At 42.8% G+C, this 72,089-nt stretch overlaps 2 protein-coding genes across 2 annotated transcripts; both read right to left on the bottom strand.

Annotated features, from left to right (window-relative positions):
* Window positions 1–17,645: 17,645 nt before the first annotated feature.
* LOC124712297 (trypsin delta-like) lies at window positions 17,646–43,668 on the bottom strand. Its single transcript, XM_047242590.1, has 4 exons — window positions 43,623–43,668; window positions 43,334–43,469; window positions 19,825–20,236; window positions 17,646–18,044 (listed from the first exon to the last, which is right to left on the bottom strand). The coding sequence occupies exons 1-4, from the start codon at window positions 43,666–43,668 to the stop codon at window positions 17,646–17,648; spliced, it is 993 nt and encodes a 330-aa protein (XP_047098546.1).
* An 18,032-nt stretch (window positions 43,669–61,700) lies between these two features.
* Window positions 61,701–63,543, bottom strand: LOC124712296 (trypsin delta-like). Its single transcript, XM_047242589.1, has 2 exons — window positions 63,178–63,543; window positions 61,701–62,099 (listed from the first exon to the last, which is right to left on the bottom strand). The coding sequence occupies exons 1-2, from the start codon at window positions 63,541–63,543 to the stop codon at window positions 61,701–61,703; spliced, it is 765 nt and encodes a 254-aa protein (XP_047098545.1).
* Between the last annotated feature and the right edge of the window lie 8,546 nt (window positions 63,544–72,089).

The raw sequence follows: 72,089 nt of genomic DNA, 5'->3' as shown, positions 1-72,089 counted from the left end.
AGGCGAACCGCGTCTAGTACAAATAAATTACGTTGCAGTAAGAAAAGGCGGTTTTATTTACAAAACAACTATCTCTGTACTTGCCACTGAGGACGGCCACGGAAACAAAATTGTTGCTGCAGTAGATTCGACTACTTTATCACAAAGATCGGCTTTTATCAGTTTAACGTAGAAAACAGTATCCCCCATCGATAGATATCAAGTAAATCATGACAACCTATCTTCACAAATTCTTCAAGAAAAAATTAAATTCATAAGAGTTAGATTTAACATAGTTCCGATTAAAAGGTGAACTTCAAACTGTCTGCCGTATTAAGTTCACTCATACTTCCATCTTCTGTTATTCATGAATACGCGAGCACCACAGTGGAAAGCAGCAATAAGCTATCAGACTTTCACAGGCAAGGAGCTGACTTCCGCTTGTCGCGGCGTTCGGACGTTCTCGCTAGCGCGCTCATCGTGGCCGTTCTTTGTTTATGTTAGGCGAACGAGTGTGGGGCTTCGTACTCTTCGCGCTATTCCTAGTATTTCCCTACTTATATCATCGGTTTTCCTGGAAAATCATTTACGTGCAGCGTAGCGTTCACTGGATTGTTTATGTTTTCTTCGTCATGCTTTCGCGGCGGTAGTGCAGTTTAGTTCAGTGTAAAACGGCCGGAACCCCAGATACGGATCGGGTCATACTGTCGGCACTAGAAATCTCTCATCAAAACGTACTGACAGACGCTCCGTTGCTACCGATGTCCGACAACCACGGTGAGATCCAGCAAAGTGAATTACAACTCCAGGAAACACAGCTTCTCCTACACCATCAATAGCAGGAGCTACAGCATTGCCCCGCACAGCAGCTTCTCCACCACCATCATCAACTGCAGTTTCACCAGCAACAACTGGCTCAACAGCAGTTGTTTCAACTGTTGCAGCTACAACAACAGGAACTCCAGCAACCTCACCGCAAACAACAACAGTTGCATCAGGTTGGTCAGCAAGTTAGCCATCCCACCGAACCTTCCAGCTTCGTGCTTGAAACTAATGCACCTGCAGGGCATCAGCATGAAAGTGGTCCCCTTAGTAAGCGGCTGTGTGTCGACCCAGCTCCAGTTCCAGACTGTGATATGTGTGAGTTACTGGGTTCGGATCCCCTATCTAGTAATGGTAGAGTGCAGACAAACTCGGAACGCTCTCTGAGTCAACTATTGACTTCCACTGCTGCAGTCGTAGAGCCAAGTGTCAACAGTCGGTAGATGCAGGCCCCTATATTGTCTGTGGAGAGCTCACATAAGAATGTAGGCAAACTCCATCCTACGCCGGTAGGCTGGCTATTACTTTCCTATAAATCTCATCTCAAGCATGAAATTATTAATGAAGCAAAAACAATAATAGAACTGAAAACTGCTGCGTTGATAGAAGTTCCTATTTTCAAAGATCGTAAGCTTGATGTCTATATTTCAAACCTCCTGCTTCATACATATGCCGTTATTCGTGATGTTGACATCTGCTTAACAGACAAGGAGATCGTTTACGCAATGGAGAGCATATATACGCGAAGAAACATCATTCAAATCCTGAACAAATGATGCCGATTCCAGTTTGTCTGGTGGTGTTCCCGTTCCAAATTCTGCCCTCACATGTTGCTACTCCGGGGACGCGTTTTCTAATGGAACAGTACGTCGCTCCAGTCATTCAATGTAGAAATTTCTGGCATTTTCGCCATCGAACAAGCCGATGTAGGAGACATACTCGTTGCACCAAGTGTGATGGTCAACTCCCAGCGGATTCATGTACTGCCCCGTTTTCGACAGGATTAAATTGCTCTGGTCCGCACGCAGTGACTATGAACAAGAGCTCCAACGTGCAAAGGCCTACGCCACGTCGGGGTGTCGCGCACTCCGCTGCTCAATGATAACCTCCTAGTCCCCAAGATCCCCTTCATTTACCGCCGATACTTCCAAGGCATTCCTTGCAAATGATAGTCGTCTTACGAGATAGTTCTAAGTGAACAACGCTACGACCACTGTTGCCCCAATTAGGCTCTCTCCCTCAGGTTGCAGGGTATTGTCAACATTACCTGCAATTGGCAGAGAGATTGGGTGACATCTCTGGCAGAAAGGTTCATCGAAATGGCGAGCTCCTCGGCTAGTCTGGCGACAGGGATTCTCAGACATTTGTCACGAATATTCTGTCTCCCATCATCTCCCCCAATTCCTGCTGCCACCGAACCCGTATCCTCCTCAGTACAGCCAACAACCGCTACCGCTTTGTAATAACAACTAAAATGTCATCAAAACGATTATCTCGTTTATCATGCACTTCTTGGCAGGCACAAAGACACAGCCACTTGGAACGAGTATAAGCTCTACGACATCTATTAACGACTCCACTTTCGTTTAGCACCTGTGACGGGATTTAGGATCCTCCAAAGGATTGCAAAATATGCGATTGACAATCAGTGAGCCCTTCAGCATTAACTCTGGACGCGGAAGATAGCAGCGGCTGCCATCTCAGAGACAGGGTTTCAACCAGGTTCTCTTGTCCGCTTTCGAAGATACCAGGTTTATCGGTGAGGCGATGGTCGAGGAGACGTCGCCCTATTCATTACTAATGGACTCTATCACACTCCAGTAAAGATATCCCACGTGGTTGTCGGCAGCTTTGAAACGATAGCGGCCAGGCCTTCTACTCCAATCGGTCGTCTCACCGATTTACAGCCGGCCTAGGTCGTATATTCCCACTGAAGAGTGTTACGCACTGGTTCGACAGATGGGATCCCCGTTATTATTTTGTGAGGGTCTTGACGCACTCAAAAGACTGTGGGGCTGTGACTATAATGATAGGTTGGGTGAAACGATCCTTGAAATTCTCGACGAGTTCAGTCGTATCCTCCTCAATGATGTATCAGCTACGTTACTTCCATTACCTGGACAGAGACCTTCAGCGGTCGATTTTAATCTCTGTTCGACATGACTTTGTTTTTTACATGTAATGATCTTCCCTATCCTACGAGGTCTATCCAATACATTTTTCTTATATCATCTTTCACTACAACGCCTGTCACGGCCTATAGGCCATCTCTTAAGTGGAACGTTATGCAGGTAGATTGGTCACGGTATGGCGCACTGATGGACGTCTAGCTATCGCCATTCCCCATCTTGGGACTCCTTGAAAATAAGATACATTATGTTTAGGATTTATATCAATGTAGCAGCATCGCATTCTACTCCACAGGAGAGGATTATAACTGGCACTAGCCGATCCCCAGTTCCCTGGTGGCTCCCAGAATGTTCGTGTCAGATGACTAAATTCAGAATGGCTTGCAGTCGTCTTAAATGGCATACCACGTGGGAGAACTATGCTGCTTACAAACGGATAGACGCACCCACCAGGCGCTTTCTCAAGGTCCGCAAGAAATAACAATGGAGGAAGTTTCTTGAAGAAATACCTGTGCACCATCCTGAAGGACATATTACGTCGATGGTGAACAGGTTCGGCCGGAAACCGTGACTCGCAAGTGGTGGCAGATATGGGTAGACGAGTTTGCCGCCATTGTCACACCTCTAACTACCACGCCGCAACCCATGAATCTCGTGGCGACAGCTGCCGCTGCCGATGTACGAGAATGGTTTACCCACGCCATTCTCTCTCGCCGAACTCCACAGGGCCCTGACGTCCTTATCAGATACATCGCCTGGCTATTACCAGATCTACCAATCCATGGTTATAAATTTATCTGACGATGCTGAATGTGTTCTTGTGGATATCTTTAATGTCATGTGGTTCCTGATGACAGGACGACTCAGATATTGGTGCCCATATTGAACCCTAGGACACACACCTAGGACCTCCTATTGCCCAATTATACTGTCGTCCTGCGTACGTGAGACATCCGAACGTCCGCTCAAGTTTCGCTTAGAGTGGTGGTTGGAACACGAGAATTTCCTAATACGGACTCAAAACGAATTTCGTGAGGGCGAAAGTATTTAATATTACATCGCTTGCGACGGTGATTGGAAAACCGTTCTTCACTAAAGGGTATTTAGCCGTCTTATTACTTGACTTTTCGAGGGCGTACGACTTTGTCCTGATACCTGAACTTATCAACAATTTGCTACTGGTGCATCTCCCGATGGTGGTTTTTCGGATTATGTACACTTTAACTGGTTGCCGTACCGTATATATTCGTGATCAGGTAAATGTGGTACATGGTCCCTACCCAGTGTCTCGTGACCTCCCGCAGGGCACGATACTTAATCCCGTACTATACACCCTATATCTACCCGCCCGTGGTCTAGGGGTAGCGTCTTTGATTGATAATGACAACGTCTTCGGTCCCGGGTTCGATCCCCGCCACTGTCTAAATTTTGATGAGTTATCAGCATTGGCGGCCGAAGACTTCCGGAATAAGAAGTCAGCCTCATTCTGCCAACGTTCTTGTCAAAGAGGGCGGAGGAGCAGATAGACGTTCAGGGCACTCTCTTGTCCTAGGGGTGGGAAATTGGCCCTAAAGGCGGAAGAATCAGCAATGATCAACGACATGAGGATGCAGAAGGCAATGGAAACCACTGCATTAAAGACACGTAACGTGTATCCACAGGACATGTGGCCTGTATTTAAAGAAGTGTCATGATGATCTCTCCATTGGCAAAAGATTTCGGAATAGTCCGCCATTCGGATCTCCGGGAGGGGACTGCTAAGGGGGAGGTTACCATGAGAAAAAGATTGAATAATCTACGAGTCGGGGCGTGGAATGTCAGAAGCTTGAACGTGGTGGGGAAACTAGAAAATCTGAAAATGGAAACGCAAAGGCTCAATCTAGATATAGTAGGGGTCAGTGAAGTGAAGTGGAAGGAAGACAAGGATTTCTGGTCAGATGAGTATCGGGTAATGTCAACAGCAGCAGAAAATGGTATAACAGGTGTAGGATTTGTTATGAATAGGAAGGTAGGGCAGAGGGTGTGTTACTGTGAACAGTTCAGTGACCGGATTGTTCTAATCAGAATCGACAGCAGACCAACACCGACAACGATAGTTCAGGTACACATGCCGACGTCGCAAGCTGAAGATGAACAGATAAAGAAAGCGTATGAGGATATTGAAAGGGTAATGCAGTATGTAAAGGGGGACGAAAATCTAATAGTCATGGGCGACTGGAATGCAGTTGTAGGGGAAGGAGTAGCATAAAAGGTTACAGGAGAATATGGGCTTGGGACAAGGAATGAAAGAGGAGAAAGACTAATTGAGTTCTGTAACAAGTTTCAGCTAGTAATAGCGAATACCCTGTTCAAGAATCGCAAGAGGAGGAGGTATACTTGGAAAGGGCCGGGAGATACGGGAAGATTTCAATTAGCTTACATCATGGTCAGACAGAGATTCCGAAATCAGATACTGGATTGTATGGCGTACCCAGGAGCAGATATAGACTCAGATCACAATATAGTAGTGATGAAGAGTAGGCTGAAGTTCAAGACATTAGTCAGGAAGAATCAATACGCAAAGAAGTGGGATACGGAAGTACTAAGGAACGACGAGATACGTTTAAAGTTCTCTAACGCTATAGATACAGCAATAAGGAATGAAATAAATTGGAAGTGCAGGGAAGCTAAGACGAAATGGCTGCAGGAAAAATGTGAAGACATCGAAAAAGATATGATTGTCGGAAGGACAGACTCAGCATACAGGAAAGTCAAAACAATCTTTGGTGACATTAAAAGCAACGGTGGTAACATTAAGAGTGCAACGGGAATTCCACTGCTAGTGCAGAGGAGAGAGCAGATAGGTGGAAAGAATACACTGAAAGCCTCTATGAGGGTGAAGATTTGTCTGATGTGATAGAAGAAGAAACAGGAGTCGATTTAGAAGAGATAGGGGATCCAGTACTAGAATCGTAATTTAAAAGAGCTTGGAGGACTTACGGTCAAATAATGCAGATGGGATAGATAAAATTCCATCAGAATTTCTAAAATCATTGGGGGAAGTGGCAACAAAACGACTATTCAAGTTGGTGTGTAGAATATATGAGTCTGGCGATATACCATCTGACTTTCGGAAAAGCATCATCCACACAATTCCAAAGACGGCAAGAGCTGACAAGTGTGAGAATTATCGCACAATCAGCTTAACAGCCGGCCGGTGTGGCTCTAGGCGCTTCAGTCTGGAACCGCGTGACTGCTACGGTCACAGGTTCGAATCCTGCCTCGGGCATGGATGCGTGTGATGTTCTTAGGTTAGTTACGTTTAAGTAGTTCTAAGTTCTAGGGGACTGATGACCACAGATGTTAAGTCCCATAGTGCTCAGAGCCATTAGAACCATTTTTTTTTCAGCTTAACAGCTCATGCATCGAAGCTGCTTACAAGAATAATATACAGAAGAATGGAAAAGAAAATTGAGAATGCGCTAGGGGACGATCAGTTTTGGCTTTAGGAAAAGTAAAGGGGCGAGAGAGGCAATTCTGACGTTACGGCTTATAATGGAAACAAGGATAAAGAAAAATCAAGACACTTTCATAGGATTTGTCGACCTGGAAAAAGCGTTCGACAGTATAAAATGGTGCAAGCTGTTCGAGATTCTGAAAAAAGTAGGGGTAAGCTATAGGGAGAGACGGGTCATATACAATATGTACAACAACTAGGAGAGAATAATAAGAGTGGACGATCAAGAACGAAGTGCTCGTATTAAGAAGGGTGTAAGACAAGGCTGTAGCCTTTCGCCCCTACTCTTCAATCTGTATATCGAGGAAGCAATGATGAAAATTAAAAGAAAGGTTCAGGAGTGGAATTAAAATACAAGGTGAAAGGATATCAATGATACGATTCGCTGATGACATTGCTATCCTGAGTGAAAGTGAAGAAGAATTAAATGATCTGCTGAACGGAATGAACAGCCTAATGAGTACACAGTATGGTTTGAGAGTAAATCGGAGTAAGACGAAGGTAGTGAGAAGTAGTAGAAATGAGAACAGCGAGAAACTTAACATCAGGACTGATGGTCACGAAGTCAATGAAGTTAAGGAATTCAGCTACCTAGGCAGTAAAATAACCAATGACGGACGGAGCAAGGAGGACATCAAAAGAGACTCGCTATGTCAAAAAAGGCATTTCTGGTCAAGAGAAGTCTACTAATATCAAATACCGGCCTTAATTTGAGAAAGAAATTTCTGAGGATGTACGTCTGGAGTACAGCATTGTATGGTAGTGAAACATGGACTGTGGGAAAACCGGAACAGAAGAGAATCGAAGCATTTGAGATGTGGTGCTATAGACGAATGTTGAAAATTAGGTGGACCGATAAGGTAAGGAATGAGGAGGTTCAACGCAGAATCGGAGAGGAAAGGAATATGTGGAAAACACTGATAAGGCGAAGGGACAGGATGATAGGACATTGTAGTGGGACGAAATTGAAGCGTCACCCATCCACCAGTGTCAGCCCAGTTTGCAGGTGAATATAAGTTTAATTTAGTTTGTTTATGTATTTTTGTAATATTTGTAATGGTTGTGAATTGTCTAAAGTTTTTGTATTTTTTTTTATGTTTCATGTACGGAGAGGGCGGCGCAACGAACGGAGACAGCTTCTTCGCTGCCGGGACGAGAGAGAAAATTGCTGGCCACTATACGTCGCGAGCAACAGAAGATCCTGAAACCGAGTTGTTGCGTCGTACTTCTAAAAATCAAATAAATGAGAATTTGTAATGTTTTGTACAACAATGATATCATAGGAAGTTTAATCTTATTGAAAATGTTAGTTTTGTCTCGTCAAGGCTCAGGTTCACGTCTGTATGTAGGAAGATAATAAACTAGTGGATGCTACTAAAGTTGAAATACGTGTTCCGAGGATTTATTTATGAAGAATTATGTGAATGAATTAATAATATATTTGACAAGATTATTGAATTTTGACAGCATTCATCACGACTTTGAATCTCAAAAAGTTTATTCAGTGTGGTTCTAATATCGATTAAATCAGATAACGTGTATCAATATAATTTCTGAGGAGAAACAAACGACATCTAAAATTGAAAAAGTTTACGCAAACCAATTGGCCCGAGTGACATAATTCTGCGCATACGACTCAGATGATGTTTTACAGTTTCGTTCAAGAACTATTCTGAGACAATTTAAAAAGAATATAAATAATTTTGAAGTGGGTTGTAACTGACGTAGGTGACGAAGTCTACACATGGTCATATGTCGAAAGAAAATCATTTATAAGAAACTTACGTCGTTACACTACACCGTGGCGACCTTATAAACAGGACTTGTGTGCAACTAAGGCACACAGGTACGAAACAAAACATCAAGAGTCCTTCGGAAGTCAACGAGAGTCTTCGTGGAGCCTTTACCAGCCAGCGGCGACTTCGCGGGTGTGGGCGTCTGACGGAGCGCAGCCAAGCAGTACGGTCACGCCGTTATTCCACGAGAAGGCGCACCTGTTGGGCAGCAGCTGAACGCTGCAAACCCCGACACCCTTTTTCTCCCTAAACTAACAGGCCCAGTACGTCAGCTGCGGGGCGTTCCTCCGGCTGATATTAGAGGTGGGCCGGGCGTGGTTGCAGCCAGTGACGTCTCTGGTGTTCGACTCAGCGTCCTGCCGGTTGCGGAAGCGGGGTCGCAGCATCTCAGCGGCTGCATCGACGGCTGTTACATCTGCATCCCATAGCAGCACACTGATCATCGAGAACTACAAATTACAATATTAGTGTCCGGTGAGTGTTTTAAGTTGGAAGTGGAGTGTTGTATGTAGGGAGTGTGCTTTTATAGGATTGTTGATTACAAGTCTACGTGTGTAACTAGTTAATATCTTACAATAGTGTCGGGAAGCGAAATGTCAGACGAAGAGCAGTCTATATCCGATAGGAGCATGAGGTCCCTTTTTAGGGCGATCGCTAAATTGAAACAATCTAACGAAGAATCTACTGCTAGATTAAAAGAGGAATTAAAACAGTCTAACGAAGAATCTACTGCTAGATTAAAAGACGAACTAAAACAGGAATTAAAACAGTCTAACGAGGAATCTACTGCTAGATTAAAAGTGGAGCTAAAAAAATCTATAGACAGGTTACAGGAACATCTTAATGAAACCAGTCGAGAATTAAGTGATAAAATAGAGGCTTCTAAAGTTGAAGTACAGGAAAAACTAGTAGGACTTAGTAATAAGATTGCTGATAATTGTAAAAGGTTAGAAGAACATATCCAGAAATCGCGTGAGGAAAAAGCTCGCATGCAAAATTATATTACTGACTTAACCAAGAGACTAGATAATGTCAATGTCTTAGTTGTAAATGAAATAGAGAAAAATAACAATAAGTTACGAGATGAATTTTCTATGCAAACAGAAACTGTTCGTCGTGAATTATTAGGATCTATTAAAGAGGTTCCTACCAGACCTGTAGAGATTTCTTCAATAGATAATGTAGAATTAGAGACATTAACTCATCGAGTAGAAAAAGATCATATTGAAATAGAAAACATTAAATTTTTAATTACCGAAATATGCAGTAATCTTGAGACTTCCTAAGATAATAACATTGACGAAGGTACAGAGCGTTCACATCGTGAACACGGTGAAGAATCAATATTGGCTAATCGCGTATCCAATACAGAAATGTGAATACAGGAAATTACTAAACGGTTATCGGAATTAGATAATAATGAAAACATTTCAAGTAGTAGAAGTAATAACATAATCAGAGACAACAGTCGCATCGTGTTTGCTAGCTCGGACGACAACAATATAAATAAAGAAATCACGGCAAGCCAAACCGATGCAACTCCGCCTCTGCAATCTAAACAAAATCCAACTATGTCTCTCGCAGAATGTTCGGATGATATAACGACAAATTCAAATGTAGCAAGTCGATTTCCTGTATTCAAACCAGGAGGTGAACTTCACCCTATAATCTTTATAAAAGCTTTTGAAACGTCATTATCTCCTAAATGGAGTAATGAAAAACGGATTCAGTTTGTAATAGGACATTTAGAAGCAGAAGCTGCGGAATGGGCAGTACTGCATAGAACTGAATTTAGGGACTGGGATGATTTTGTTAAGCAGTTTAAAGAAAATTATTGGTCAAGAGGAAAACAACAACACTTAACTTTAGAGTTGCTAGACCCTCCTCCATATTCTAAACAGTGGGGAGGTTATAGGAATTATTTCGAATAGCATTTAAACCGTGCTAAATTAATTGAAGAACCAATTACTGAAAGACATCTAATACGAGTCACAATTAGTAGGTTACCGTATTATATAAAGGAAAGAAAAATGTTATTCTACGAATTGTCTATCCAAACGAAAAAAAAATCGTGAACAGATTGTTAAAAAATGCTGAACGGAGAATTAAAAGTTGTAGTCAACATACTATAGAACCCTTGTTTCAGGTAGGAGCTCTTGTGTTAGTACGATCTCATCCTAAAAGTTCGAAGATCAATAAGGAATGTAGAAAATTCTTCTTTATGTTTGAAGGTCCATATGTTGTACATAAGATTGTACATCCCAAAGCGTTACTTCTTATGGAACCTTCATCAGGTGTAATTAAAGGATTATATAGTGTCGATCAAATGAAACCCTTCATGCCTAAATAAGTTAATATTTAGTATATGTTACATACGGATGCGCGTTCATAGTTTATTCATGTGAAGTTTTTCGTGATAGTTACGTGTTATTTTAAAGAAATGACAGGAAGTTTAAACAAGTGTTCTACAATAATCTACCGGTACTTCAACAAGAGAAAGATAAATAAAAGGGGATTTATATGGAAGAAATTTTGTTATTAGGTCAGAAGGAATTTTGTATATTTTATATTTACTCGGATAGTAGGAACCAAAGGGGATGGTTAATAATTTTAGGGACCATGGGCGCAGAGCTATATGGCTCACGAGAACATAGCAGAGTGCCTTTAATAGAGATTTGTAATAGTGTTAAAATAGAACACACCAAACGGGGCTCTCTCGCTTGTTTCTCCTAAATAAATTGCCATTACCCAACAAAGTGTCTGAAGGTGAAGAAAGCTGTGCCGAGATTCTAAAGAAAGGTTTGCTTGATTTCTTCTTGACCTCAGGCATAAATAGGGCATTAGGGAAAAGAATGACGTAAAGTAAATAGTACTATTAGTTATTGTGAGAAACTTACTAGTAATATATATTTTTGGAAAGAATAACCCTAGTAAATGAATAAAACTGAAACTAATCTATCACAATTTGAACGCTCTGTCCTAATGTAACACGTTAAAGAACGTACTAAATTATTATTTACTAGCAAATATTAAATGAAAAGGAGTAATCTCCATATATTCGGTTATGAATTGCCATAATAGCACAATTAAGAGTAAATGACAAATAGTCACAACAATATCGTAGTAAAAGGATTAAATCTATCTAAGAGCAAGGACTCTAGAGTACGTAAAATGTGAGGAAAATGTATTAACAGTTAAATATTGTATATAGAAAAAGTATTATTTTCGGTTAAAACCTGACAAACTGAGCTTGTGGGTGGGGTATGTAGTGGGACGAAATTGAAGCGTGACCCATCCACCAGTGTCAGCCCAGTTTGCAGGTGAATATAAGTTTAATTTAGTTTGTTTATGTATTTTTGTAATATTTGTAATGGTTGTGAATTGTCTGAAGTTTTTGTATTTTTTTTTATGTTTCATGTACGGAGAGGGCGGCGCAACGAACGGAGACAGCATCTTCGCTGCTGGGACCAGAGAGAAAATTGCTGGCCACTACACGTCGCGGGTCGACAGCCAAAGAGCAACAGAAGATCCTGAAACCAAGTTGTTGCGTCGTGCTTCTAAAAATCAAATAAATGAGAATTTGTAATGTTTTGTACAACAATGATATCATAGGAAGTTTAATCTTATTGAAAATGTTAGTTTTGTCTCGTCAAGGCTCAGGTTCACGTCTGTATGTAGGAAGATAATAAACTAGTGGATGCTACTAAAGTTGAAATACGTGTTCTGAGGATTTGTTTATGAACAATTATGTGAATGAATTAATAATATATTTGACAGGATTATTGAATTTTCACAGCGTTCATCGCGACTTTGAATCTCAAAAAGTTTATTCAATGTGGTTCTAATATCGATTAAATCAGATAACGTGTATCAATATACACTCCTGGAAATGGAAATAAGAACACCGTGAATTCATTGTCCCAGGAAGGGGAAACTTTATTGACACATTCCTGGGGTCAGATACATCACATGATCACACTGACAGAACCACAGGCACATAGACACAGGCAACAGAGCATGCACAATGTCGGCACTAGTACAGTGTATATCCACCTTTCGCAGCAATGCAGGCTGCTATTCTCCCATGGAGACGATCGTAGAGATGCTGGATGTAGTCCTGTGGAATGGCTTGCCATGCCATTTCCACCTGGCGCCTCAGTTGGACCAGCGTTCGTGCTGGACGTGCAGACCGCGTAAGACGACGCTTCATCCAGTCCCAAACATGCTCAGTGGGGGACAGATCCGGAGATCTTGCTGGCCAGGGTAGTTGACTTACACCTTCTAGAGCACGTTGGGTGGCACGGGATACATGCGGACGTGCATTGTCCTGTTGGAACAGCAAGTTCCCTTGCCGGTCTAGGAATGGTAGAACGATGGGTTCGATGACGGTTTGGATGTACCGTGCACTATTCAGTGTCCCCTCGACGATCACCAGTGGTGTACGGCCAGTGTAGGAGATCGCTCCCCACACCATGATGCCGGGTGTTGGCCCTGTGTGCCTCGGTCGTATGCAGTCCTGATTGTGGCGCTCACCTGCACGGCGCCAAACACGCATACGACCATCATTGGCACCAAGGCAGAAGCGACTCTCATCGCTGAAGACGACACGTCTCCATTTGTCCCTCCATTCACGCCTGTCGCGACACCACTGGAGGCGGGCTGCACGATGTTGGGGCGTGAGCGGAAGACGGCCTAACGGTGTGCGGGACCGTAGCCTAGCTTCATGGAGACGGTTGCGAATGGTCCTCGCCGATACCCCAGGAGCAACAGTGTCCCTAATTTGCTGGGAAGTGGCGGTGCGGTCCCCTACGGCACTGCGTAGGATCCTACGGTCTTGGCGTGCATCCGTGCGTCGCTGCGGTCCGGTCCCAGGTCGACGGGCACGTGCACCTTCCGCCGACCACTGGCGACAACATCGATGTACTGTGGAGACCTCACGCCCCACGTGTTGAGCAATTCGGCGGTACGTCCACCCGACCTCCCGCATGCCCACTATACGCCCTCGCTCAAAGTCCGTCAACTGCACATACGGTTCACGTCCACGCTGTCGCGGCATGCTACCAGTGTTAAAGACTGCGATGGAGCTCCGTATGCCACGGCAAACTGGCTGACACTGACGGCGGCGGTGCACAAATGCTGCGCAGCTAGCGCCATTCGACGGCCAACACAGCGGTTCCTGGTGTGTCCGCCGTGCCGTGCGTGTGATCATTGCTTGTACAGCCCTCTCGCAGTGTCCGGAGCAAGTATGGTGGGTCTGACACACCGGTTTCAATGTGTTCATTTTTCCATTTCCAGGAGTGTAATTTCTGAGGAGAAACAAACGACATCTAAAATTGAAAAAGTTTACGCAAACCAATTGGCCCGAGTGACGTGATTCTGTGCATACGACTCAGATGATGTTTCACAGCTTCGTTCAAGAATCATTCTGAGACAATTTAAAAAGAATATAAATAATTTTGAAGTGGGTTGTAACTGACGTAGGTGACGGAGTCTACAGATGGTCATATGTCGAAAGAAAATCATTTATAAGAAACTTACGTCGTTACACTACAACATCTGCTAAGACATGAGGGAATGACAGGGAATGACTTCCATGGTACTAGAGGGAGCTGTAGAGGGCAAAAACTGTAAAGGAAGACAGAGATTGGAATACGTCAAGCAAATAATTGAGGACGTAGGTTGCAAGTGCTACTCTGAGATGAAGAGGTTAGCACAGGAAAGGAATTCGTGGCGGGCCGCATCAAACCAGTCAGTAGACTGATGACCAAAAAAAAAAAAAAACTCCCTATATGTTGCCGACCTAGAGACTGTTCAGCAGCCACACCATCAAAGTTCTTCAGTATGCGGACGATGTCTGTATATACGCTCACTCGTCGTGCCTTTGGGTGACACGCCGACGCATGTGATATGTTAGCCATATGGGAGTTCAGGAATGGGTTCATTTTGTCACCTGTCAAATCGGTTGTTGTGATATTCACTGGTTTACGTCACAAGCTGTCTGGTAGCTTAAATATGGTGGCTTTCAAACCAATGTAAGTTTCTTGTGAGCCATTAGGGCGTTACCCTAGCGTTTAAAGAAATTGGGTATTTGGTGCTCATAATTTGTTCGTAAGCTCTGCGGTAAATCTGTTTTAATTAAGTGGTTGTTTTTAATGCCTTGTGGCTCTTTCTTGGCTTTATTGCTTACTCTTTTCATTATTTTAAGGAAATTTGTCGAAGTAATGTATGCTTCTGGAATTGGTCTTAGATCGTATCGAAAACTGAGATCGTTGGAGGAGTGCATTACTGGTAAATGCTAGAAGTAAGCTTCTGTTTCGCATAGAAATTTCAGTTTGATGCAAACAAGTCTCTGCTTGTGTAGCCTAGGTGACTTATTGACTGTAAGTTTCTGAGCTTCATGATTTCACCCTATTCAGTTAAGATATTTTAGGTGAGAAGATTATTACACTAACATTTTACCGTTTTATGTTATTAAACGATGTTTGTTCTGTGCAGTTTTCTGTAACGTTACTTTCTGATTATTATGACATAGTTGAAGGATTTAGGCCATAACCTTACATAGGAGTGGACGAATTGCATTTTCTTAGCTTGTTTCCTTTAGTTCATATTTCACCTGAGCCGCGTTTGTTAACAGCTTTTAGATTTGTGAGTTGCATGTCCGCTGTTTGGTGCGGCGCTTGGCTGTGGAGAATTGTTGCTGTTATGCACCAGCATGGCGTTTTTTGGGTGCTTTTGACTGCCTGACATTACCTTAGTGGAACTGTTTGCGCTAGCAGTTTATTTCTTAACTTTGTTTAGCATATGCTCAAATTTACAAACTCTTATGGTTAATGTTGTACCTCAAATATTTTAGGTCTCTCCTGATACTGATAACTTTACTCTTTTAATTATTAACCCTCAGGCTTCTAGATGACACTATTTCAACCTGTACTTATTGCGCTAACATTTGGAAACTCTGAGCTTCCTTCCTGTGGTGGTCAATCTTTGAGATGTTTTTCTTATTACCTTGCGCTCACTTCCATATTGTATTTATTACATGCACGTAAAAAACAAATCTTGCTGTATCGCAACTATTGCCTCTTAACTTTCATGGTTGGTCTGCTCTGAAGATTGGATGTTCGGACTTGTGATTTAGTAATCGCAACTGCAGATGATCCTTTCAAAGACAGAGTGTGGTTACTTTCTTTCGCTTAGAGGGCGGAGGGAGTGGGAGGGAGAATTTCTACCACTTCTGTATTATTTTCCATTTGAAAATTATTTACACTCTTCCAAAGAATTATACTGCTTTGGAGTCCGTAGGTTGGATGGGCTTATCTTACCTCAAAAGGGATCGCCTCGAATATGTTGTCAGGATTAAGAGCAGTTCTATTCGTAGTGGTGTCGTAGAACTTGGAGACAAATTGTGCACGGCACTGAAAGATCCTCTTCACATTTCCCCCGATACTGTCGGTGAGGTAGGTGTTGCTACTACTACTGCTTCTGTAGCCTTTGAGGAACTTTCTGTCAATACTCAATTTTTGGAGGGAATCAACCAGCGTGGAAGAAAATCTGTAGACTACCAGCGCATTTGTTCCATTGGAGTAACTGACTTACTAAATTAAATTATCTTGAGTTTACTGATCAGCAAAAGGAGACCGCTGGACATTTTATTGTTAGGGCGAAAGATTTATAGAACAGTAGTGGTTTTTTGGCTTTGGGTAGTGAATTCGGTCGTATGGGAGAAGGTAATTTAGCTGTTAGTCAGTCACAGGGTTTGAGGTTTGTGGAGACGCAAGCCACTGCTATGTCGGTATCTGATTCCTTTGCAAAGTTGCTCAATCTGATTATGTGTTTGTTTATCAGGGTTTCTGAGTTGTTTGTTGATAAGTTAAATAAAGTTCGTCAGGTGTCGTGGTTACACGTCCGCTTTGAGCTTCATGCCGATTCTTTGCAAGTTTTGCATTCAACGGTACTTTCTTTGCTCTATTCTTTGTGAAAAGGATTGTTGAGCGATTTGTTGTCGGACATACATCGAAATCAGTGTACTTTGCGCAAACTCAGACCTCGGATAACAGAAAGAAATTTATCATCAGCCATTCATAAAGAGCCTGAGATTGCATACTTTTGGCAAGCGCAAACGTCTAATGAGACGTTAAGAGTATATTGAGCAGGTTCGTATGGCTGCCTCCGTCTTGAACACGAATTCTACCGAGCGAGATAATCTCTCGAATATTTTGGAATGCATGAGACCAAAGGATCCTTCGCATTTTGTATCTGATCACAGACCTCCTACTTTTTCCTAGTTGAATGAATTACTCGATTCGAATGATGCACTTAAATTTGTGGATGAGCGACAGGAACAAGGCAGAGGCTTTCAATCTCTTAGTTTAATTTCAGAGAATAATTGTCATCAGTCACCCTGCAAGTCAGTAGTTAGTGAACGTTGTTTTTGGCGTGGGACATGAGTGACCAGTTAGACGTGGGCAAAGGCCTAACAGCTGATGCCACAGAGCGTGGGGTAAGACTCTTGTCAATAAGACTCCTGCTTGTTGGGCATACATTTGTGGCTTTGATAGACCTGCTCCTCCATGTTTTTCTGCTCGTCTCAACGGAGAGCCCGTTTATGACATCCTGGATTCAGGTCTTCTCTCTCTGTAGTGCCACGTGATCTTCCACTGTCTGGCGCTCTTGCGACCGTACATTCTGGTACATTCGCCGCCAGTGATCAGGTACAGTGACTATATTCCTACCAAGTCTTTCTGCAGTATCGCGGAATGAACATGCTGCTCTATCTCTCGAAGCCCTATTGCACGGCTTGATCAAACTCAGTGAGGTGCTGTTAATTGTGTCTTTGACGCCTTCAAGACATTATTGATTAACATCAAATCACCCCGTCCAATCTCAAAGTTAACTAAAGCTTACGACCGTCACAGTGTGTATTTAAAGGAAACTTGATTTGCACCATCATAGTGGCGCTACTAGCACCATACTTAGGCGAGTGGTGCATTAGACATCATCTTTCAGATCCAGAAACAAGTCTACCAACGTTCCTTTGTCACACAACCCCTTCTTGGTGCTGTGACTCTTTTCTGTTGGTCTGTATTACTCCTTGAAACCTTAAATGAGTTGGACCCAGCTGACGCGTGAATGTGTTCCCTCACTGAGCCTCGACTGTGTGTTCTGTAGATTTCGTCTATAGACTTGACTCGCACAAGTAAAAAATTTAGTTTTAGTTTTTTCCATGTACTTTAGTTGTGATAATCAGTTATAAAGTTTATGTTCACTAAGGATTCATAGGATTCTCTACTGTATCTCCGCTAATAACAAAAAGTCGATAATTGGTATAGTCATTTATTTGTGAAAATTCGTCTTGTATACAACAGGAACATTCTTGTCAAAACGTGCAAATGCACATTGTAGTGAGCAGCTGTGACCCAGAAGGCCTTAGACACCTGCTGCAGAGCGGATCCAGGAGCGCAGGTTCCCGACGTTGGCGTAGACGCCGGGGCTGGCCTCGCAGGGGCTGACCCCCCAGGAGACGATGCCCACCTGCGTGCTGCCGCTGACCAGGGGGCCGCCCGAGTCTCCGCTGCACACGCTCTGGCCCGCGCTGCCGGCGCACACCATGCGGGCCGTCACGGTGTTCACGTTGGCGAAGATGCTCTGGCAGGTGGAGCGCGCCACGATGCTGATGTCCAGCTTCTGCAGGTTGCTCGGGGCCGGGCCGTTCGTGTACGTGGATCCCCAGCCAGTGACGGTCACGGCCAGGCCTCCGGCGGGGTCGTAGCCGTCGGACGGGAGGCTGACGGCCTGGGCGTTCGTACCGAGCAGAGATCCAGACACCTAGAACAGGAGAGGAAGCAATTCTTATTTGTGTCTGAAGGGCACCGATATAATTCTGAGCATGGTACAGGATCTTAATATAGAATTATCCACTGCATGCTTATTTCATTCACAGCTGGAATGATAATGTAGGGTCTGTCTAGAAACACCGGAAATGCGATGCTGATAGCCTATGATCTCTGTCTGATAGTAACGATATAGGCAGCCGATTGACGTGTCTAAAGTCTCTAAAGTCATTGTATTATAGTTGAGCCTATAGAATTCCATCATCTAATATAGTTTTGCTTCTTCAACTAATTTTCATTTACATTAATATCTATTACGGGCTACAGTGGTATTGTCCTAGCAGTGTGCCTCTCAATTCTTCAATTTTTTCAGTAAGCCGTATATGATATGTTTCCCAAATAATGGAAAATTATTGTCAAATAGGTCACAACAGGGAAATACTCCTGATTTGAGCATATTGTACATCGTAATGTAAATGAATTATTTGCCTTGACTGCTTACAATTGCACTTGTTATTTACATTTACTGTTATGCAGTAGTGTTTGGCATTAGAATGAAACGACTCATTCCCTTCACAGCACGTCCAATTCACGTTTAATCAGTTACTGGTAAACTATTGTGTCTGAGTTGCTATTCTCCACCGAAAGTGTCTATGATCTCAACATTTTCCTGGAATAATCCAAGGATATCAGTTACCTGTAGAAATCACCACAGCCATTAAATTTTCTTGGAAATGCTATCCGCGCTATCCAGCAAACTAAGTGCATTCTGAAAGTAAGCTATTCTATCACACTTTCTTCGTGTCTGTCTGAATTTGGTTCACTATATGTTGAACTATTGGCTTCTAGGACAGTCAAGTCAATGACATGTAAGGTGATGCACTATTGTAGAATCCGAATCATGCACTGGGTGCATAGTTGTAGTGTATAGTGTATCAGTCCTTAAAATTTTGCGGTCTCATTATTCCTGAATGCTTTTTACAATTTTTATCCTTAATTATGTATGTCACTGTATCACAGACGCACACAAAACTGGTCATCCCAATCTGCAGAACTCCTTAAAGAAGACATTCTGTAGCGTTTTAAAAGCTTTAAGAAGGGAAACAGTCTTAAAATAGATGTTTTATACTGCCACTAGTGTTACAAACAACACAGTCACCTTCCAACTGTAAGCATAGCACATTTATGTGTTACCAACGTTCGTGCTATTTCATGATCGTGCAAGTACGTTATGGATACAATGTTTCGTAGAGTATTGTTTAATATAGCGTAACACACGTCTTTGAAGTTGTTCATACATGTGAAAAACATAAAGTGCCTGCTGATTTCAACTCTGCAGTAAAACTGCACGTCCCTTTACAACTGACTTCGTCATCTCTCCCTAAATCAGAAGAATAGTAAGGGTTGGGGTTGTGTGGGGGAGGAGACCAGACAGCGAGGTCATCGGTCTCATCGGATTAGGGAAGGACGTCGGCCGTGCCCTTTCAGAGGAACCATCCCGGAGTTGCCTGGAGTGATTTAGGGAAATCACGGGAAACCTAAATCAGGATGGCCGGACGCAGGATTGAACCGTCATCCTCCCAAATGCGAGTCCAGTAAGAATGGTAAGGCATATTCCATCAAAACAGATATTGACAATATTCTAACGTGGTGTTTTGATCACCTTGTGCTTCAGAACGGTTTTACCTTGCACACTTCAAACTTTTTTTTTCCTAATTATATGGGACATGACGTAAAAATAGGCCTTAAGTTCAAGGCCTTAGCGAGTTGCTCACCTGAACGACGGCAACGTCGTAGTCCACCGTGTCGCTGTCGTACGATGCGTGCATGTAGCCAGAGGAGGCCCTCAGTACGGTGCCACCGCTTCCACGAATAGACGACCCGGCTCTGAAAGTCATCAGCAGGAGGCTCATGCCGTCCACACAGTGAGCGGCCGTCAGCGCCCACGTGGAGCTGATGATGGAGGCTCCGCAGATGTGCGAACCGCCATACTGGAAGGACAGCTGCCACGGGTAGTTGGCGATGTTGGCGTTGCTTCCTCCGATGATGCGGCTGTTGCCCCTGCTCCACAGCCTGGTGCGGGCCGGCAAGGCTACGGCAGAGCCGAGCAGACACACGAACAAGAGGGCGAGGCGCTGCATTCTGGAGGCGGTGGCTGCAGGCTGCTGGGGTCGCACCCTATATATACTGTAACACGTGCACAGTCATAAGTAATTGGTAGTCTCTTATCAGACTTCGGGAATTCTCGCTCATTGAGCAAAAGTTAATGGTTCTGTTTTATCGAGCGAGATAAGTTGCTGCACTGGTATTTCCGGAGATGTCGACTCAATCACGTATAAGTAATTAAGATAATTAATTCAAACGGTACATGGTTTTCCTCCAGTTGTCAGTAATCCACTGGTGATTGGTATCTGTGATGCAAGATTAAAGAATTGAAGGTCTGTTCAAAGAAGACTGCACAACAATAGTTGAATACTTGAGAAAATGCATTTTTATCATCAACTGCTTTATTTGACCCATATCTCATCCACTGGGTCGGTCATAGACCATCATCACTGGATGTAAGGCAATACAGATCAGTTAAAACATCTCACTTTCCTTTTAATCTGGTACACCATCAAGATTGTCAGAGAGAAAGCTGCTTTGTTTCAGATATTATTCACTCAGTATTTGTGAATGAGAGCACGTAGCGACTTGCAACAGACTTTACACATAATTTCAAACTACGAAATCTTTTCCTCGCTGACGAGTGCAAAAGATAAAAGCAAAACCTTTTATGCCTCACTACTTTTCCGCTCTTCGTGCAGTAAAAATGTCGTATCAGGCATTTACTACTTTTTAACTAACAACTGGCTCCTCGAAACATTTTGCAGGTTATATGCACATGTATCACTGAATGTACCTGTAATACTACACCATTTTACGACACATATTTGAGGAGATATGATGTCATACACCGACAAACCGCCACATAGTGCATGACATTGAAATTTATTACTTCGTTATTACCAATTCCAGTCGCAACACATGTTGCCGACAGTGTCCACTCATGCCGCTGAATGTACCTAAAAATTTATGTCATTCTACGACACATGGTTCAGTAGATATGACGTCAGAAAAATGAAACAAAAGACCAGACGCTATGAGGTACGGGCGTGGAACACAGTGACGTAATAAATTAATATACAGGGTCCATTGAAACTGACCGGGCCAAATGTCTTACGAAATAAGCATCAAACGAAAGAACTACACAGAACGAAACTCGTCTAGCTGGAAGAGGGAAACCAGATGGCGCTATGGTTGGCCCGCTAGATGGCACTGCCATACGTCAAACGGATATCAACTGCGCTTTTTATATAGGAACCTCCATTTTTATTACATATTCGTGTAGTACGTGAAGAAATATGAATGTTTGATTTGGACCACTTTTTTGGCTTTGTGATAGATGGCGCTGTAATAGTCACAAACGTTTAAGTACGTGATATCACGTAACATCCCGCCAGTGCGGACGGTATATGCTTCGTCATACATTACCAGTGTTAAAATGGGCCGTTTACCAATTGCGGATAAGGTCGATATCGATGTATGGCTATTGTGAACAAAATGCCCAACGGGCGTGTGCTATGTATGCTGCTCGGTATCCTGGACGACATCATCCAAGTGTTCGGAACGTTCGCCGGATAGTTACGTTATTTAAGGAAACAGGAAGTGTTCAGCCACATGTGAAACGTCAACCACGAACTGCAACAAATGATGATGCCCAAGTAGGTGTTTTAGTTGCTGTCGCGGCTAATCCGCATATCAGTAGCAGACAAATTGCGCGAGAATCGGGAATATCAGAAACGTCGGTGTTGAAAATGCTACATCAACATCGATTGCACCTGTACCATATTGCTATGCACCAGGAATTGCATGGCGACGACTTTCAACGTCGTGTACAGTTCTGCCACTGGGCACAAGAGACATTACGGGACGATGACAGATTTTTTTTTTTTTTTTTTTTTTTTGGACGCTTTCTGCCGGCCGCGGTGGTCTCGCGGTTCTAGGCGCGCAGTCCGGAACCGCGCGACTGCTACGGTCGCAGGTTCAAATCCTGCCTCGGGCATGGATGTGTGTGATGTCCTTAAGTTAGTTAGGTTTAAGTAGTTCTAAGTTCTAGGGGACTGATGACCACAGCTGTTAAGTCCCATAGTGCTCAGAGCCATTTGAACCATTTTTTTGCACGCTTTCTATTTAGCGACGATGCGTCATTCATAAACAGCGGTAACGTAAACCATCATAACATGCACTATTGGGCAACGTAAAATCTACGATGGCTGTGACAAGTGGAACATCAATTACCTTGCCGGTTAATGTATGGTGCAGCATTATGGGAGGAAGGATAATCGGCCCCCATTTTATCGATGTGAATCTAAATGGTGCAATGTATGCTGATTTCCTATCTAATGTTCTACCGATGTTACTACAAGATGTTTCACTGCATGACAAAATGGCGATGTACTTCCAACATGATGGATATCCGGCACACAGCTCGCGTGCGGTTGAAGAGGTATTGAATAGCATATTTCATAACAGGTGGATTGGTCGTCGCGCGTTCACCGGATCCTACGTCCCAGGATTTCTTTCTGTGGGGAAAGTTGAAGAATATTTACCATCGTGATCCACCGACAACACCTGACAACATGAGTCAGCGCACTGTCAATGCAAGTGCGAACATTACGGAAGGCGAACTATGAGCTGTTGAGAGGAATGTCGTTACACGCATAGCCAAATGCATTGAGGTTGACGGACATCATTTTGAGCATTTATTGCATTAATGTGGTACTTACAGGTAATCAATCTCTAACAGCATGCGTTCTCAGTAATGGTAAGTTCACAAAAGTATGTATCAAACAGAAACAACCAAAATAAAGTGTTCAAACGTACCTACGTTCTGTATTTTAATTTAAAAAACCAACCTCTTACCATCTGTTCGTCTAAAACTGTGAGCCATGTGTATGTGACTATTACAGCGCCATCTATCACAAAGCAAAAAATGTGGTCCAACTAAAGCATTCACATTTCTTTACGTACTACACGAATATGTAATAAAAAATTAGGGTTCCATTTTTAAAAAACGCCGTTGATAGCCGTTTGACCTATGGCAGCGCCATCTAGCTGGCCAACCATAGCGCCATCTGGTTTCCCACTTCAAGCTAGACAAGTTTCGATCTTTATAGTCTTTTCGTTTGACGCTTATTTCGTGAGATATTTGGCCCAGTCACGATCAATGGACCTCCCTGTATATATAAATTGGTAGCGTACATACCATACGAACAGTTATGGCTTAGAATATAGAGGAAAAGGTATGTCACATGTTGATTAAACTATTAATTAATTTCGTGGAGCACGCCGTGAGTTATCATGAATTAGGTAATTTGGTAGGCTATCGAAGCGTCAGGGCTAGGAATTATAGTGGATAAGTACCCTGAAATGGGCCCAGCTTGCGTTAACAACGTAGACAGGTGGAGCCTTGCACAGGATGGATTGGCATGGAAAGCTGCCGCAGGCGAGTATCCTAACTGATGTTTGCGACATGACGTGACTAGTACATCGTGCAGCTATCTTCATTTATCGCCTTCTTAATTTAATTTGTTGGGTGCAGAGAAGAGATTACACTGCGTTACCTCTTAACGTTAAGAACGCACTGTTCTGCTCAAAAGTATACGAATTACCTGAATTCGGTGTCACCTGATTGCATGCACCCCACATAACGTAAACTATTTTGGAGTTCCTCCATAGTCATTTCGATACTGTCGCTTAACTATTCAGAATGGTAGCTATACAAAAAGTGACCTCTAGAAAACACTGTTCTGTAAGGCAATTAACTCCAGGTGTAAATAAATAGCACAATACTATGAGCATCAGGCGACACCTGAGTAGATCCTTAACCCACATACACTCAAATTTATTACTATAAGGGACATTTCTTTTACCACTCTCATTAGTCTGTGACGTAAATAATGCCCGAATCTCTGACATATCAATTATTCCATAATCCTTACCCAAAAGTGCTTGCGAGTAACTGATTTGCAAGGATATCTGTACTCCCAAATATCTATGATTACCATCTGTTGCTGTCTAAAACGTTTCCGAACCACGTATGAGCCGTTGTTCACTAAGCGAGTGCTTTTGCATCAACTGAATAATGAGCTAAGTACCCATCAAAATCGGAAGTCCTGTCGAAACGTGCCGGCCGGAGTGGCCGAGCGCTTCTAGGCGCTTCAGTCTGGAACCGCGCGACCGCTACGGTCGCAGGTTCGAATCCTGCCTCGGGCATGTTGTGTGTGATGTCCTTAGGTTCTAGGGGACTTATGACCTCAGATGTTAAGTCCCATAGTGCTCAGAGCCATTTGAACCATTGTTTTTTTTTTTAACCTGTCGAAACTTCATCATCAACAACGTATCACTAGTGATTACATTATCTTCATGTTTGCACATTGGTCTGTGTATAGTTCGAAAACCACTTTTTATGCAACACGAGGTTACGCTGAAAGTAAAAATTATAAATATGAACGAGCCTGTGTGAACCGTAAATTTACTTTCAAAATCTTTTCTTAAAGAATTTACTTTATTTACTAGTGATTCATCAGGAACATTAACACATTTAATCACACTAGGTGAGCGTGGAAGTAGTTGTCGGGAACTAACTGATGAAATTACCTTTAACAAATGTGAATTTTATTCCTAAAAGCTTTTTCAAAAACAGATTTAAAATTATAAGCAGAAAAGCACCCACGAAATATCAAGTTCCAATTTAATTTAGAGGCAGAAAGAACAATACTAACAGTATGAGCCTTCGGGCTGAGAACCTTGCCTGCTCCCTTTCAACACGGACGTAGTCATGACCGCTCACAACAACCTCTGAAAGAGTACACTGGTGCAAATCTGCAACACACCAGATTACTTTAAACAAAAAAATTTTTAAGAATTCACACAAACACGTAAACTATGCACCCCGTAGGAGGGATGGAAATGGTACAACACTCAAATCATTTGCACCGAAAGTGAAATTTTTTTAAACGACTCTTACGGTGAAAGGGTGACAACCTTATAACCTAAAATGATTATTTAAATAAAACCAATAAAATGTAGACTTACATGAAATGTACAACATGCTCTACATTACACACATACCACCTCGCAAGATGATAGGCAAGATAATAACATATTTCAAGAATTCGGCCTTTAAGCAATAAATTCGTTAACACCGAATCTGACAAACATGACAGAGGCAGCTATTAACGCATGGCAGATTGACAGGGGCGAGGGGGAGGGTTTACTGAACAACCCGAACCGCAGATTGCTCTTAACGTCCCCAATTCCACAAGGGAAAGACGGACCACCCAATTCACAAATAACCACCTTCCCGCGGGTGGGCATACGGAGAAGAATGGTGGGACGACCCCAAAACAAGCGGCTGGTGACCTCACCAAGAAAACAAATAGATTTAACAAGTAAATGAAACAACATATCTCCAATCACTTAACTTCTAATAAACTGCGATTTATGGCGACGACCTGGCGCAGAACCCCCCAACGCTCTCCCGAACCGTCCGATGCCAGCCGCTTCAACGGATGCAGGAAGGCCTGTCTCACGGCGTCGCCCCGGCCAGCCGGATGTCGTGGTTTCGCTCCTGTTGCCCCCGTGTGAACCGCGAAGCCACTACCCCTTTTTATACGGCGCTGCCCACTGAACTCACGTGGGGACCTCACATGCGCCGACGCTCAAGGCGGACAAGTCATCTCGTGTCTCAGTGCGCGACCGACCAACCGACCGATCCAACCGCCAATGACCGTTGCCCGAGCAGCTCGAGCAGACTGGCGGCGTAACGCGCAGACTCAGATGCAGGAACTCAGCAACGACTGGGCGACCACTAGCTGAATTCTGTTACTGACGGAGTCGCAAGACTCTCATTTTCTGGCTTTAAAGTTTGATCCAAACGACAGACATAATAGCACTCCGACGACAGACAGACACTAAGTGCCGCACTAATGCAAACGAGAGACAGACCAGCAACTGGTGACGCGAGACTGACCTAGCCTCACTCCGACTGACCACCCTGCCGAGCTGATAGCGCCCCTTAAAAGCACGTGAACAGGCAACCTTTCCACTTTCCCACCAGAGGGAGAAACCAAGGCTGCGATTACCACAGCGGCGTCACCGCCAGAAACGGAGGGCGACTGCTTCACAGAACGCACCGCGGCGCACTCTTCAAAACAGCAATTTCTTACCACGGCTCACTGTGCTTATGTTCGAACTTTAAATAGCATGTCGAACTGTTTTCTTCTGCGTAAAGACAGAGGCCCAGTACTAACAAAGTAATAAATTCGTGCCTCACCGAGATCAGATCACGGCCTGATCGTCAATTCTGGCTAGTTTCCGAGGGACGCATTATAATACATTTTCAACCAGTATCAGGTAGAAAACCTGAACTTTAAATTACATGACAAAAATTTCTGTGTTGGATCGGGACAACTGTCGAGAAACTGTTGTCCCTGGTAACAGTCCACGAAAGATGTTAAATATGGTTTCATTTCCAAGCAACAAACATGAAATGACGTGTTGTAGGCGTTGCATGGCAAGTCGAACCCAGCATCTAATCCGAGTGTTATGCAGGTTCAGTCTGATTCCAGATATCGAATTTTCTCAGCAGTAGGGTGCTGCTTGGATCTACAGTGATGAGGAAATTAGTAATTTCTACTTTCCCCAGATTCGAAACCGGCACCTGTCTTCGTTGTTTTCTAAGCAAGAGTGGATACAAAATACATATTTCTATCACCAGAAGCGAGAAGTGCTCTTGTTTACACTATAAGTGACATGACGAAGAGTACAACACATATCGTCGTTGACAACACATCAAAGTATCGTAACTATCGAAATATTTTCCTCATTATCTAGCAGTGACATGTGTGACTCTCTAACGATGTGACGACAATATCTCTTTCTGTCTGGGGGTTGAAACCGTCATATACTGTCATTGTATGCTAGGAGATCTCATGCTAAATCCTGAAATAAATTACGAAAATTTCAGTGTTGAACCAAAATTCCGACCCTAACCAGTGGAGAACTTTCAATGCGTCGAACAAAACAACGAATTGATGGCACTATGTCGTCACGAACAGATCATATCTCGTGAAACCAGAACCAATGTATTTAATATCTCAAGCTGAAATAAATCATAGAATACATGTACCTTATACAGCGGTGGGTTCATTAACTGCAATGAAGGTACTGGTGTAAGAAAGGTTACCGGTCTCTAACGCCTCTGACATGCTCCAACGTAACCTGTAGTCAGTAGCGAAGAGACATCACGTGTTAATCGCTCTAAGTCACATCCAATCTGGAGTAGTAAGTGCGCTATCTAAAGGGACGAAAAGAAATTTGAAGAATTTGAAGTTACACGTCGAATGCCATATCCCGAAGCGAAGAAGCTGTTTGAATCCATACAGCCCCCATTGTTCACTACTTCATTTCCATCAACTGCGAAAGAGCCCGTAGTTAGTCTAACGACACAAACGGAAGTTACAACTGTCACTGCCAACACGTGCTCCTATTGCTGCACATGGCAACAACCTGGCTCTGGTAACACTGCGCTTGCCAGAGATTCAGTTACACAAACTTCTCAGACTGACAATGTGGAGCCACTGGCCACAGCAGCAACTGTCCCACCGGCACTGACTGGTACACTCACTCAGGGATCTTCCCATGATTCAATTTAACAAGGGAAAGCCGCCACAAAGACCAAGTCAAAGTCCAGTAGAACAGTACCTAAAGAACCGGCAGTGGAACTGGTTGCTACTGCTGCTGTTGACGATTTGGCTATGGATGTGGTTCCAATCGTCGACCCACATGGCCCTACTAGTCCACCACCAATTGTAAGTAGGCTGTTTAGGTTTTCTTATTAGTAACGCCACGTAGCGCTCTGTATGAAAAATGACTAGCTGTGCTGTGTGCAGTCTGTGGCTAGTTTGCATTGTTGTCTGCCATTGTAGCGTTGGGCAGTTGGCTGTTAACAGCGCGTAGCGTTGCGCAGTTGGAGGTGAGCCGCCAGCAGTGGTGGATGTGGGGAGAGAGATGGCGGAGTTTTGAAATTTGTAAGACTGGATGTAATGAACTGCTATATATATCATGATTTTTCAACACTATTAAGGTAAATACATTGTTTGTTCTCTATTATTATCTTTCATTTGCTAACTATGCCTATCAGTAGTTAGTGCCTTCCGTAGTTTGAATCTTTTATTTAGCTGGCAGTAGTGGCGCTCGCTGTATTGCAGTAGCTTGAGTAACGAAGATTTTTGTGAGGTAAGTGATTTGTGAAAGGTATAGTTTAATGTTAGTCAGGGCCATTCTTTTGTAGGGATTATTGAAAGGCAGATTGCGTTGCGCTAAAAATATTTTGTGTCAGTATAAGCACAGTCATGTATAATTTTTCTTAGGGGACGTTTCACAATGACCTCGCTTCCCAGTCAAGGTGCAAAGAGAATGGGTAGACAAGCTTTCACAGTAGGTAATAGACATCCTGCAGTGGAATTAAAATGGATTCAGAGTTTTTGTGGATGAACTAAAGTTCCTCACACGGACCAGACCAGTGTGTGCGTGTGTTTATGTTATGGGTGTGTGCGTGCGAGTGTGTGTGTGTTTGTGTGTGTGCGATTCTTCAGGAAATACATTTCAAGGAATCAGATACCCCTATGTTTTGGGGTTATCTTCTATATCAAAAAGATATAGCAGGTAAAATTGTCCAGAAAATGCACGACGGACAAGGACGAATTGCACTGCGCTGTTCATTGCTGCGAAGGTCTGTCATGCGTCTTTGGCAGGAAGAGCGGCTGGGCGTAACGGAAAATAAGTAGCGATCAATAAAAGAGACTGTGAGGCCATGGTACAGCTCCTCCCTACCAGTTAGAACTGATGAGGTCTTTTTAATGCGACTTCGAACGGCACACCGCCTGCTTGTGATGCATGTGGTGAGCTGATTGCAGGTCGCGCATTTTAACCGACCGTAGTTTATATAATGGCAAGATGGTTCAAGCTGGTTTACAGACAGACCCGCCTTCATTTTTAGGTGATAGTGAGCTGAATGTGGCACGTGTTTTGCGATTTTGTGTTTTGTATTCCCTTCTACCTAAGTTCTTAGGCTGAAGCTTTTAGTATGATAGAGAACGACTAGCTGATCCAGTTACTGTTTTTCTGATCCGCCAGACTTCTTTTCTTCACTTGCCTCTTTGTGGCTGTACAGATCAGATATCATTGTCTGTAATGGTCTGCCTCGTTCCATTGTACCGTTCAGGGAAGTCCTGTGTGTTCAAGCAAGTAACAGCACAAGGGAGCGTATGTGGTCTTATGGTTCATTTTAGGCCTCACAGAGTCAGCAAAACGCCGCTGATGACGGCGATGTTGAGCACACTCCAGATGCTGCAAAAACGACAACAATAACAACTGACTTTAGAGACGATGTGCATATTTGCAAAAGCTGCCTTTAGGATGTACTCAGGTCTCCTCACACTATATTCTATGCCGCCGATTCGCACGCTGGCAAGAATTTTCCAATGTTTGCAGCTGTAGTATACGTTACATTAGACCTATAGTCGTCACTTAGAATTTGCATATGGGTGAGAATATTGAGGTCTCCTGCGTTTTGTAAAGATAATTCCACGGCCTACATTCATGATACACGATTTAGTTTTGCTTAGCTACACACCTGAGGTAACTTCATATTTGTCGATGACAGTCACTCACGTTATTGTAACCGCTGATCGAGAAAAAAAATGGCTCTGAGCACTATGGGACTTAACATCGGAGGTCATCAGTCCCCTAGAACTAAGAACTACTTAAACCTAACTAACTTAAGGACATCACACACATCCACGCCCGAGGCAGGATTCGAACCTGCGACCGTAGCGGTCGCGTGGTTCCAGACTGAAGCGCCTAGAACCGCTCGGCCACAACGGCCGGCGCTGATCGAGAGCCCGCGCCATCTGTGTATGTGTTACATATGACATTTTGGTAGTTTATATGCAGCCCTCGTACATTTTTCTGCAGAGTAGCTATGAGGACCTCAAAGGCAATGGCAAACAAGACCACTTACATAGGATCGCACTGAACACGTGAAAGCAATTTGCTAGGTTATCTGACCAATAATGATGATTTTTGGTTCTTCAGAATTCTACCAATGGTTTTGATAAAACCCGGAGAGAATTCAGTGCTGTCTTGGTTTTGAGAAGGTACTGTTGGCTCACATTATCGAAAGCGTTCTCGAAATCAACCGAAATTATAGCGCACTGAAGTCTGAAAACATCTGCCGTCGGTATGAAGACCATATATTGGCAAACAGTTTGGATAATTGACCTGTCGTTACCCACCTTAGTTTGATATGGGCCGGTTACCTTACGCATTATAACTTTTAGTCTTCGGGTAAGAATGCCAGTCATACATTTGTAATCACTGTTCACGAGACTAATTTGTCATAGGTTTTTGTACTGAATGCTGTGCGTGTGTTTCGGATCTAGCACGACAATATCTTACAAAAATTCCTTTGCGATGTTTTTATCAGAAATAATTGATTCATTAGATGCCAAGATCAATTTAGATTATATTTGCGTCTGGAATACCTGGTAAAACTCTGCTGAACGCCGCAAGGCCCGGCGCTTTGTTTTTGGGACTCTGCGAAATTGCGGTTAGTGGATCTGCATCTTCAGTCTCTATTATAAGACCCGAGATGGCACTGTGATAAGCCTGGCTTGAGGATTTTGTAATAGTTCTTCTCGTGCTTCGCAATTAACAGCATTGCCGGACATCAGATGAGCAAGATGGCCGTAGATTTCTTTTTTAATGTCGTTCTTTGTTGTGAGGTCCTCTCAGTTCTTTTAATTTCTGTGATAATTTTTGTGTCTCCTCTTCTGTTTGCACATGACATAAGATGTTGATGTTTCGTCACCTAAAATAGCACCCTGCGTTCTCGCACGCATTTGGAATCCTTCAGTTTTCGCCTCGGAGCGAAAATTATCTGATTCGTCTGATGGCAACATAATCTTCAACGACAGAGGCGTCCAGTTTGTACAGGTCCCGCAGACCCGGCTTTTTTTCTCTACCAGAAATATTTTTTTCCGCGAATATTCGATTAACATTTTCCATAATCGTGGTTTCGCGCATTTAGCCACCAGGTGAAGAAAGAAGTGTACGACTTGAATTTGCATGCATTTCTGCCACGTTTTGTGGAAACGATCACGGCATTCGCCATCTTGCAAGTCTGCAGCGTTGACCTAACAGTAACTTCTAGCGCGGAAAGTACCCTGTATTTCCATATTAATTGTGTATAATAAATTCAGCGTGGTCAGTAAAGCTGGTGCGCCACAGTTACGCTCGCGGGATATTAGTCTTTAAGTTCAAATGGTTCAGATGGCTCTGAGCACTATGGGACTTTACATCTGAGGTCATCAGTCCCCTAGAACTTAGAACTACTTAAACCGAACTAACCTCAGGACTTCACACACATCCATGCCCGAGGCAGGATTCGAACCTGTGACCGTAGCTGTCGCGCGGTTCCAGACTGATGCGCCTAGAACCGCTCTGCCACACCGACCGGCAGTCTTTAAGTTATTAGATACTTATATCCTATCCAAGCAACTTGCCGAACAGTTAGTAATGAATGTAAAACAAGACGCGTCATCGTTATTGTGCTTCCACCTGTCAGCTGCATGGAACTGCTTAATAATGTATTGTAACTCATGAAATAGTGGCTCTGAGCACTATGGGACTTAACATCTATGGTCATCAGTCCCCTAGAACTTAGAACTACTTAAACCTAACTAACCTAAGGACAGCACACAACACCCAGCCATCACGAGGCAGAGAAAATCCCTGACCCCGCCGGGAATCGAACCCGGGAACCCAGGCGTGGAAAGCGAGAACGCTACCACACGACCACGAGATGCCGGCTCTAACTCATCAGACTAGTTACAATTAGCGACTTGATTCTCTGGACGTAGAACACGATTAAAATCATGATGTTATCGTAATGAACTCCGAGGAGGGAGTCAATTACATATTTAAAAAAACTCTGCTCGGTTGCATTGTTTTCTGCTGTCAATGAAGCATGTATACTAATTTCCGGGTGTTGTAGACAGTACAAGCGATCCCTGTACTATCTGTGAGATTGACAGCGAGATTGACTATTATACCCTTTTTCGAGAGTAGCGTTGTCCCCATTTCACTTCCAGTCCTAGTATCAATTACAGCGCTATACCCAAAGATATCGCGTAGTTATTATTCTTTCTCTCAACACTCTTACAAGGGGAGGCCGCCAATTGTGAAATTCAGATTCGATTCATACTGCGCATAATAAAAGCTCATGGCCAGAGGAGTAATGTGGCAAAGCACCAAGATGCACTTCTCAGCCGTTGTCGAGAAAATCGACAGTTAAAAGAAACCGTTGCGGTGAAATACTCTCTACGATTAATGATTTTCCAGAGCGTCCTGGCGCAGCGGTAAGCGCTCGGGTTCGTAATCTGAAGGTCACCGGATCGAATCCCGCGCCATACAACTTTCTTTTATTAGTTTTTTGTAATTCAAATTATATATATATATATATATATATATATATATATATATATATATGAATTGCTTATGCATGTTGGTGAAGGCGGATCGCTCTCCAATTGTACCGCCTCCATTTTTCCGTTTGTTTAACAGGGTGTACCAAAGCTCTCCCGTCCGCACTGATTTTCGACGATGTTATAAGTTGCGCTAGGGACCGCATCTACCTTCTTTCGAAGTTAGCAGGCAACTACGCTGTTATGTGGCGGCTCGTTTCGGCCCATTCAACATCTGTCCTTCAAGTGTAACGAGCGAGTAACGGAGTTTATATTTCATACTTGCCACAGCAAATTTGTGTTCGTGGGATTTCTATTCTAATTCGAACGTTTGACTTACGCTACACGTATTCGTTTCGGAATATCGTTTCTACGTCTTCCGTTAACTATACGTGGTTAACATTATGAAGACAATTAATAACATTTGTGAAATACAACTTTGTTTGCGGAAAACATAATGATGTTCGAAGTCGCCAGTTTTTCCACGACAAAAGACTTTCAACAACTTATTATATGCATAATTGTTGCAACTGATTGCCGGGAATATTATATATATATATATATATATATATATACATATATTACAAAAACAAATACTAAAAAAAAAAGTTTGCATCGCGCGAGATTCGAACCAGCGACCTTCGGATTACGAACCCGAGCGCTTACCGCTGCACCACAACGCTGTGGAAAATTATTAATCGTAGAGAGTATTTCATCGCAACGGTTTCTTTTGACTGTCGATTTTCTCGACAACGGCTGAGAAGTGCATCTTGGTGCTTTGTCACATTACACCTCTGGCCATGAGCTTTTATTATGAGCAGTATGAACCGAATCTGAATTTCACAATTGGCGGCCTCCCCTTGTTAGTAGCGCCAGCACCGATTTTGCAATACGCCGAATCAGCAAGTAGACACTGCATCTTTTAAATGTAATCGTGTTTGCTCAGCAAAACCGTGGCATGTCCCTTGTCCGTAGTTAAAATAACAATATCAGGATCTATTCTGAATGAACGTAAAGCAGCCGCTTCAGCTGTTGTAATGTTACACTTTGAGGAATGTGCATTGGAGTCAGCGACCTTGAAACCTGCGTGTTTTTTCAGATATGTAGACGATACTTTTGTTGTTTGGCCTCATGGTAGTGAGAATTTAAACCGGTTTCTCGAACACCTGAATTCAACCCACCCAAATATCCAGTTCACTATGGAGGTGGAAAGGAATGGATGCCTTCCCTTCCTTGATGTGATGGTCAGAAGGAAGACTGATGGTACGTTGCGACATTCTGTTTATAGGAAGCCTACTCTCACTGACTTGTATCGGCCAGCTGATAGTTGTCACCATCCAACTCAGCGTGAAGGAGTACTTCGTACCTTGGTTCAAAGGACCCACGTTATCTCAGACCCTGAAAGCTTGGCAGCTGAGCTATCACATCTCGAAGTCACCTTTCGTCAGAATGGTTATAGTGAGAGGCAGATGAAACGTGGCGTTGCTCTATCAGCCTTCTGTGCAACGGGTGAGTGACGATAGCAACTAAGTGGCCTGTAAGTCTACGGCCTTTCTGCCTTACGCAGGAAGCATTTCCAACAGTATTACCTTACTTTGCGGATATATGATGTGAAATGTGTTTTTCGACTACCTTCTAAGATTAAGGCCCTGTTGGCGTCCGTAAAAGATGATCTTGGTTTGCGTAAGGCTAGTGTCTATCGTATTCCTTGCAGTTGTGGCACGTCATATAGTGGTCAGACAGTCAGGACTGTGGAAGACCGGTGTATTAAACATAAGCGTCACACACGCTTAAAACAGCCGAGCAAATCCGCTATTGCAGAACATTGCTATGAAACCGGTCATCCTATGGAATACAACAACACGGAGATTCTGGCTTGCACGTCCACCTATTGGGATAGTGTTTTAAGGAAGCTTTGACATCGAAATATCAAGCCACCTTATAAACAGAGATGGTGGATTATGTTTAAATGCTGCCTGGAATCCAGCTCTGTCTCTCATCCAAAAAAACAGAGGGACAGAATTAGTGCTACCTCACCTGTTGATTAACAGTCACTATCGATATTTCTGATGTTGGTTATCTTTGTGTTGACTCTGCGGTTACTTTTTCTGTGTGTGGTATCTTCCTTGTTTCTCCTCTGTGAACCGAGGTATTAAATTCCCTTGCAGAGTGCTTCTTCCTTGCAGTTGTGTCTTGAGAATGGCAGGGTGTGCTCCTGTCGAAATATCGGCTGTGGTCGACGACGTCACCCGGCAGCAAATCCGTAGGTTATTTCAATATCTCTGACTTCCGCATCTTCCGCTGTCTCCTCCGCCCATGTATGAACAACACATTCGCGGTTGTACTGCGGATTTCTGCAGTAGCTTTGTGAGGGGCCACAGTTCTGTTTTGTTTTGCTTCCGCTCGATTGGGGGCACTACCGGCGGTTGGTGTGTGAAGAGAGACAGGCTAAGTCTGCCTACAACATTCTTCCAAACTATCATTTAATTCCTGTTGCGAGCTAACATCCCAAAGGTGTTCGGGCTCACATGCGGTTCCTCTTCGTCGAAATATCTTGGCTCAAACTCGTCTAGGGGTTGAACCGCATTACACGCCCAAAATTAGACACTTGTTACCCTTTGGTTAAATTGTCTGGCTGAAGGCAAATTTGGGAAATACGAAGTTAACATAACATACAATAACAGTAATAATAATACCGGGATCTAAATTAACGCCCCATAAATGAGGTAGGCCACACAGTTGCGATTTGGTTCGGATAATGTTTATTCAGAAAGCAAACTAATAGCGAAAGTGATCGTTTTTAGAGTTACTGTTACACTCGAGCGCATATCCATTCGACACAGTTCGATCATAAACAATCTCATCGCGAAATAAAAGTTCGATACTCCACCTCGTTAACTATGCGAAAAGGTAGAGTTCGCACCAGGTGCGCGGCTGCTCACCGCTAAGAGACTAATCCCGCGATACCACACAATTTTCTGTCATTTCACTTCCTAGCTGCCTTAAGACCGAATGTCTGCTTTCGCGTCTCAATCCGAACTGTACCGTTTGGTGTCTCCAGCCGAACTGTACTCTTTGGTGTCTAGACCAGAACTGTCCACTTTCGCGTCTGCACCAGCACTCCGTCTACCCGTCACCGGCCGCGTTTCCCGCGAGCCGAATATCCTCGCTCAACTGACTATGGTAGTTCCCTTTCCTGAAATCGTCCATCTGACTGGCTACAGCTTATTCTACATTATTATACATTTTTATTTAAATAATCAAAGCTTGACCACTTTCACGTTCTAAATAAAGTAACAATAACATCCATTACACAATAAACGTTAAATTCTTTTGCATAAAACCAATACAATTTCCTTTTTAACTTTGAATGTCACGGCCAGTAGCCTAGCATTAATGTGTTTTCTCATAAATAAAGAACAAAAATAACTGTTATGCACTAAACTTTACATTAAATGCTCTATTACCCAATGGCTCAACAAGGTGTCATGCTGCCATAGTTCAATGTGTTTTATTTGGTGGAAATGATCATCTGATGCTTAACTGAAAATACTGATAATTTAAATTTACTATCTCTTTCAAACAAATAAAGTTACTGAGTTGAAATTTACAGCATTTGTCATTTTAATCATGCGTTTCTATATGAAATGTCGATCGTTAAGATCGACCAAAGAGTTCAGAGTTTAGCATTCAGGTCATTGTTACAAAACTTGTTAATTTCACTTTAACAAAAAATCCTAAATTATTATAGATATGATCAATATTCAAGCTTTATTGGGATCACCATGAAAATTTATGGACGATGGCAGATTAACATTACAATGGCTTCATTCCCTGAATTACTACAGAATTATATGGTTTCCATAAATGTTTCCCTCTATGGCCGATCTTAGGTTTCCCATACTTAACATCCCTACTTATCCCTGGCCACAAAATCCTTCTACCTATGATGTAGGTTCTGGTCTGTCTCACTCGCACACTACAGCGCTTAGGCCTCAATAGACAATAGACACCTGTGAGTTTCCCCATCACGTGGTGAATCTGCGCCCTTTGTGGCACCCGGTCCTGGACGACAGGGTTCGTTCCACAATTCCTGAAGGCTGACTCTTTCGGCCTTATACTTAAATGAGAGCGAAATGCTCGTTAACTCACACTGTGTTACTTGCAGGACCTCTTTACGCATCAGCGGAACAGTTTTCTCAGCAGCTTGATGAACAATCTTTCACCTCTTATTTTTTGTGGGGAAGCAGCTTTTCGGTGAGCTTACAGAATTTTCTGCTGCAATGTGTTGTTAAGATACAGTAACGTTCCAATTTAGCAACACTACTCGGAAGTGGCACGTTCAGGGCTTCATTGGAATATTCAGACGGTTGTGGTGCGGCCTTAACGACCTTCGCTGCTTCGGTAATTTTCTTTGGGTAACCGTTATCAATAGCATTCTCAATTTGAGGAGTGACGAGAATGTGGGCGGAGGGAGGGAGTCCAATGAGAGGCGCAGCATACGTTATCGGGATAGGAGAGACAGCCAGAGGTCTAACAAAAAAATGGCTTTGAGCACTATGGGACTTAGCTTCTGAGCTCATGAGTCCCCTAGAACTTAGAACTACTTAAAACTAACTAACCTAAGGACATCACAAACATCCATGCCCGAGGCAGTATTCGAACCTGCGACCATAGCGGTCGCACGGTTCCAGACTGTAGCGCCTAGAACCGCTCGGCTACCCCGGCCGGCACCTAGGTCGAGCGCCGCTGTATGCAGAGTGATTATAATTAAAAGTTCAACCCGCTGTAAAAATAACACAACTGTTCAGAATGACGTCAAATTGCAACGAATATTATAGGAGAAGGGGGAAAACGTGTGGTGTGGTACAGTTAGTTACGTGAATGACGTCAAATTGCAACGGAATATTATCGGAGAAGGGGGAAAACGTGTTGTGGTACTGTTAGCTACGTAAGCCCAATCACCACATATCGCATCGCATGGGAAAAATCGGTTTTTAACTATAATGAGCCCATAAACCGCATACAAAGCGTCAATCACATCGGTTTTTAATTCTCCTACGGCCAAAAACCGCATAAAAAGCATAACATCAAATCGGTTTATTAATCTCCGTGTGACTGGCGCAAAACATGTTTAATATGCCGCCCACCGTTTTCTGCAACAAGTTAAAATCACGAGACAGCATGTTCAACAACTGATCGAAGTGTTTCTGGGGTAACATTCAGAATGTTTTTCGTAATGCATGCCTTCAGTACAGCTAAGGTTCCAATCGGAACACTGAACACAGCATATTTCAGAGAGCCCCACAGCCAGAAATCATGCGGATTAAGATCACATGATCGGGACGCTAGACTGCAGGGAAATGGCGGCTGATAATTCTAGCATTTCCGAAATGGCGCTTCAGCAGCTGTTTAACTGCATCTGCAATGTGCGGATGTGCACTATCTTGCATAAAAATAATCCCATCCACACATCCACTCTGTTGCAGAGCTAGAATGATGTGTGGTTGCGCAAAAGACATTCATAGCGCTTACCAGTGACGGTACAGGTAACAGGACCGGACGCACCTGCCTCTTCGAGAAAATATGGCCCTAACAAGGGAACCTCCCCATCGCACCCCCCTCAGATTTAGTTATAAGTTGGCTCAGTGGATAGGCCTTGAAAAACTGAACACAGATCGATCGAGAAAACAGGAAGTAGTTGTGTGGAACTATGAAAAAATAAGCAAAATATACAAACTGAGTAGTCCATGAGCAGGATAGGCAACATCCACGGTAGAATGACTCAGGAGCGCCGTGGTCCCGTGGTCAGCGCGAGTAGCTGCGGAACATGAGGTCCTTGGTTCAAGTCTTCCCTCTAGTGAAAAGCTTGATTTTTTATTTTCAGATGATTATCAAAGTTCAGGCACTCACACATACACTTCGCTCTCCAAAATTCCAGGATATGTTCAGATTTGCTTGGACATGTGCTGGATTTGACAGTCTACACACGGTAAAATTTGAAAACGTTAAAAACCTATGTTTTGACAGAGCACAGGGAAAACTGTGCGACTGTGAAACTGTTGCATTCATTTGTTGCAGTTTATGTGATAAACTCTTATGTTTTCATCACTTCTTTGGGGGTGATTATCACATCCACAAGAAAACCTAAATCGGGCAAGGTAGTAGAATCTTTTTACCCATTCGCCAAGTGTACAATTTAGCTGGGTCGACGACACATTCCTGTCATGTGACGCACATGCCGTCACCAATGTAGTATAGAATATATCAGACGTGTTTTCCTGTGGAGGAATCTGTTGACCTATGACCTTACGAGCAAATGTTTTCGGTTCCCACTGGAGAGGCACGTCCTTTCGTCTACTAATCGCACGAATTTGCGGTGCGGTCGCAAAACACAGACACTAAACTTATTACAGTGAACAGAGACGTCAATGAACTAACGGACGGATCATAACTTTGCGAAAATAAAGTAAGTAAAATTTTCACTCTAGGGAAGACTTGAACCAAGGACTTCCTGTTCCGCAGCTACCCACGCTAACCGCGGGACCACGGCACTACTGTACTAACAATCTCCTTGTTGTTGCACATCCTGCGCATGTACTATTCAGGTTATATATTTTGCTTATTTTTTTCACAGTTCCACACAACTTCTTCCTGTTTTCTCGATTGATCTGCGTTCAGTTTTTCAAGGCCTATCCACTGCGCCATATTATTACTAAATCTGATGGGGGTGCGATGGGGAGGTTCCCTTGTAAGATAAATGATGCCGTAAACCCCAACCACACAGTCACATTTTCAGGACGAGGTGGTACTGGTTGATTTGCGTGTGGATCTTCTGTTGCCCATATTCCACAATTCTGTGTATTGACATATTCTGTCAGATGGAAGTGGGCTTTGTCTGTCAACAAAACCTTCCACGGCTAATCGTTGTCCACTTCCGTCGAGCAAGAAATTCTATAGTAAAGGTCTCTCTTGCTGGCCGCTCAATAGGAAACAACTCGTGCAAAACGGACAATTTTGAACGGATAGCTAAGAAGGACGCTTCGTACGATTTTACGCAACGTTCCTACGGGTATATGTCCAATGTTCGGGCAATTCTCCGTGCACTACACGTTTGCACACCACTGCTCATCTCGTCATAGATTGCTGTGGCCACTACTTCCACTGACGTCGAATTCAGGTTGCACAGCAAAAGAACCCGTCTTTACGAATTTACGAATCATATTCTCCAGACCCAGGGCAGTAATCAGACAAACGCCTTTTTTCAAACCCTTCGGTGTCCGAAACTTCTGCAGAGCGGCGTGTGCACAGTCATCATTTTTCTAATACAGGTTTACGAACAGAGTACGTGCGATTCTTCATTGAGGCAGCCATGGCGAACGTCGCGGACGCGAAAGGAGGAAAAGCCGTGTAACCGGCGAACCTATATCAACTTCAATGGGTCGTGCGCATGACAGGTGTTTTCATTTAGGTATTCTGACACATAGAGCGCCATCTATTAATCAAATTTCAAACTATTTTTGTTCTTCTTCTCCCCATTCTCCGATAATATTCCGTTGGAAATTGACGTCATTCTGACCAGTGGTGTTATCTCTACAGCGTTTTGAAAGTTTAATTGCAATCATCCTGCACATTGGGCTCGCACGTGACCCATCGAGCCACGCCCTGCGCACGTTCTAGGCTACCCCTCATACATGACGATAGCTCGGTAGCCTCAAACGCTAATACAAGATGTCTGTAATTCCATTTTAAGTTGTCTAATACTGTTCAACAGTTGGAAACTGGTGCGTGTTCAACCGTTGATTCAGCAATTTTGCCGCACGGGATTAGCCGAGCGGTCTAGGGCGCTGCAGTCATGGACTATACGGCTGGTCCCGGCGGAAGTTCGAGTCCTCCCTCGGGCATGGATGTGTGTGTGTGTGTTTTTCCTTAGGATAATTTAGGTTAAGTAGTGTGTAAGCTTAGGGACTGATGACCTTAGCACTTAAATCCAATAAGATTTCACACACTCAGCACTTTTCCTTAAGACAACACTGCCGCATTTATTTGCTTGCCCGGAAATTCTAACGGTAATTCCAAAATCCTCACCTTCTTATACCAAAACCAGAATGAGTAACACTAACTTCACTAGTGCTTCTGTCAGAATGCATGAACCTGAAGGTTTCTCCATAAGCCTTTTCTTGCTGCAACTTAATTTATTTGTCCCGTACACATTTCGCCTTTTTCTTGCGCTAAGGCGTCTTCAGTGGCATCCATACAGATAAAGTTTTGTTATTTTTAGAATATCAAACACTTCACGTCGCGTTTGTTGTGGAACTAAGTAATTTCTTACAGTCTGCTGGGATCTGCGTTTCCTCTTATCTGGTCTGGAAGTGGCACTACCATTGTATTTCCGAAACATGAACACAATTTTGTTTCCCAAACGTTTTCAGACTATTCACCATGTCTCTTCTTCTTTTTTGTGATGTACTATTATTCTTTTGCCACTTCTTACAGATATTTGTTCGAACATCGTGCTTTTAACAACATAAATATTGTAACTTCATTACGTATTTCATCCTCTTGGTTTGTTTACCCACACGTTGCCAACGTAATGAAGTGTAAGTTCAAAACTAATTTACATTCATGATGTTTATCTCTGTGTGCGTATATTAGAGAGAGAGAAAGAGCGAGCGAGAGAGGGATAGTGGCTCTGAGCACTATGGGACTTAACATCTGTGGTCATCAGTCCCCTAGAACTTAGAACTACTTAAACCTAACTAACCTATGGACATCACACACATCCATGCCCGAGGCAGGATTCGAACCTGCGACCGTAGCGGTCACGCGGTTCCAGGCTGAAGCGCCTTTAACCGCACGGCCACGCCGGCCGGCAGAGGGATAGTGACCTGAACGGTGTGTATAAATACTTTTTATTTTTTTCGTTGTGTGTATGGGTGGGAAGGGGGGGGGAAGGGCGGGTTGGTGGTTTCAGTTGTCGAATGTTGAATACGAATGTGATCGAATTCGAATGTGATAACTGTCAGAGAGTGGTTGAAAGCTTCGGGGGTCAGATGATTTGATTTTTGGTTTCAATGTTCTGTGGAGGACTTCGAGAAAAAGTGAGTGAAAAGGTGTTGGGTGGTATTATTATTATATTAGTCCTCTTTTGGAGCGTTATTCCATTATTGTATCTGTTACTGTAAGCAATGAATTGTTTGGAATGTGTACCTGACCATTCGACAGTGTTTTCCTGTCTGCTTTGGTTTGCTGTATGTGGTAATTTTCTTGCAATACTGATTCTAATTATTATTGAATCTAATTATTGTTGATTCTAATCATGTTCATGTCTTCTTCTCTAGTAGTTGGTTTGTGATTATGTTCTCTTAGGTGTTCTGCACATGTGGAGTGGTTTGTCCCATACTTCCAGGCTCTCAAGGGTTCTTTGTGTCTGACATCAAATGATCTACCTCTTTGTTCTTTCTATCTGCCTTCACAAATGTTACACTGTACTGATATATACCAGCTTTCTGGTATATTTCGCTGTTTTTTTGTCAGTTTTGGGGTATATTTTTGTATAGAACTATGGGTTGTGTATGCATTTTCTAAAGACAGTAAATAATCGAAACATAACAACCATTATAGATCCCACTGAAGATGCCTTACAGTCAGAAAAAGGCCTTTATTTAAAAAACAAGTATTTCTGTGCTTACCGCGGAGGACGGCCACGCAAGCAAACTTTATCACAATGATCGGATTTTACCAATTGTACGTACACAACAGTAACCTCCGTGGACAGATATCAACTAAATCATCACAACCCATCTTCACAAAATCTTCAAGAAAAGATTAAAATGATAGGAGTTCAGTTTAACATAGTTCCAATCAAAAGTGAACTTCAAACTGTATGCTGTATTAAGTTGACTCATACATGCATCTTCTGTTATTCACGAATACGCGAACACCAGAGCGGAAGTCCGCAGTTCGTGATCTACGGGATAGCGTTGCTGCCACTGGATCACGGGGCCCCGAATTCGATTTTCTGTCGGGTTGAGGATTTTCTCTGTCCGCGGATTGGGTGTTTCTGTTGTCCTCATCATTTCGTCATTATCATCATCATCATTATTCGTCACAGTGGCTACGCTGGACTGCGAAAAAAATTGGACTGTGTAAAAATTGCGACATTGTACGGGCGCTGATGACCACGCAATTGAGCGCCCTACAAACCAAACAACATCATCACCCCATCGGAAAGCTGCAATAAGCAATCAGACTTTCACAGGCAAAGAGTGGACTTCCGCTTGTCGCGGTGTTCGGACGTTCTCGCTAGTGCGCTCCGCGTCGCCTTTTTTGTTTACGTTTCGCGAACGAGTGTCTTGCTTCGTACTCTTCGTGCTCTTCCTGGTATTTCCCTATTTGTATCGTCGGTTTTCCTGCATGACCATTTACGTGCAGCGTAACTTACACTGGCTTGTGAATGTTTTCTTCGTTGTGCGTTCTCGGCGGTAGTGCTGTATAGTTCAGCGTAAAATGGCTTATGCCCCTGATACGGGCAGGTCATACTGTTGGCACTAAAAATCTATCACCAAAACGTACCAACAGATGTTCCGTTGCTACCGATGTCCGATAACCATTGTGAGATCCAGCAAAGTGGATTACAGCTGCCGGATACACAGCTTCTCCTACAGCACCACCAACAACAGGATCCACAACATCAACCCACACAGCAGCATCTGCACCAACGCCGTCAACAAACGCAGTTCCAGCTGCAACAAATGGCTCAACAGCAGTAATTTCAACTGTTGCAGCTACAAAAACCGCAACGCCAGCAGCGTCACCACCAACAACAACAGCTGCATCAGGTTTCTCAACAAGTTAGGCACCTCAGCGACCTTTCCAGCTTCGCGCTTGAAACCTGTGTATCTGCTAGTCCCGTAGTAAACTCCTGTGTGTCGACTCACCTCCAGTTCCAGACTGTGATATGTGTCCTCGATGGTGAGTGTTCATCGGAGGTGAGGGTATCACTGCAGTGCCCCAGGGAAGTGTGGCAGGTCCGCTGTTGTTTTCTATCTACATAAATAATATTTTGGATAGGGTGGATAGCAATGTGCGGCTGTTTGCTGATGATGCTCTGATGTACAGGAAGGTGTCGTCGTTGAGTGACTGTAGGAGGATACAAGATGACTTGGACAGAATTTGTGATTGGTGTAAAGAATGGCGGCTAACTCTAAATATAGATAAATGTAAATTAATCCAGATGAATAGGAAAAAGAATCCTGTAATGTTTTAATACTCCAATAATAGTGTAGCGCTTGACACAGTCACGTCGATTAAATATTTGGGCGTAACATTGCAGAGCGATATGAAGTGGGACAAGCATGTAATGGCAGCTGTGGGGTAGGCGGATAGTCGTCTTCGGTTCATTGGTAGAATTTTGGGAAGATGTGGTTCATCTGTAAAGGAGACCGCTTATAAAACACTAATACGACCTATTCTTGAGTACTGCTCGAGCGTTTGGGATCCCTATCAGGTCGGATTGAGGGAGGACATAGAAGCAATTCAGAGGCGGGCTGCTAGATTTGTTACTCGTAGGTTTGATCATCACGCGAGTGTTACGGAAATGCTTCAGGAACTCGGGTGGAACTCGCTAGAGGAAAGGAGGCGTTCTTTTCGTGAATCACTATTGAGGAAATTTAGAGAACCAGCATTTGAGGCTGACTGCAGAATAATTTTACTACCGCCAACTTACATTTCGCGGAAAGACCACAAAGATAAGATAACAGAGATTAGGGATCGTACAGAGGCATATAGGCAGTCATTTTTCCCTCGTTCTGATTGGGAGTGGAACAGGGAGAGGAGATGCTAGTTGTGGTGCGAGGTACCCTCCGCCACACACCGTATGGTGGATTGCGGAGTATGTATGTAGATGTAGATGAGTTACTGGGTTCGAATTCCCCCCTCCCCCATCTGGTAATGGTAGAGCGCACAGCATATATTCTGTCGCAATTATCCAACGATACACTAAGAAATATCATTCACATCCTGAGCAAATGGTGCCGATTCCAGTCTGTCTGGTGGTGTTTCCCTTCCGAACTCTACTCTGACGTGTTGCTACACTGCGGACGCGTAATCTGGTGGAACCGTACATCACTCCAGTCGTTCAAAGCATAAATTTCTGCCGGTTTCATCATTGGGAGATGATGTGAAAATCATACTCTTTGCAGCAAGTGAGATGGTCCGCAATCAGCAGTTTCATGTATGGCCCCGTTTTCGACGTGTTTAAATTGCAATGACAGACCGTTCATTCGTGGCCTTTCTCAATCAACAAGAGCTCCTACGTGCAGAGGCCTACGCCACGTCGGGGAGGGTATTTGGTAGTCCGCACTCCGCTGCGCTTCGACAACCCCGTAGTCCCCAAGATCCTCTGGATTTCCCGCCGCTACTTCCAACGCATTCCCTGCAAACGATAGTCGCTTTACTAGATACTTCCAAGTGACCAACGTTAGCGCCAGTGTCGTCCCAGTTAGGCTCTCTCCCTCACGCTGCCGGGTATCGTCAACATGACCTCCAAATGTCAGACAGATAGGGTGACATAGCTGACGTGAAAGGTCCATCGAAATTGCGTGCTCCTAAGCTAGTCTGGCGACAGGGATTCTCAGACATTTGTCACGAATAATCTGTCTCTCATCATCTCCCCCAAGGCCTCCTGCCACCGAACCCATATCATCCTCAGTACAGTCAACAACCGATGCCGCTTTGTTATAACAATGAGTATGTCATCGAAAGAAAATTATCTCGTTGATCATGCACTTCTTGGCAGATGCGAAGACACAGCCACTTGGAACTTTACGGGTACAGTCTCTACGACTACTATTAACGAACCGACTTACGCCTATCACCTGCGGCGGTCTTTAGGATCCTCCAATGGCATACACGATCTGCGATTGCCAATAAATTAGTTCTTCATCATGAATGTAAATGAGTCATTCAATATGAACCTTGGACTCGGAAGATAGCAGCGGCTGTGATCTCAGGGACGTGGTTCAGCCAGATTCTCTTCTCTGGTCCGCTACCGAGGATACCAGGTTTATCACCGAGACAGGGAAAATTGTAGAGGAGGTGTTGCCGTTTTCATTAATAATGGACTCCACCACACCACAGTAAAGATATCACACGTGGCTGTCGGCAGCTTTCAAACGCTAGCGGCCAGACTCACTAGTCCAATAGGTCGCCTAACCAATGTGGCTGTCGAAGTCGTATATTTCTACTGAAAAGTGTTACGCACTGGTTCGGCAGCTGAGGGCTTTAACGAACTCAAAAGACTGCGGGGCTGAGCCTATAATGATAGGTTGGGTCATAGGATCCTTCACATTGTTGACGCGTTAAGTCGCATCGTCCTCAATAATGGATCCACTATGTTACTTCCATTACCTGGACAGAGACCTTTAGCGGTGGATTTGAATCTCTGTGCCGGCCGCTGTGGTCGAGTGGTTCTAGGCGCTTCAGTCCGGCACTGCGCTGCTGCTACGATCGCAATTTCGAATCCTGCCTCAGGCATGGAAGTGTGTGATGTCCTTAGGTTGGGTAGGTTTAAGTAGTTCTAAGTTCTAGGAGACTAATGACCTCAGATGTTAAGTCCCATAGTGCTCAGAGCCATTTGAACATTTTTTTTTTTTTCCTTCAAGTGTCAGTCGTGGTCTGGAACAGCTGTGAGTGCATTATGCCGGAGCTAAGTGAATTCCTACGTGGGGGCATTGTTGGTGCTCGTATGGCAACCAATGAGGGCGAAGTGTTTGATGTTACAAGAGGCACAGTATCGTAGATTTATAGTGCATACAGGGAAAGCGGTAAAACATAATATTTTAGTCGCAGGGCGGACGGAAGCTTGTGTCGGTCACTGAACAAGAGTGTGACGGAAAATACATTTACACCTACGTGGATCCTCTTCAAATCACACGTAAGTGCCTGGTAAGAGGCTTCATCGAACCACATTCACATAATTCTCAATTATTCCAGTCTCCAACAGCTCGCGGAAAGTACGAACACCTATTTCTTTCTATGTAAGTTCTGATTTCTCATATTTTATTATGATGATCGTTCCTCCCTGTGAAGGTCGGCGCCAACAAAATATTTTCGCATTCGGAGAAGAAAGGTGGTGACAGCAATTTCGTGAGAAGATCCCTCCGCAATGAAAAATGCATTTGTTTCAATTATGTCCACCCCGAACCTGCATCATGTCAGTGTTATTCCCTCCCCTGTTTGTCGATAATACAAAACGCGCTGCTCTTCTTTGAACTTTCTCGACGCACTCCGTTAATCCTATCTGTTAAGCATCCAACAATGCGCAGCAGTACTCCAAAAGAGGACTAACAAGCGTAGTGTAGGCAGTCTCTTTATTATGTCTGTTGCATCTTCTCTGTATTCTGCTAATATAACGCATTTTATGTGTTCTTCCCAATTTAAGTTGTTCGTAATTATAATTCTTATGTATTTAGTTAATTTACGGCCTTTAGATTTGACTGTTTGTCGTGTTACCACTCATATGGAGGACCTCACAGTTCTCATTATTTAGGGTCAATTGCTATGTTTCGCACCATACAGATATATTCTCTAAACCGTTTACAATTTGTTCCGATCTTCTGATGACTTTACCAGAGGATAAATGACAGCATCATACACAAACAACCAAAGATGGCTGCTTAATTTGCCTCCTAAATCGTTTTAGATCAGGGAGAGGGCATAAAACGTTATCTTAGGGAAAGCCAGAAATCACTTCTGTTTTATTCGATGACTCAATTACTACTCTAACCTCTCTGACATGAAATCACGTATCCAGTCACATAACTGACACGATATTCGATAAGCACGCAATTTGACAACAAGCCGCTCGTGAGGTACAGTGGCGAAAGCCTTTTGTGACTCTAGAAATACGAAATGAATTTGAAAGGCCTTGGCAATAACAGTCAACACCACGAGTGATTAAAGAGATAGTGTTCCACAGGAACAATGTTTTCTAAATCCGTGTTGACTGTTTGTCAATAGACCGTTCTCTTCGAGGTAATTGACAATGTCTGAACACAATACATGTTCCAAAATCCTGCTGCATATCGACGTTAATGATTTGTGCCTTTAATTTAGTGGATTACTCCTAATACCTTTCTTGATTACTGGTGTGTCCTGTGAAACTTTCCAGTCTTGGGGTACGCATTTTTTGGCGAGCGAGCGGTTGTATATTATTCTTAACTACGGAGCTATTGCATCAGCATACTCCGAAAGGAACCTAATTGATATAGTGTGATCTGGAAGACTTGCTTTTATTGCGTGATTTAAATTGCTTCACTACTCCGAGGTTATCTGCTCCTAAGTTACTGATAGTGGCAGCTGTTCTTGATTCCAATCCTGGTATATTTACTTCGTCTTTTTTGATGAAGGAATTTCAGAAGTCTGTGTTTAATAACTCTGCTCTAGCAGCTCTGTCATCGATAGTATTTCCATTACTACTACGCACAGAAGATATTGATTGTGTCTTACCGCTAGCCTACTTTACGTAAGAACCGAATCTCTCTGGATTTTCTGCCATGTTTCGAGATTAAGTTTCGTTGTGCAAACTATTATAAGCATCTCCCATTGAAGGAGGCGCCAAATTTCGACATTCTGTAAATATCACCTATCTTGGAGATTTTACGTTCGTTGAACGTTGGCGTGCTTTTTTCGTTGTTTCTGCAACAGTGTTCTGACCCGACTTGTGTACGTTGGTTAATTCACTTGGTATAAATCTTACAATCGACGTCGATACTTTTTCTTTGAATTAAAGCCACATCTAGTCCTCACTTACATTGTTAATTTGGAAGGAGTAGGGATTATCTCTCAGGAACGTATCAAGTGAATTCTTATCTGCTTTTTTGAATAGATACACTTTTCGTTTGTTCTTGGTGGATTTGGAACTGTCGGTATACAGTCTCTCTACGACAGCGGTGTGTTCACAAATCGTTGTATCAGTTTTGATGCTCGTTATTATCCCAGGATTATTTGTTGCCAAGAGGTCAAGAGTGTTTACGTAACCGTTTGCCATTCGAGTAGGCTCATGAAGTAATTGCTGGAAAATATTTTCAGGGAATGTTTTTGGCACAGTTTCAGATGATGTATTATGCGTGCGTCCGGATTTAAACATATATTTTCGCCAGCGTATCGAGTGTAAATTGAAGTCACTACCAATCAAAATTCTATGAGTCCGGTACGTGTTTAAAATTAGTATTAAGTTTTCATTGAGCCTATCAGCAATGTTTTCATCTGAATTTGGAGGTCGGTTAGAGGATCCAATTGTTAAATTCTTCACCGACCTGATTGCTGCTAGTGTTTCATAAACCAAACAACTGACAATCTTCTATACAATTGGCACTTTACAAAGTAATGAATCTTTGTTCATATGCACATTGTTCCATATTCCAATAACATGATAACAAAGATCATATACTGTCAAAAATATGAGACAAGATGACTGTTAGAACCCTCTACATTTTTCTGCCCGTAGGATCATCATTGAACTGTGTAGATACCAGTACATTTCCATATTTGATGGCATACATTTTATTTATGTGCATGTGTACTCATTCATTCATATTCTTGTTAGAATTAATACCAGAATATGGGACAGATGTCCATGTTCGGTTCACCTAACAAGATTGAAGCTCATAAGAGCAAATGGCAAGTGTACTCAAAACGATACATGACAGGAAAATGTTCCATTAAGAGCGAATGCGGATAGAGACAAACACGCAACTCACACGCAATTAACTGTTGTCACGTGTGTGTTTTTACATAGGTGAGGTTCATAGAAACATTCGTCACTCAACAAGAAAATTATGCTTGCTGGGATAGCATTTGCACTAACTTCTATCGAATAAATGAGCTTTTCAGAATAATTAAAATTTTTAATATAAAAAACTATTCCCTCCTTTGGGATTTATACTTCATGTATACTACAGTGTAACCACTGACATGATGTGAGCGTATAGACTAGTACATATAAATTCATTTTCCCTGTAACTATTATTTACATATGTGCTATTGTGCATTAGCACTGGACATGTTATTGTCTTTACAGACACAGAAAATTGGTTTCCTACTGCAAATATTTCTTAATGTCTCTATGAAAATACACTCCTTTAAGGTTCCCTGTACTGACATCTTCTAGTACATAACACCCGTCATGTGTGATTGAGATTATTTTAAATGGTCCTTCATACAATAATTGCCAATTTCTTTGTACAGGGGACCGAGTATGAAGCTCTGCAATAGGTGTTACGGGATAGACTTTCATATCATAAAGGTAATTTCATGATACCTGGTCGATCTATAAAATACTTCATGGTGTATGCATAGCAGTTTTATCAAGTGCCCAGTCTCTGAAGCGTCAATGCAAGATGCCTCTTTCACCTTCTCCTCTATTGTTACACCGATGTCAGTCACGGTATTTTTTGCATCATTGTTTCGGTTGGTATGACACATCTGTGGGTGATCATACTCTAACACCAACAATTTTTGTTTACCAACAGATACGTCTAATCCTCTTAACAGCGGAAGGCTCACACCGAACTCCCGATTCAGCTTCAGCGTTATTGGTCGCTGCCGATACTGAAGTACACGTTTCCCTGGCGAGATCTATTACAGTCTCTCTGTCCCATAAAAACTCAAGTCCCAGTAACACCGGTATTGATAAGTTTTCCATTAATAGGAACGTGCATATAAAGCTATCACTTCCAAAGGAAACCTCAACCTGTGTCTCGTACTTAATAATTTGTGTTTTCTTTCCCAACGCTCCTATTACTTAGCGATTCATAACAGGCAAAATCGGCAGTCTTTTTATTTGCATTACCTCTCTGAAAAATTGTGCATTCATCACCGATACATTCGCACCTGTGTCGACGAGGATAATGGTTACTACACCATTGATGGTTCCATGGGCACTTGCCTAAATACATTCTTTTTCTTCCCTATCAGCAACGGCCGATTCTTGATTGAGTTCGTCTTCGATTTTCTTACCATTCTGCTAGCGAATCATATTGACATTCTCTTGCATAGACCTATTGCCTTCATTCTTAGTCTCAGTCTCCTGGCGAAGGCCTACAAGGACAGAGATTAGTTTGTTGACTTTGGTATATTCTGTTTCGGCTCCGAGGATACTTCCATTATTTTCACATTTTGTGATTATGCAGTCGGAGGTGGTCTACTTGGGTCCCACCATTGTGGATACTGGATATTCGGCATGGTTATAGCGCATACGTAACTTACTGGCTGACCCGGACTCATAAGATTTTGTTGCGGCTGCCAATGACTTTCCCTGGTTGTCACCAATATTCATTATCAACACGCGTGTTGTTATCCTTTACGGACTGCCCGATTAATTTCACTTCCTCTTTTACGATTAGAATTATTATTATTGTTATTGACATTTACATGACTATATTGCCTTTAATTACCATTCGGATGCTGGCAGTCATTGGTTTCCTGGTAATTATTATTATTATTATTACAGAAGTAATTAGGTTTTGGGTTGTAAAGATTTTTACTGTTACAATACTCTCCATTGCCATGGGTTTTATTTTTGTTTTTCATAGGACTGCCTTCGGTCCTGTTTCCTTTGCTTCCGTTCCAGGAACCTTTTCCGTTAGAACAGTTGGCACTACGTACTGCGTCATAATGCTTTCTGGCGTCTTCTTGGACTAAGTCTAATAAATCTATCACAGATAAAAATTGCTTAAGATCAGTATCCGTGACGTTAACAGTTTTTGTCTAATATCTATTGGCAATCTAGCCTCCTGTACTCGTAACAGGTTCCGTGTGGTTACTGGTTCATTCCAGAACCGAATGATATTAATATATTTATCAAATTAGTATTTTCTCAAAGAGCCTGTCTTCGGGTTATTTATTTCTGCGTTATATACAATCTTCCTTAGTCGTTCGTGAGTCGAAGTTGACCAGAACTGGTCGAGAAACGCATTCTCAAACTCGTTAATTGTTTTCCATGTTTCTGCTACGTTCAACGCCCAGAGCAACGCGTTAACGGAAATGTATGAAACCACAAACTGAATTTCTTTTCCTCCGTCCAAGCCTTTGGAACAACAATTCTAAAGTTTCTAATAAGAACTACGGGATGAATGTTCTTTTTACTCTCCTCGTTGAATACTTCGAATTGGCGGTATGTAATTAAGCTCTCTTCATGCATTAAGGTACTTAAGTGCGTGGAGTAGTGTCATTAGCACGTGGTGTACTGACGTTATTGCAAGTTCACTCTGCTTCATTTTTCGGGTTTCTTGATGAAGCAAATTGCTGGGGTAATACAGTTTGATTACCGAAACGTGGTCTGTTATGCACTGCAATAGAGGTTATCGGCAAATTTTCATTGTTCTTTTGCCTGTTAGTACCAGCGTACTCCTTGATGTGTGCTGACATTATTTGAAGATTGTGATTTTCAATGTTCAAAGCCTTGGCTACTTCCATTTGGATTTGTTTCTGTACTCCTGTGTGTATATCATTCTGTTTTAACTCCACAGCAGTAGTCAAAGCTTTGAACTGAGTTTCTAACTTACCTACTTCGGTTTCAAGATTATTCGCTTTTGTTTGTATGTTTGCTAACGGTTTAATACTAGTCTTTATTGCATAGATTTCTTTGTTGAAATAAGTCGTAATTGCTGTATCGCGATCTACTAACACTTGACTAATTATCTGGACAATTTCCTTGTCTCCCTTTATAAAGATATTTTTTATTTGTTTCATTAATTTTCTCTCACACTCCTGCTCCCTCCGCTCACGTTGCTGTTCTTCTACATCCTCTTCTTGCTGCTGCTTGAGCTCGCATTGTTGTTCTTTTCTTGACTATGCTTTTCCTTTTCCTGTTCCATGATATTGAACTTTTCAAATAATAATAGCATTTTACTATCCGGTATTGACGTGGCTTGAGAATCTCTAATTTCTGCCCCTTGCCCGGTAGAAATATTATCATTCACACCTATAGGTTTAACTGCAGGAATGTCCGTCTGTGTTGACAACTCCTCAATTTCATTTTCGCTTCGAATATCGGGGAATACATAGTTGTCCTCTACATTTACATCATCAAGGACTTGCACTGAAAAGTGCGAAGGTCGATCTATTTGAAGGTCTGATGCATCAGCATACTCATTCTACTTCACTTGCTTCTCCGGTCTAACCATGTTTGACATTAATATTGCACAAAAATATATCATTGACAATAACAGTATTTCAAAAAATATTCACATGTGTGTGAAATCTTATGGGACTTAACTGCTAAGGTCATCAGTCCCTAAGCTTACACACTACTTAACCTAAATTACCCTAAGGACAAAAACACACACCCATGCCCGAGGGAGGACTCGAACCTCCGTCGGGACCAGCCGCACAGTCCATGACTGCGCGCCCTAGACCGCTCGGCAAATCCCGCGCGACAGCAGTATTTCACACAATATGCCTAACAACTAACACATATACAGATAACAATAGCTAAATGGGTGAAATGCGTGCACAAAATATCTACAAGATAATTATACTTGAAAATATTGCACTCGCAGTAGGATTACTGAAGCACTGATATTTAATGCTGCTGTCGTTGTAATTGGGCAGTTCTCGAACTAACATTACTCTTCGCGTGCAGGTATGTGTGCGTCTATGCACGCTGGGAACGTAAATCATCTGTTCCTTCCAGCGTTCCAGTTGTCGGTGCAAAACTTGGCTCAGTCGTTCTCGGCTATTTCTTGCAATATTTCAGGTGGCGTAAACATACATACAGTAATCTCTACCGTGTCAGATTCATACATGGAAAGAAAACAATATATGTAGTAATATTTTGCTATAGTAAACTGCACCTGTACAGACCTACAATATTACAATAAATATTGTGTATTGTGGCCCCATGTTAGTCGCCAATGTGGCGTGTGGTAGATTGGTGTTGCACAATTTCAGAAAGACTACAACAAAACCAGTTACTTATTATTAACGTAACATGAGGTTTTATTTTATCACTGCTTTTCCCTACTAAAGATTGTTATTTTGTTAAAGAAATTTCCATCTGGGAACGTGTATCAATGTTGTCTGTCAAGCAGTGTAAATGGCACAAAGTTCATTTTTTTGTGGTGTCAGGGCTCACAACTACAGTGGTCATTAGCGCCCAGACTAAATTATAAATGCACTGCGAGGCACAATGTTAAAACAGCAACTAAAAAGGACAACACTATAAAAGGCACATTAACAGGCAAGGGATTAAAAGAAAAGAGCATAATCGAATGTCCTTAGACAGGTTTGTCAAGTGGATAAAACGAAGAACGCGAGCAGCTGCTCCTGGGTCATCCGCTAAAATTGCATCCAGAGTACATGGCAGGCCAAGATCAATCACAAAGTTCATGAACAGAAGTGATCAAATATAGGATAAAGCGAAAATCACGCACTCGGGCTTCACACCGCGACTACTCACATGCCAGCGATAAAAAAATGTCTTTCCCAAAATTTCGTGTGGCGAGTACATCCGGCAGAAAAAGAACGATGAGGAGTGGCAATCTTGCAACCCTGTAACCACATGTATGGTGACTACCTCTGTCAGAAATGTGTTTATGGTGTACAGTTGGTGCAGTGGATAGAGTTTTGGGTTAGCATGCCGGAGGTCGTGGGTTCGATCCTGGTTTGGGACGTATTTTTTACCACATTTTGTAACGCTGAACATAACAAATACATGGTTAGACAAACAAGAAACAGGCAGTTGAAATAGATGACGTGTCATAGAACAGAGTAACTACAAAAACAATAACACTTTCGAAACGCTAAAGATGACAGCACAGTAAAGTATCACAACATGTACTTGTCATTTATACTACATGTAATATGAGCGCTCAGACGTCGCACATTGGCAACCAGTGACAATAATAATGTCCCTATTAATGGCTGCATGACCGTCACCACAGAATACATTGTCCTCAGAGCAACGGATTCTCATAGCGACCTTCCTCCACGTCCAAACATTGCGCAACTCTCCAGACCATACAGCTCTGGTACCTTCACACCAAAGGTGAATCCACAGTAACAAGATCTGCATTAACACGCGCTACCAATTCCTCCACATTCGTCGGCAGAGTAGAGTACATGTGCTCCTTCAGGTGTACCCACAGGAAGAAATCTAGGGCCTTAGGCCAGATGAAAGCGGTGGTCATACAACTAGACCTCCACATCCAATCCATTTCCATGGAAATGTTCTGTCCAAATACTGTCGCACATTAATTCCGGATTGTCGAGTTACACCATCATGTTGGAACAATAGTGGAAAATCTTCCAGCGTATCAGTCATAGTTCGAGAGGAATGTATGATACCTTTGTGCGGTCAACTGGTCAGGCAACGTGTAGGGGCCCAACCACATGTTGTCCAATATTCCAGCCCGGACGTTGAGACCAAAGCGATCTTGAATCCACAGTCGTGGGTGATTTGTGGGTTAACCTCACACCAATTGTGGACATTTTGCATATTGAAGACATCCTCATGAGGGAATGGTGGTTCATTCAACAACAGTACGATGTTCACGAAGTCATCATTGGCTTCCTGTTATTGTTGGAACTATTCACAGAATTGCATCCGCTGATAGCGATGTGCAGGATGCAGGTGTTCGATGAAAGCATAATGATTGGGGGCAGCCCATACTCGTGCAGCATATTAACGACCATGCTTTGCAAGACACGCAGCTACCTTACTTTGCTATGTGTACTTCATTGAGGTTCTTGGTGTATGACCTCCAGAATAGTTTAGTCAGTAGTTGGAGTTCAGTGAGTGAGTGGACGACCTCTGTCACCCGATGGTGCAGCTCCAGTTGACAAAACACATTTTTATCTTGATGGCATCGACGAGGATATCTAGTAACGTATCATGAGTGGCAACACCAAACCGGTTATCAGATGCACCAAGGACCAGACGCATATCCACATACACATAGTTTGTCTATGCCATATGTCTGCCACAGTGACTTAATGACTTACAATGAGAAAAGTCGATATATGTACGCATGTACGATGGAGCCCTTCATGGGCGCGTTACTCCACTTGCAACTAGTCCCTGTCTGGTGGACGGCACATACAGTATAAACACCCTGTCAGTCCTGTGCGCTGTTCCACCTAATGTACAGTACCCCCGCTAATTGTGAAATGTTCGGTTTCGAATTACGCTGCTTCCCTAACGGTGATAGATCTGATGTTTCCAAAATCTTATCGATAGAATAATAATAACAATAATAAGAATAAGAATAATGTATTGAGATACGTACCAAGCAGCATGCGGTTACCAGACTAAATGTTGAAAGGCATAATTAGTGGGACCATAGTGATAGTATACACAAATAGTAGCCGAGTTTTGACATTATTCACAAAGCACGGTGCTAGTCCTACTGGTAACGTAAGGCCCTAACGAATTGTAATGGACATGAACAAGGCAAGACTTGGTACTAATCTATGAGACCATTGGAGGAGGGTACAAAGAAAAAAGGTTTCGCATCTAGCAGATGAAGTGGTGCGAATAAATTCACGGCCGTGATGTGGAAAGGGCTTCTTCCAAAGCTGAGCAGTCTTCCATTATTACAAGGGGTAGTATGTAAGTGCAAATGTTTTCTAGAAGATCTGCTGCAATCGCTGTTGACGATGAAGATGACAGATACCATACCACCCGGACTACTTTTACCAATTAGAAAAACATATGCCTCAACCCAGGATCGAACTGTCGACCTCTTGCATGCTAACCCAAAATCCTACCCACTGCACCAACTGTACAGCGCCGCTAATGCGTGCTGACAAAGTTAGTCAAGGAAATGTGGTTACAGTGTTGCCAGGTTGTCAATCCTTAACGTTCTTTTACTGCTGGATGTACTCCCCAGATGAAATTTTGGTACAGACATTTTTTTATTGCTGGCATATGAGGAGTCGTGCTGCGAAGCCCGAGTGCGCGAATTTCGCCTCACCCTGCATAACCACCAAACAAGCTAAATGTATAATAAGTAATCTCAGAGATGACTGGGTGTTGTTTCGTCTTCATTATCATCATTCATCCCCATTACGGTCGGAGGAAGGCAACGGCAAAGCACGTCCATTAGGACCTTGCCTAGTTCGGCGGTTCGGGTCTCCCGCATCGATCCCCTATGCTCTGTCAAGAAGCATGGGACTTCATTTCAGTAACTGTATAAACATATCTGTATAAACATTCAATTTAAAACTGCTGCCGCAGTATTTCACTAAAATGGCGGCTAACATGAAACAATCACTTATCGATTATACTTCAGGCACTGCTTTACTGCTAACAAATAATATATATACATATATACAGTGATCGACCATAAGCCTCGGCAAAGACATTAATTATGAGTGCGAGGTAAGGCTCCGACAAATGAACAAACAGCATCATTCACTTTTCTGTGTACTTGACTTTGTTTCACTCTCTCGTATATAGACGGATGGTTAAGACGTACTGATCGAACTATGACGTGCTACTAGTGTTATGTATTAGATGTGATTCTGAATAAGAGAAGACTTGAGGACAGTAGTAATAATTTTTATTGAAGTGAAGTGGAGCCAAATAGGGAGGATTTTCTTCATTTTTTGAGACGCACTCATGTCCTTGGGGTCGACTTCCTGCATCTACAATTGAAATGTAAGAGAGGAAGTCCAAATAGCTCAATTTCGTACATGCAGAACATTTACTAATAATGCAATTGTACTATAATTATATAATTTACTATAATACACTATATAGGTCAGCTAAAGAGGAGGATAATAGTGCAAGCAAAGACGAAAAGAGCGATGTATGTAACATTGGTGACCTGTGCCACAGTTAAACTACGAAGGTAGTGTACTGTACTTCTGTTGACCTATACATGTCAACTGAAGTAAGAGATACAAATTTTATGTATGTCACTCTATTTTACCTTCGCGTAGTTCAACTAAGGTGCGATTTTCGTGTCGATTTTTTCGTCTTCGCTAGAATTAGTATACTGGTCTTCAGATGATCTGTTTAGCTATTTTGGTCTTTTCCCCTTCGCTAGTACTAGCATCAGCTGAAGAACAGGATACTAGTAGCAGCGGAGGTGAAGAAAGCAACACTAGTAATATTTGTATCTCGTACTTCAGATGACCTACATAGGTCAACCGAAGAATAGGACACTAGTGTTAGCGAAGGCTAAAATGTCGGCATACGCTAAATTTGTATCCCGTACTGCAGTTAACCTATACAGATCATCTGAAGTTTGGGAAACAAGTCATGTACGTCAATAGTTTCCCAATCTTCAATTAAGCCATATAGGTGAACTGGAGAATAGGATACTAGGATTCAAAGGAGCGATATACTTAAAATTATGTTCGAAATATGAATGAACATGATATATATCTACCATTTGTTTTCTCTGTCCTGCAAACCGTTGTTTCTCAACATCCGTCGTTGCTATTAAATCTGTGCCATACATCATCTATGATAACCTCTGGCATCATTGTTCAAAGCCGGCGGTTTGTGTCCCATTCTTTAGTAACTACCAAATATCATGAACATAGAGCAGGGCTACAAGTGATGAATCTAAGCAAGTCAACCTTTGTTTGTAACTTATATAAAAGTAAACACACAGTCACAAATATTCAGAACATGGGACTATTCCACATTGCCAAGAAAGACAAGATTAGATCTATAGATTTTCTTGTATTAATTGAAAATGACACACGTAACCAAGCACCCAGAAACTGCTTACTGCACAAAAAGACAAAAAATTGAGTTATCAAATAAAAATTTAATTTGTTACTTACAAGATGCTTTACTTTCCAAATCAAAAAATAACGCCCTCTGTTTTTGTTGTTGTCCTTATTATCTCAAGCTTGTAGCCAGGTTTCAAGCAGCTTTATACTCTATCACTGACAAGCTTCTTCATCCCTGGATAATTAATGCAACCTACATCCATTTGAACCTCCTTCCTCTAGTCAAGCCTTTGTCCGTCTATGATGTTCACCCCTCCAACTTTACTTCATTACCCAAATTAACTAACTCGTAATGCCTTGTCCTGTACATATGCTATGTGTCCAAATTATTCATCTGTCAAAATTATAAGAGTTATTCAGATGAGCACTATTCACGTAAAGTATGTAATGTTTGTGTGAACCCAAACATAAGGCAATTTATAACACTATTCAGTGATACTGGCATAATACTGCTCTTAATCTAATGCAATACATCGATAACGTAAGAAACTATTATCACTTTAGATTTCTGCCCAGTTCGTGTTACTATATTGTAAGCTCTCGTGTAATAGTAAAGCAAACTGGAATAACGATGTACACTATTAATATTTCGGTAGCGACACGTACGAAAAGGAGGAGAGAGCGCCAACTAAAAATAGTACAACTCATGTTAAGGTAAGGTATTTAAACGGCACCTTCCGTAGATGGGTGTGACAGTCGAAACATAAATTATTTGTTGCTGCAATTCCTTCATGAGGAACGTATTACGGTCACAGATGGGCACCTACGGCGGCAAATTCCGCAATAGCAATAGCCACTGTCAACTTACCTCCCACATTTCACGTTTTACTGTCTGCTTGCGCTAGTAGAAAAAAGGTAGAGTTCATAGTCTGATTATGGGCAAGGTCATCATAAACAACAAGCTGAGTCGATAAATATGGGGTGAAATGTTTCTACGGTAACGTTCCCTGTTTTCTTTCAAAGGAATGAAGAGCATCAATGGACGCATAAATCGGACTGATCGCGTTCGAACTCTGATCCTGCAAAATTTATGTCCTTTATTTTGTCTGCCACAATCTTTACAACTACATTTGAGATAAAAAAGGAAAACAATGGTTTTCCCCTCAATCCTCTTACGTTACAGTTAATTTCATTTCCGAATTCTTCTACAATTTTCTTTCTTTACTATAACAATGTTTCAAAATATAAGTGGAATTAATAGTAACAGTAGTTTATAACGAACTGACATCGTCTCCTCGTAGCAAGATGAAATGTTTTGACGTTGAATATTATTGTAACTGCTACATGTCTCTTATCTATAGGTTCCCCACTACAGTATTCCAATTGATGATGTATTATACTCTTGCAATTTTTCAAATTTAGTATATTATTCATACTCATAGCCCGTGCTCAGCTAGGACATCATGACATGCAAACCTGTAACAGGTAGTACCTATACATTTGTTTCACTTCTAGGATATTTAAGAATGTCTTCACTTTCATGTAACAATGTTTATACTTCTGTTTTCACTCTGCAGTAACTGTAAGATGTTATGAACAATCTCTCCGAAAATTATCATTTATTGCTACCTTTAGAGAATAACTGGCGAAGTTGGTTTGTTGAACTGAAGTAAACTTTTCAGCTTGCTCGTGTGCCACATTAGCGATAATTCCTTTTATGACGAATTTATACACACGTATTTGATGATTTGTGGATTTTCAGTTTATTCTTTTTTTGCTAACGTTTTGTATTTGATATCTTTTCTCTGTTAAAATTAGCAGTACATTGACATCAATGCATTTATCTGGAAAATTGAGGGTACATCATGTTTTATTTTCCTGCAATCATATCATCTGTTATTTGAAGGAATCTTTTTCATGTTTTCTGATATCTTGGTTTTGACGAACACAGAACTTCAAAATTGTAATGCCATTACATTTTCTTTGTTAAGTGTCTATAGAGTAATAGGTGAGATAGGACATTAATTGTGTGAAGCTGTGCTCCGACTGACATATCTTTGATTTATTCTCCGCACTCAGCATCAGCCTAAAAACGGTAGCAGGTTGTTGGAGAAAGACATTCTCCTTTTCCTCTTGTGAGCCTAGGATCACACACAGTATGATACTGTTTTCTTATCTCTAATGCCGGTATTAAAGTCTCCTCGAACTAGTACACTGGTGGTGACTTGACTGTGCTTTGAACGATTCAAGACATATTTACTTACACCTTGCTTATAAGAGACTGTTGTAGCCAATATTTGTCATGAGAAAAAAAAGGAAGCACCAGAAAATAATTACTGTAGATTAATGAAATATCGGGAATACATTCGAGTATGTGACATATTTAGGTGATCAATACTGCTAAGTCACAGGTAATCCGTTGCAGGCCGGCCGGGGCGACCGATCGGTTCTAGGCCCTACAGTCTGTAACCGCGCGACCACTACAGTCGCCGGTTAGAATCCTTCTTGGGGCATGGATGTGTGTGATGTCCTTAGGTTAGTTAGGTTTAAGTACTTCTAAGTTCTAGGGGACTGATGGCCTCATAAGCTAAGTCCCATGGCGCTCAGAGTCATTTGAACCATTTTTTTAATCCGTTGCAAATGTGAAATGCAGGTACATTAATAACTGGTTTACGAGCCAGAATGCTGATTGCAAGCATACTAGCGTGCATGTGCTCTATTGTACAAGTGCCAGTTCTCAATTTGTGGGATGAAGATTCATGCCTGTTGCAATTGGTCGATCAGTACAGGTACGGTTAATGCTAGTTGAGGATGTCACTGGAGTTGCCTTCCAGTGATATCCCATGTGTACTCGTTTGAAGATTTGGTGGTCGACCAGGTCAAGGCTACATGTCGACACAGTATAGAGCATGTCGGGTTACAACAGTGGTATGTGGGAGGGTTTCATCCTTGTGGAAATCACCCCGTGGAACGCTGTTCACGAATGGCAGCAGAACAGGTCGAATCACCGGAGTGATGTACAAATTTGCAGTTCTGATGCGTGAGATAACCATGAGAGTGCTCCTGTTTTCATGTGAAATCGCAACACAGTCCTTAGCAAAATTCCCGTTTTGTTTCTTGCATTTACTTCAGCAGTATTAACCAATTATAAAGATTATGTCAAATAAATGCTCATAGGATCCTCTACTGTATACTCGCCAATAATGAAAAAAATTGGTAGTTGGTATAGTTATTTATTTGTGAAAGCACATCTTGAATACAACAGGAACATTCTTGTCAAAAGGTGCAGATGCACATTGCAGAGAGGAGCTGTGAACCAGGAGGCCTTAGACGCCTGCTGCAGAGCGGATCCAGGAGCGCAGGTTTCCGACGTTGGCGTAGACGCCAGGGCTGGCCTCGCAGGGGCTGACCCCCCAGGAGACGATGCCCACCTGCGTGCTGCCGCTGACCAGGGGGCCGCCCGAGTCTCCGCTGCACACGCTCTGGCCTGCGCTGCCGGCGCACACCATGCGGGCCGTCACGGTGTTCACGTTGGCGAAGATGCTCTGGCAGGTGGAGCGCGCCACGATGCTGATGTCCAGCTTCTGCAGGTTGCTCGGGGCCGGGCCGTTTGTGTACGTGGATCCCCAGCCAGTGACGGTCACGGCCAGGCCTCCGGCGGGGTCGTAGCCGTCGGATGGGAGGCTGACGGCCTGGGCGTTCGTACCGAGCAGGGATCCAGACACCTGGAACAGGAGAGGAAGCGCTATAGACTGTATTAATGTCGCTGACAGCACTCTGAGCCCTCAACAAGATATTCTGTGGTTGGACGGACTAGCAGTTAGCAAGCGGATAGAGAAGTATTTGGACATGATGTTCTCAGTGGAGACTCAGTGTTGGTAGGACATGCTTTGTAAAATGATGATGGATATAGTTGGTAATGTTTGGTTTGTGGAATTATTGAGAACTAAATAGTTTTGGGAACTAGTTGTCACATGAATAAGGTCAAATCTTCTAAATACATTGTTCGCTTTTCAAGAAAATTTTTCTTATGCTAACCATATGCCTCCTAGTAGTTAGAGTCTATAGTAGTTAGCTGGCTGTAGTTGCTGCTTACTGAAATTGCTGTACTTCGCGTTATGAAGATTTTCTGTTAGCGAAGTGACTTACGAAAAAGTATAGGTTATTGTGAGGATTTCTTGCATTCTTCTATGTTAATTATTTGAAGTCATGTTATCACTGTATAGCAGTGACTTTGCATTGGGCTATTATATTGTGGGCAATAAATGAATAGGTTAAGTTTGAGTTGTCTTTGTCACGGAAAATTATGTGGTTCAGTGTTTTAAATGAGAGAAATAAGTAAAGACTTAGAAGTTTCACATACCAAGTCTCAAACATAACAATACATAGCGTAGTTATTTGTTATCAACATTCAGTGCTATTTCATGCTGGTGAAACTATGTTACGAACACAATGGAATGGAGTTTCCTCAGTGTTTCGTAGAGTAGTGTTTAATGTAGCATAACAAAAATCTTTGGACTTGTTCATACAAGTGAAAAATATAAAGTGCCTGCTGACTGCAACTTTGAAGCGAAACTGGACGCCCTTTCCAGCTCACTTAGTCAGGTTCTCCTAAATCAAACAAAAAATGGAAAGGCATATGCCACCAAAACATACTGATAATATTCTAACGTGGCGTTTTGATCATCTTGTGCTTGAAGACGGTGTTACCTTGCACACAGCACATTTTTTTCGGATTCCCCACCATAATAGGAGAAGACGTAAAAATAGGCCTTACGTGAAATTCCTGAACGAGTTACTCACCTGAACGACGGCAACGTCGTAGTCCACCGTGTCGCTGTCGTACGATGCGTGCATGTAGCCAGAGGAGGCCCTCAGGACGGTGCCACCGCTTCCACGAATAGACGATCCGGCTCTGAAAGTCATCAGCAGGAGGCTCATGCCGTCCACACAGTGAGCGGCCGTCAGCGCCCACGTGGAGCTGATGATGGAGGCTCCGCAGATGTGCGAACCGCCATACTGGAAGGACAGCTGCCACGGGTAGTTGGCGATGTTGGCGTTGCTTCCTCCGATGATGCGGCTGTTGCCCCTGCTCCAGAGCCTGGTGCGGGCCGGCAAGGCCACGGCAGAGCCGAGCAGACACACGAACAAGAGGGCGAGGCGCTGCATTCTGGAGGCGGTGGCTGCAGGCTGCTGGGATCGCACCCTATATATACTGTAATACGTGCAAACTCAGAAATAATTGGTAGTCTCTTATCAGCGTTCGGGAATTCTCGCTCATTGAGGAAAAGTTCACAGTGCTGTTTTATCGAGCGAGATAAGTTGTCACACAGGTTTTTTCTGTAGTGTTGCAACAGTCACTTACAAGTGGTTGAGATAATTAGTTATAATTATTCAATTTTTTCCTTCAATTGAACGTAATGCATGGAAAATAACTCGTGACTGGTTTCCGTGATGCAAGATTTAAGGATTGAAGTTTTGTTCAAAGACGACTGCACAGTAATGGATGGATACTTTAGAAAATGCATTTTAATCGTCAACTGTTTTATTTTACCTATATCTCTCCTACAGGTTTCGGTCATAGACCATCATCACTTGACGTAAAGGAAAACAAACCGGTTAAAACATCTTATTTTCGTTTGAAGCTGGTACGCAATCAAGATTGTTAGAGTGAAACCAGCATGGTTTCAAGTATTATTCACCCAAGATTTGAGAAGGAGAGCACGTAGCGACTTGCAACGGAATTTACACATAATTTCAGGCTACGAAATCTTTTTCTCGCTGGCAACAAAAGACAAAAGCAAAACTGTTTATGCCTTGCTACTTTTCCGCTGTTCATGCAGTAAAAATACCGCATGAGGCATTTTCTACTTTTTTACTACCAACTGCATTCGCGAGACGTTTTTCCGGCAGTATCCACATATATCACCGAATGGATCTACAATACTATATCATTTTACGACACATATTTCAGGAGATATGATGTCATAAACAGTGAGATACCGACAAACTGCCGCATTGCGCATGACGTTTAAATTTATTCCAACGCCACTACTAATTCCATTCGCAACACACGATGCAGACAGTATCGACATATGACGCTGAATTTACTTACAAATTTGTGTCATTGTACGACACATAGTTCAGTGGATATGTCGTCATAAAAACAAAGCACTATACCAGATTCTGAGAGGTACAGGCGTAGCCGCACAGTTATAAATACCTTTCTTCTCTGCTAGTATTAGGAATTTTTAAACGATAGTGACGCAATAAATTATTATTATGTGTAAATGAGTAGCACACATGACACATGAACAATTATGGCTCTTGAATTTAGGCGAAAAGAAGTGTCACATGTTGAGTGGCAAGATTAATTTGTTTCATAGGACACGTAGTGAGTTATCAAGAATTTGGTAATTTGTTAAGTCATCGAAGCGTCAGGGCTAAAAATTGTTGTGGATAAGTACACTGACATGGGCATAGCTTGCGTTAACAACGCAGACACGTAGAGTCTTGCACAGGATAAATTGGCATGGTGAGCTGCAGCAGACGAGTTTCCTAACTGATGTTCGCAACAAGAGGTGACTACTGCATGATGCAGGTATCTTAATTTACCGCTTTCTATATTTCATGTCTTACATGTAGAGAAGCAATTATACCACGTTACTTCCTAACATATCAGTTAAACCGTAAATTGTACATCATGTTCAAATTATCCGAAAGACCTGAATTACGTTTCTCCCGATTTGCAAGCAGCCCACACAACGTAACTGCCTTGCAGGTCTTCTAACTTGGTTTTGGCACAGACGCTCGACTGTACGAAACGGTTCCCGCTAGTGAGCACTAGAAAGCACTGATTTGTGTGTCAGTTAACTCCAGGTGTAAATTAATACCGCGATACTACAAATATCAGGAAACACCTGAGACAGTCCTTAACACTTCTAAACACAAATTTAATTGGCATTTTAAACTATTATCACTCTCATTAGTGTTTGACACAAATAGTGCCAGCAACTCTTAAGACATAAATTATTCCGTCATTCCTACTCAAAACTACACTCTCTTGCGAATAAGAGATTCTCAACAATATCTCGGCTCCCAAATACATGAAGTATCCTTGCACTCTAAACGGTTTTTCAACCATCTATTAACAGTCGTTCACTAAGCCACCGATTTTGCGTAAAATGAGTACTGAACTAAGTAGCCACAAAAACAACGAGCTCTATCAAAACAAAAGCATCAAAAATGTATCACTTGTGATTTCACAATCTTCGTGATGGGACGTTGCTCAATGTGCTGTTCGAAAACCACTTATCCCACTTATTTAATACAAAGCATCATTAAAAATGGAAGTTATTAATAGGCAGATAGCTGTACATACGTCTTCACTTTAAGTGACATGATAAACAGATTTCTTCTGGAAATGCATAGAGACCCAATACTAAGTAAAATATTCGTTCCTGACGGAGATTCGTTCACAGCACTGACCGTCATTGCTGTCTAGCTTTCTAGAGACGCAATATAACACATTTTTAGACAGTATCAGTTAGCAGACCTGAACTTTAAATTACATGACGAAAGTTTTTGCAGTGGATCGGGGCAGTTGTCCGGAAACTGTTTTCCCTGGTAACTAACCACAAAACATGTTAAATATCGTTTGTTTCCCACTTAACAGACATGAAACGACGTATTATATGTGCCGGATGACGATTAGAACCCAGCGCCTAATCCGACTGTTACGTAAGCGCAGTCAAATTCCAGATACTGAATTTTCTCAGCAGTAGCGAGATGTTTGGAACTGCAGTGACGAGGCCATTAATAACTTCGGTCTTCCCAGCATTCTAACCAGGCACCTATCTTCGTTGTTTTCTAGGCAAGAGTGGACATTACATATAGGTTTCTTTCACGAGAAGCAAGATGTGCGCTTGTTTGAACTATAAGTGACGTGAGAAGACAAGAGTGATGACTGGGAATGGAGCCTCACTCATATCGTCGTTGACTACACACGAAGAAACCTTAATAACCTGTTGCTAGGAGTGTCATGTGTGACCTTGAAACGATATGTCGAAGAGATCTGAGTCTGTTTGTGGGTCGAAACCGTCGCATGTCGTCATTGAAAATAAATATAAGGATGTTAAAAATCTAAATAAATATCGATGAACGTTTAGGAGCGCTCAGGCTAAATCCTGAAAGGAGTTATGAAAATTTCTGTGTCGAACCAGAATTCCGGCCATGACACGTGGAGAACTTTCATTGTGTGGATCCAGGAACAAACAACGAATTGATGGCATTATGTCGTCACGAACAGATCAATTCCTGTGAAACCAGAACAAATATATTCTGGATCACACCCTGAAATAAAAGATAGAATAAATGCCTTGCGCGTCATATGGCAGTGGATTCAATAACTAAAATAAAGGTCATGGGTTAAGAAAGTTACTGGTAACAGAGTTTCTACATGCTACCTGTTACGCCTCTGGCGTGGCCCAGTGTAACCCGTAATCGGTAGCGAAGGGAGATCACGTTTAGTGTGAATTCGGAATTACGGTGGTGTTATATGTTCTTCATTTGAAATAATAAGGGGTAAACAAGATCTACCAGTGCGTATTAAAAACTTTCGCATGGAGTGGGAATTGAACCCTGACCCTAAAGATATTAACCTAGTATCAAGCCCCACCTTTCTTTACTGGGAGACGCTGGTCAACACCACGCAGGTGGAGCAAAGAGGGCAGGAGTCGAGGAGTCCAAATCTTGGCCACGATGGCTCTCCCATACCTGACAGCGAGTCACTCTGTTATTTTCGTGTAATGTTTTCTTTTCCTCTGTTTTGTAATATGCCAAACAGAAGATCACGTCTGCACAGGATCTATCTCAGCTGAGATACGTTTTTGAAGCTGCTCTTCACTATGGATTGTGTTCCACTTTATTTCGCAATATGTTACAAGTCATCCAGTACACCAATTTCCCTACGCTTGTTAGCCAAACCAGAAGCTTCGGGCTCCCGCTCTGCATCCATCACACGACAGAAGAAATAAGGGCTTGAGAACTTTTAACATTTCAGCGCGTCAGCATTCGTGAATAATTTAATGGTTGTAAATAATTCGCCTCGATCGCAAATAGAAACCGGATGTTGACCTAGGTTGCGGCGCGGATAACCACGCCTTCTTCGGAACACACTAAAGCTACAACCTCTTTAGGCAGTTTGTAGTTTTAGTGTGTTCCGAAGAAGGGGTGGTTATCTGTGCCGCAACATAGGTCAACATCCGGTTTGTATTTGCAATCGAGGCGGATTATTTATAACCATTAGAAATAAGGCGATCACTTCTTCTGGTTAAAAGAAATTTTGACACACGGAATAGAATAGAATAAAATATAATAGGAAGTACGACGTCTACTGTCGTGAGTACAAAGTTTTCCTCCGAGATTGCTTCAATTCACCATGAGATGCTTCTGATATGAGAATACATTTCAGTGTAGTTCCCCGTTTCCTTAAAACTAAAATTAAAAATATAAAATAAAGAGGTAAAAATAGCATATGACAAAGAAAAGAGTTTAACGAGAATTAGTTACACTCCTGGAAATTGAAATAAGAACACCGCGAATTCATTGTCCCAGGAAGGGGAAACTTTATTAACACATTCCTGGGGTCAGATACATCACATGATCACACTGACAGAACCACAGGCACATAGACACAGGCAACAGAGCATGCACAATGTCGGCACTAGTACAGTGTATATCCACCTTTCGCAGCAATGCAGGCTGCTATTCTCCCATGGAGATGATCGTAGAGATGCTGGATGTAGTCCTGTGGAACGGCTTGCCATACCATTTCCACCTGGCGCCTCAGTTGGACCAGCGTTCGTGCTGGACGTGCAGACCGCGTGAGACGACGCTTCATCCAGTCCCAAACATGCTCAATGGGGGACAGATCCGGAGATCTTGCTGGCCAGGGTAGTTGACTTACACCTTCTAGAGCACGTTGGGTGGTACGGGATACATGTGGACGTGCATTGTCCTGTTGGAACAGCAAGTTCCCTTGCCGGTCTAGGAATGGTAGAACGATGGGTTCGATGACGGTTTGGATGTACCGTGCACTATTCAGTGTCCCCTCGACGATCACCTGTGGTGTACGGCCAGTGTAGGAGATCGCTCCCCACACCATGATGCCGGGTGTTGGCCCTGTGTGCCTCGGTCGTATGCAGTCCTGATTGTGGTGCTCACCTGCACGGCGCCAAACACGCATACGACCATCATTGGCACCAAGGCAGAAGCGACTCTCATCGCTGAAGACGACACGTCTCCATTCGTCCCTCCATTCACGCCTGTCGCGACACCACTGGAGGCGGGCTGCACGATGTTGGGGCGTGAGCGGAAGACGGCCTAACGGTGTGCGGGACCGTATCCCAGCTTCATGGAGACGGTTGCGAATGGTGCTCGCCGATACCCCAGGAGCAACAGTGTCCCTAATTTGCTGGGAAGTGGCGGTGCGGTCCCCTACGGCACTGCGTAGGATCCTACGGTCTTGGCGTGCATCCGTGTGTCGCTGCGGTCCGGTCCCAGGTCGACGGGCACGTGCACCTTCCGCCGACCACTGGCGACAACATCGATGTACTGTGGAGACCTCACGGCCCACGTGTTGAGCAATTCGGCGGTACGTCCACCCGGTCTCCCGCATACCCACTATACGCCCTCGCTCAAAGTCCGTCAACTGCACATACGGTTCACGTCCACGCTGTCGCGGCATGCTACCAGTGTTAAAGACTGCGATGGAGCTCCGTATGCCACGGCAAACTGGCTGACACTGACGGCGGCGGTGCACAAATGCTGCGCAGATAGCGCCATTCGACGGCCAACACCGCGGTTCCTGGTGTGTCCGCTGTGCCGTGCGTGTGATCATTGCTTGTACAGCCCTCTCGCAGTGTCCGGAGCAAGTATGGTGGGTCTGACACACCGGTGTCAATGTGTTCTTTTTTCCATTTCCAGGAGTGTATTTTGTTTTAGAATTTAGGACCCGTTATATTAACTTTCCACGCTATGTTTCACATATTTCCCAATAATAAATTAGAAGCCTTTCTTATAGTCTCTCGTCTTTGATATGTCATGATGTTGAAGGAAAAAGTTCATGCGTTAATTATCTTTCATTTTGTTTTTTGCAGTCAAGAGGTAATGTATTGTTTGGTCTTTTAACCACTTTATGGCATTTCCTCTTGTAAATAGATTAGTCAGCCTCAGGCTCTCAGCAGTATGGGACTTAACATCGATGGTCATCAGTCCCCTAGAACTTAGAACTACCTAAACCTAACTAACCTAAGGACATCACACAACACCCACCCATCATGAGGCAGAGAAAATCCCTGACCCCGCCGGGAATCGAACCCGGGAACCCGGGCGTGGGAAGCGAGAACGCTACCGCACGACCACGAGATGCGGGCAAATAGATTAGTCACCTCACTAGGATTCAAAATTCGGCAGGCCAGACACTGAGGGCTTCTCTTCCTGTTATCATGCCTGAGATTTGTCAGATAAGTCGCCAGATGTCCTTCACTTGAGTGCACAAAAGCCTACGTTGTTCGCTGTCTTTTTGGTCACAATTCTCACACGTTGGCGAATCACCCAGATGGATTGCATGAAATTTCGCTTTCGTTGCTACTTTCCTGTTTACTACCCCGTATCAGGCTGGCGGTTTTCACTTTTGTCGATAATTGAGGGGAGCTGATATTTTTCCAGATGACTTCCTAACTGTAGTGCGGGTATTTCTTTTCAGTCACACTTCTGTTTTGGTTTTCATTAATTTTATGTAGATTTTCTTAGCTTCTACCATATTGTGGTTCGAATGTATCTGAGTTCGAATAAAAATTGTTGAAAATGATGAAAACCAATGGGGAGGTGCCGTACATCTGAGGGTGAATTCAAGTCGTCGGGGGTAAATTCGCCTAATAAGAGGTACGTTAGGCTCGTGAGTGTGTTCTCCCTCAGTTTGTATGTGGAACACACGAATAAAACTTGTGACGTGGTATGGGTAAAACCTGTGACTTTAGAGACCATGTTCAGTTCTGCGAAGGCTGTTATTTGGATGTCGTACACGTCTTTTCACACTATGTTCTTTGTTGCTGGCTCTCGCGCTGCAAAAGGTTTTCCTGTATAAGACTTATAGTCGATACCTAGAACTTGAGTGTAAATGATCACATTGATGTCTGCCGTGTTTTTGATTTACTTTAGCTTAGCTTCGCACATGAAATAAGTTGATGATCTGCAGTGATCTCTCCACGTCACTGTAACTGGTGATAACGAGACGTAAATCATCTGCGTATGTCTTACATATGATATTTTGGCAGGGGCTAGATGGCAACGGCAAATAAGACCATCGACATAGGAAAACCTTGCCGCATCGAACTCGTTAACGCAAGTTGCCAGATTAATTGACCATTAATCATGATTTTTGATGTCCTGTTCTCCAAAATTCTAGCAGTGATGTTGACAAAACAGTGGGGAAAATCCAGGGCGCTCACTGTTTTGGGAAGGTACTGGTGGCTCATCCTATCAAAAGCCAGCAGCTTCATATTTTTGTGCTTTCTAAAAGACAGTAAATCTTTAACCAATTTGTTCATGAATAGTACATATCGGATATAAATAAAGACATAGACGAATAAATATATTTATAAGCATGCTGCTACCGTTTTTTCGTGTAACTGTGAAGTCCATTTGGCCTGACGTGATTAATAGAAAACTGTGGTGTACTTTTAGCCTGACATGATTAATAGAAGTCGGCCACTTTGACCTCCAGTAACTCATATAGTATTCAAGTTACACGACTGTAATTCACACGATTTAGGTTTACACTAACAGCTTTCTAAAGACACTTCGATCGACAAAATCGGATGAACCATTTAGATTTAGGAAATTCGTTGCTAGGTGTTACTTGAATAACGTCCGCCCCAATAACTGAATGGTAAGCGCCATGGACTGCCGTCCTAAGGGGCCTGGGTTCGATTCCCAACGGGGTGGGGGGATTTTCTCCGCTCAAGGACTGGGTGCTGTGTTGTCTTCATCATCATTTTATCCCCATACGCCGTGCCGGTCGCCCAATATGGCCTCGAATGTAATAAAACCTGCTCCAAGGCGGCCGGACCTGCCCGTAAGGGGCCTTCGAACCAATGACGCCAAACGCTCATTTCCATTTGTATAATTTTAGAGTCAGATACTAAACCTTAAACTAATAAAGATATTGAAAATCTGATTACACCATCAGAGTCGTCGTTCAAATAATCGCAATGTACATGTTTCTTTGTAAGGTATCATGATTCCTGTAGCTATTATTGATTTCTACATGAACTGTGAAATGTCTACCATTATGGTTTCACAAAGTCCGCCATCTTTGACACTCCCGGCATACAAATCTCCTTCATCGGCACAAAGCACAGTCCTCGTCACAACGTCAACATGGAATTCCCAGCCACGCGGTCGGCCTTGCCCACGCGCTGGGGCTGCCCCTCTTGCCGCGGCCCGCCGAGAGGCCACGCTGCAACTGCGAAGTTAGAATATTTTCAGGCCGCCACAACTCGCCCGTTACCTCACAGACGTGAATTACGTTGTCGTTGCAGTGATAAATTACCATAAATGGTTGCATACGTATACCTACAGAATCGGCTCCTTTTTACCAGCTATTATGCCTGACTGCTCTCCTTTAACTCTGAAAATTGAGCGAATAGCAA

The sequence above is a fragment of the Schistocerca piceifrons genome, chromosome 8, assembly GCF_021461385.2.
Source record: "Schistocerca piceifrons isolate TAMUIC-IGC-003096 chromosome 8, iqSchPice1.1, whole genome shotgun sequence".
Taxonomy (NCBI): Eukaryota; Metazoa; Arthropoda; class Insecta; order Orthoptera; family Acrididae; genus Schistocerca; species Schistocerca piceifrons.
This window is presented reverse-complemented; position numbering and strand designations above follow the sequence as displayed.

What these genes read in the sequence shown, in the direction of transcription:
- LOC124712297 (XM_047242590.1), bottom strand. Translation starts at nt 43,668, where the DNA reads ATGAACACTCACCATCGAGGACACATATCACAGTCTGGAACTGGAG. An exon ending in ATCACAGTCTGGAACTGGAG is followed by an intron (nt 43,470 to 43,622) that starts GTGAGTCGACAC and finishes CGGTTTTTGTAG; the next exon opens with CTGCAACAGTTGAAATTACT. An exon ending in ACGACGTTGCCGTCGTTCAG is followed by an intron (nt 18,045 to 19,824) that starts GTGAGCAACTCG and finishes CTCCTGTTCTAG; the next exon opens with GTGTCTGGATCTCTGCTCGG.
- LOC124712296 (XM_047242589.1), bottom strand. Translation starts at nt 63,543, where the DNA reads ATGCAGCGCCTCGCCCTCTTGTTCGTGTGTCTGCTCGGCTCTGCCGTG. An exon ending in ACGACGTTGCCGTCGTTCAG is followed by an intron (nt 62,100 to 63,177) that starts GTGAGTAACTCG and finishes CTCCTGTTCCAG; the next exon opens with GTGTCTGGATCCCTGCTCGG.